General features: G+C 35.0%; 2 protein-coding genes across 3 annotated transcripts; both read left to right on the plus strand.

Annotated features, from left to right (window-relative positions):
• Positions 1 to 14,879: 14,879 nt before the first annotated feature.
• On the plus strand, positions 14,880 to 19,300 carry LOC149544108 (uncharacterized). Its single transcript, XM_089795886.1, has 4 exons — positions 14,880 to 15,006; positions 15,106 to 15,259; positions 15,491 to 15,615; positions 19,226 to 19,300. Exons 1-4 carry the CDS (start codon positions 14,914 to 14,916, stop codon positions 19,298 to 19,300), a joined length of 447 nt encoding a protein of 148 aa, XP_089652012.1. The 5' UTR covers positions 14,880 to 14,913.
• On the plus strand, positions 17,194 to 38,890 carry LOC149544109 (uncharacterized). 2 transcript variants are annotated; one of them, XM_089798691.1, is made up of 8 exons: positions 17,194 to 17,290; positions 34,223 to 34,387; positions 34,492 to 34,605; positions 34,705 to 34,858; positions 35,092 to 35,216; positions 37,196 to 37,309; positions 37,468 to 37,540; positions 38,604 to 38,890. In XM_089798691.1, the coding sequence occupies exons 2-8, from the start codon at positions 34,322 to 34,324 to the stop codon at positions 38,639 to 38,641; spliced, it is 684 nt and encodes a 227-aa protein (XP_089654817.1). In that variant the 5' UTR covers positions 17,194 to 17,290; positions 34,223 to 34,321; the 3' UTR covers positions 38,642 to 38,890. The 2 variants fall into 2 exon arrangements, with proteins under 2 accessions (XP_089654817.1, XP_089654816.1); XM_089798690.1 differs by lacking the exon at positions 17,194 to 17,290 and adding an exon at positions 17,313 to 17,441.
• The last annotated feature ends 33,199 nt before the right edge of the window (positions 38,891 to 72,089 follow it).

The following is a 72,089-nucleotide window of genomic DNA, read 5'->3' on the forward strand; positions in this document are numbered from 1 at the left end:
TTGTAGCACTTTCCATTGAATTTTGCCTTTTCATTGCTCCAACATTTGTTTGATGTGTGACCTATCTTCCCACAGTGATTGCAAGTAGGATTCTTATTCATTTGAGTACCTTGTTTGGAAGATTGACCTTCATCTTTGTATCCAAGTCCTGCTTTACCTTTTTGCTTATATAGATTTTGCTCACTTTGGTAATTCAATTAATCCATGTCTACTTGGGATTTCATTATCCTTTCATTGAGTTTCTTTTCAGAATTTAGATCAACTTTCAATCTTTCATTGATTTGTCTTTCGGTGCTTAAATCATTTCTTAACCTTTCATTTTCAGATCTTAGACTCATGATTTCATCATTTGCATTGGAGAGTTGATTGATAAGACTTTGTTGCTAAAGTGATTGATTTTGAGTTTCATTGTTCCTTGCCTCCAAGTCTTTACTTGCCTTATTCCTTTGTTCCAAGATTTCACACATTCTTATTGACTGAATTTCTTGTTCTCTTTTCAATGTTCTTACCTCTTCTTACAGAGAGCCATTCTTTTCTAAGAGTTCTTTGATTGCCTCATTTGCTTCATCTGAATTGCTTGAGAGGAAAAATTCTTCAATTTTTTCTTCAACATACTGGTGGTCATTCATCTGTTTTGCAAGTTCCTTCCCTCATTTTAGGGATTGGGAAAGATGTTCTTTTGCTTCCTTGAGTTGAGCTATGGCCATCTCTAGATCTAGCTTTTCATTATCAATAGCTTTTTCAAGTCTAAATATCTCCATTGTCCTTGATCTTTGATCAAGCTGTCTAACTTTATCTTGAGAATCATAAAGCTCTGATACCAATTGTTGGAAATAATCAAGACTTGCCAAGTTACTAAAAGGGGAGGGTTGAATCAATAACTTCAAAAACTTTTCATAAATTCAGCACTTAACAATATAAAGCATTCACCATTAATTGATCTACTTTACTGCATGCATAAGAAACTGAAAGATAATCATTCATGATGCATCAACACAAAATTTGGTGACCCATAAACCTTCCAAATAGAAAGTAAAACTAGGGTGGGGATGATACCCACAAAACTTCAATACTGTAGTATAGAGTTGGTCGATTAAGGCTTACATTGACCACTTCTGGTGATCTGCCCTATTAGGAGCAAATATGACTGCTAGGTTCACCTTGTTAGAGGATTTACAAACATACAATGAAGTATGCACTCTATTAAGAGATTTAAAGAAAGATCGTTAAGTCTAACCTGTTAAAGGATTTAGAAACTAATTCACCTGTTAGGATGAAATAGTAGATCTGACTTACAACTTGATTGTTGATTAGATCCTTGAAGTACAAATCACCTCTTGTGATAGATGTAACTTGATTGCTCCTAGTAGACCTTGCTGAATACTCTGCTTTGCTGCTAATTTGCATTCATTCTTCTCAAAACATTGCCTCATACTACTTACATCCATTTATTGGGTATGATATAATGCATTACATATATACCATTCCAATATTTACAATTACAAGGTCGGTTAAAACACAAGTAAACAAAATATTACTGAGTTGGCAAAATAGTAGAAACTCGGGTTCTATAAGCTGACTTGGTGAACTTTTGATACTCTATGTCCACTACATTACTTAGCATCATCATGCACTCGATAGAAGTAGAGGCTTGGTCCATACTAATCACACAATGTAGCTTCAAACTCGGTGACCATTGGAGACTCGGTAGATATAGTGTTACTCAGTAGATACTGAATATTGTGTTTACCTTCCTTGAACTCGGTAAAAATTGCTCATCCATCACTCGGTTGACACTGGCTTTACATCATAGAAACTGATGACTCGGTAGACACTATGAAGCTCGATAACCACTAACTGCTCGGTGATATGATAATATGTAATTTTATATCAAGTATGAAAATATCATCACTCCCCAAAGGATGTAGATGTTGACATATTAATCAAGTTTGTTGTTAGTGACATACACTTATTCAGATTGTATATAGCTATCAATATTTTCCAAGAATTTCAGTTGTTACTGAGTTCTACAGTTGCTACTAAGTCCTTTGGACAAATCCCAATGCTTAACGAACAATCATAGTTATAGTGAAGATCAGTAGTGTAAATTGTGCATCTTAGTGTATGTCGAGTTTACTAGTGCAAACCACATTGTGTAGTGTTCACCGAGCTCGCAATGTATGTGATGTGAGTCCAGTGTTAACCGAGATACTCAGTGTTAACCAAGTGACTTAGTTTATACCCAGCTCAAGGTGATAGTGTTTACTGAGCTATCCAGTGGTAAACAAGTGATTCAGTTTATATGACGAGTTTCACAGTATCTACCGAGTCACCAATGCAAACCGAGTTCAAGACTACTTGGAAGTGATTAGTATGGATCAAGCTTCTATGTCTATCAAGTACATGATGATGTCAAGTATTGACAATGGATATTGAGTATCCGGACCTCACCGAGTTAGTCTTTAGAACCCGAGTGTCTTTATTTGGGCCAACTTTGTAATATTTGTGTTAACTTGTATTGTGGTCAACTTTTTTATTTATATAATTGGATTGATATATATGTAATGCATTGTATCATATCCAAGTGTGTGTGAATATGCATGGAATTAATCAGAGAAGAGAAGAAAGATAAAATTACAAGGCTTCAATAGTATAAGGAGAAATAAAGTCATATCTATCATAGCAAGGTGACTAGTAAATTAAAAGGAATCTCATTTAACAAAACAAGTTGTAGATCAAAGATCATCTACTATTTCATCCTAATAGGTGGATCAGTCAAATCCTTTAACAAGGTAGACCTAACAATCTTTTGTAAATCTCTTTACCGAGTGAATACTTCATTGTATGTTTGTAAATCCTTTCACAAGGTGGACCTAGCAATCCTTATTGCTCCTACAGGGAAGATCATCAAAAGTGATCAATGTAAGCTTTAATAGATTAACTTTATACTACATTACTAAAGCTTGTGGGTATCATCCCCACCCTAGTTTTACTTTCTATTTGGAAGGTTTCTGGTTTACTAAATCTTTGTGTCATAATGTTATAAATGCTTTCATGTTTTTACTTTCTTATGCATGCAATTAGACCAGATTACATGTGGTGGATTAAATGTTAATTGGATTGTTGGATTAAGAGTTGAAATTATAAAAGTTTTAGAAGTTACTGATTCATCCCTCCCCTCTTAGTCACTTAGCATAGTCTAGAATATTTCCAACAATTGGTATCAGAGCTTTGTGGTTCTCAGAAAAAGTTTTACATCTTGAGCAAAGATCAAAGCCATGGAGATATTCAGACTTGACAAAGCTATTGGCAATGAGAAGCTAGATTTGGAAATGGCTATTGCCCAACTCAAGAAATCAAAGGAGTAACTCTCTCAATCCTTGAAAATAAGAAAAGAATTTGCAATTCAAATGAATGATCATCTCTACATTGAAAAACTATTGAAGACCTCCATTCAAGCAATTCAGACGAAGCCAATGAAGCAATCAAAGAACTCATAGAAAATAATGGTTCCCTACAAGAAGAAGTAAGAAAAATAAGAAGAGAACAAGAAATTCAATCATTAAGGTTATGTGAAGTCATGGAGCAAAAGAACAAGATAAAAAAAGAGATAGATGGAAGGAACAATGAAATCCAGAACCAATCTCTTCAGCAAGTAGACCTTATTGATCAGCTCTCCAATGCAAATGAGGAAATCATGAGCCTAAGATTTGAAAATGAAAGAATAAGAAATGATATAAATTCTAAAAGGAAAATCAATGAAAGATTACAAAATGATTTAAACTATGAAAGGAAAAATCAATGAAAGAATGATGAAATCCCAAGCAGACATAAATCAATTGAATGAGCAAAATATCTATAGACAAAAAGGAAAAGCAAGAATTGGATATACAGAAGAAGGAGAATCATCCAAGCAAGGAGCTCAAAAGAATCAAAGACCTACTTGCAATCATTGTGGTAAGATAGGTCATACATCAAACAAATGTTGGAGCAATGGAAAGGCAAAATTCAATGGAAAGTGCTACAATTGCAATCAACATGGACATAAGGCTAATGAATGCAAAGAGAAACCAAAATTTGAAGGCAAATATCACAAATGCAAGAAACATGGACACAAGTCATCAAAATGCAAAACCAAGATATCGAATCCAATAGAGGAAATTGTGAAAGCAATATCTGGTTGGGACTATAACACCTAGTGTAGATGTCACTATTGTGGAGAATTTTGACACATTGGAATGAACTATATAAAGCATCATTTGAGAAAAAGAGATACTACCAAAAGATGTTTTATTTGTACAGAACTTGGTCATCTTGCCAAGAACTGCATGAATATTGGTAGAATTGAAGATGAGAAGAAGGCAAAGGCTAATAACATCCAAAAATAGATGAGACAACAATGGGTTCCAAAGTCTACCAAGGATACAAGCACAAGCAATGGTAATCAAGTCACCCAAGAATTCAATGACCTACCATTTCTACTTAAGTTCTCAAAGAAGAAACTAGAACTTTGCTATCAAAGAAGACATCCAAGATAGTTCCAGATTGAAAGAACAAATGATCCAAATCTGTATATAAGATACAAAGGGATCATTGTCTATCGAGTTACCTTCTCTACCGAGTGAGGTTGGGTCATAGACCTTACCGAGTGAGGTCAAGAGTAATGAAGATGCATATGGTTACTGAGTTGTGAAGTCTTCATCTATTGTTTAATGAAAAGTAGTGGATAACAATCTGTCAACATGGTGTCAGTCAACCTCCCTTTCGTACTAAGAATTTATGGAAATTTTTTGACAAAAAGGCATGGAATCAAAGTCATTTTTATCGTGAAATTTTGAGAGCTATTGCAAAGTGTGATCTTTAGAGCATTCAAGTGCTTTGAGAAAATTGATAGCGAAATTTTTCAAATTTTCTCAAAATCCTACCGAGTGAAGATGGCATCCAACAATAACTAGTTAAGCATGGTTCAAACATGTTGGTTCATGGAGTGGAATGGAAGGCACCAGATTTCAAGCTCACCCTTGCAATCATCAAAACCCTAGATCCAAGTGGAGTGCAGTCTCAAATCCCTCCAAAGGTACTTTTGATCAATGATATTTGCATTCATTTCAAATGTGTTATTCAAGAGATTGGTACATTGGAAATGGATGATGCCCTAGATAAGCTATGTGTGAATGGAGTTTTGAAACTCAAGCACCAACACCTGGAAACCAAAGGGTTAACTCACATCCCTCACATGGCCCATGAATTTCAAGTTAAATGGATTAGGTTTATCCTCGATTGGGTGCATAATGGGAAACTATGGTTGGAGCAACCAATATTGATCACAAAGAAGATGATTCATCGAATCAATGGTCTACCAGTGCTAGCTAAAGCCAAAATGACAAAAACCCTAGGTCGGGTGGAACTTGAAAAGAAAATTCTAGTAGAATGGCACGACAGAGGAATGAAAATTAGTAGTATTTTAGATATGGAATTGAAATTTGGTTTTCACATCATTGCACATAAGATATACAACTCTAGCAAGTTAAACAATGTGTCATGTGAAGCTGTGGACTTGGTATACAAAGTAGTAAAGAACAACTTATCTTTTGACCTTTCTGAGCTATTGTTAAGACAATTCAACAAGAATATGGAAAGCATAAGGACATCAAAGAATAACCCTTGATGTTAGAGATGATGATGATGATGAAGAAGATAAGGAGACAGATTAAGAAGAAATTATTGAAGAAGCAACTCATTTTGACAACGAAGAAGATAAGAGGAACAAGACAAGAGACTACCAAGGAAGCAAAGCAAGATGATGAGGAAATTGATCCAATTAAGATAGTTGTAGCAATTATTGCCTCACTTTCTCACTCTCCAAGCAAACCAATGACAACATCAAGTGTGAAGACAACCCCAACAAGTTTGATTGTGACCACTAGTGCTAACCCAAATGTCTAATCACTCTTTGCTCCTACTCAGCTCAGCACATCATTGACCAAAGTGACCTCCACTTCATCTACCGAGCTGTAGGTTCTTCCTTCTTTAACTAAGTTGGCTACTTCGATTTTGAGTACTTTAGTTTTGAGCACATCAATTTTGGATTCTTTAGGTATTTCTATAAATATTCCTTCAATGAGTACAATATCAATTTTCACAGCAAGTCCTAGTATGTCTACTATTATTTCTATTATGGGTGCACAAGCAATAAGTGTAAGGACAGTTGAGCCCAAGGCTCAACTGAGCACAAAATTTTTGGGTAAAGGAAAGGAGATGGAGGAAGAAATAGATTTAGATGAAGAAATTGTAATCCCAAATTAGGATATTTCCAAGCTTACTCTAGACCAAATGCAATCATTTGGTGAACTCCTCCAGAAGAAGGCTAAATAGCAAAGACTAAGAGAGGAAAGAGATAAGGAATTTAAAATTATTGAAGATGCAAATAACATTTTGGCAGAGGCCATAGGCATTGAGGTTGATTCTTCACAACCAATTTTGATCAACTAGTAGAGGTAGTATAGAAGTTTAATGAAGATACTGATGGACAAGATAAGCTAGTGCAAAATGCTGAAAATAATTTTGATACTAAAGTGCTAGAGTACATTGCTCAACAAATAGCTATTTATCAAGTAGAACTTTCTAAAATTTTGGGTAGTTTGGAAGCATCTTGTACAAATGTGTCATCACTTTTTGGAAAGCTATGTGATGTTTCTGAGTTTACTAAGGAAATAAAGGACAAATTATCCAAAATAGATGAAGATCTTAAGTCTAGTACTCAACAGTTGCAACTTGACCCTAGTTCAAGCTCTACACATTTCCAAAAGATAAGATTATTGTCAAATAGACAAGCAGAATTGCTTAGAGAAGAAGCAAGGATCAAATCCACATTGATAGATATACAAAATATATTCTTCCCAACATGGATACACTGTAGAAATATATTGCACATTAAAAAACTCTCATCCATGACAATAACTTCTCCATAGTGGACCATATGATAGAATTGTCAGCAGAAGTCCAAATTGCACTTTACATATGTAAGGTCTTGCAAGATAATTGGGATAAAACTTTGGCAATCATTCTCAAGGTACATTCTAAATTTGTATCTCATTTTGGTGTTACTATGTAAATAGAATAAATCATTGGCATTAATATCAAAAAGGGGGAGAAAGACATATGTTATGGGGGAGAAAATGTAATAAGTTGTAAAAACAAAAAGGGATAAAGTTATGTACAAAAAGATATGTTGTATATAGCAAGAAGATGTACAGTATACTATATGAAAGAACCTTACCATGTATAGATATATACCTTACAAAATAAATTCTGAAAAATCTCAAAAACAGTATACTTTACTGAGCTAGTATCACAAGGTGATGAATAAAGGTATTCAGGAAACTTTTTGAATTGAGTTTTGGCTGATAAGTGTTTTTGCCACTAATGTTAAAGGGGGAGATTGTTGACACATCAGTCAAGTTTATTATTAGTGACATACACTTATTTAGATTGTATATAGCTACCGAGCTTATTGTACAACTATTAGTGTTTTGCCAAGCATTTCAATTGTTACCGAGTTCTACAATTGCTACCGAGTCCTTTGGACAAATCCTAGTGCTTATCAAGCAGTCACAATTATAGTGAAGATCAATAGTATAAATTGTGCATCTCAGTGTATGCCGAGTTTACTAGTGCAAATTGAGTTATGCAGTGTTTACCAAGTTTGCAATGTATGTGATGTGAATCCAGTGTTAACTGAGCTACTTAGTGTTAGTGACTTGATTTATACCGAGCTCGAGGTGATAGTGCTTATCAAGTTATCCAGTGGTACACAAGTGATTCAGTTTATATGACGAGTTTCACAGTATCTACCGAGTCACTAGTGTAGACCAAGTTCAAGACTACTTGGAAGTGATCAGTATGGGTAGAGCTTCTATGTCTACTGAGTGCATGACAATGTTGAGCATTAACAGTGGATGCCAAGTATTAGAACCTCACTGATTTAGTCTTCAAAACCCTAGTGTCTTCATTTGGGCCAACTTTGTAATATTTGTGTTAACTTGTATTGTGGTTGAGTTTATAATTTGTATAATTGGATTGGTATATATGTAATTCATTGTATCATATCCAAGTGTGTGTGAATATGCATGGAATTAATTAGAGAAGAGTAGAAAGAGCAAATTACAAGGCTACAATAGTATAAGGAGCAACAAATTCATATCTATCATAGCAAGATGATTAGTACATTAAGGAATCTCATTCAGTAAACCAAGTTGCAGATCAGAGATCATCTACTATTTCATCCTAATAGGTGGATCAGTTAAATCCTTTAACAAGGTAGACCTAACATTCTTTTGTAAATCTCTTTACCAAGTGCATACTTCATTCTATGTTGGTAAATCCTTTCACAAGGTGGACCTAATAGTCCTTATTGCTCCTAACAGGGCAGATCATCATAAGTGATCAATGTAAGCTTTAACAGGCTAACTTTATATTTTAGTACTAAAGCTTGTGGGTATCATCCCCACCCTAGTTTTACTTTCTATTTGGAAGGTTTTTGGGTTACCATCACAGCGTTATGAATGCTTTCATGTTTTCAGTTTCTTATGCATGCACTTAGATCAAATTAAATGTGATGAATTAAATGCTAATTGGATTGTTGGATTAAGAGTTGAAATTGTAAAATTTTTAGAAGTTACTGATTCACCCCTCCCCTCTTAGTAACTTAGCATAGTCTAGAATATTGCCAACAGTAGAACTATGATACAGTGGAGGAAAAGACATGGAAGAGTTATGAAGAAAATTCTTTTTTGGCCAATAACATGGAGACCATAAAGAATCAATTCTACCATATCATAAGTGACGAAGATGAATACACAAGAGCATCGGTACAAACAATAGCACAAGCACAACATATAGAAAAAAAGAGATACAAATAGAAGAATGTATATGCCAAGGTGATTACTTTATCCTATTGAGCTTAACAAAGCAACAAGGATCATCTAAAGCAATAACAAAATGAAACATAAAACAAAAACATGACAACGGGGAAAATACAATAAAAGAATACAAATATTAGCATAATGAAGAAGTCCACATCAAGCATTCTGTGTGCTCCATGCCCCCATCACGGTTTGAAATTCTAGGGGAAGGATGAAAACTCATGAGAGGAAAAATATCCATTATAATAGGAATCACAATGAGTTCCAAGCAAGGACTTTGAGAGTCACTATGCTTAATACTAGGAGTGATTGTAAGTTGCATAGAAATCATGTTAGACAAATCACTATCCATATCAACTAATTCTTCATCACTACTAAATGTTCATCATCTAATGTACCCTCCATATCTAGATTAATAGAATCTAAAATATGAACAAAATCATCATGGTTATCCATATGCAAAATATTACCTTCTTTGACTTCCTCCAAAGACTCATGCACAGTTTAATTAAAGGAAGGTAAAGGTTGAGATGAAGATGTAGGTTGAAAAGCAAGAGAACGAGATTTAGCCTTAGCTTTAGCTTGATGGTTCTTGTGACGTTTACGAACATGTTGATTACAATTAGTCTTACAAGACACTTTAGGAGGATTAGGATTAACTACTATAGGTTCCAAAGAAGGAATATCAATGGGTTCAGTAGATGTAGAGGGTAAAATAGGTTCAGAAGTAGGAGCATATGGAGTATGGAAGACATGCATATGTGAACAACCCTTAGAAAGACTTAGTTCCATGATATTGGATACTATATGTTGTTGATAGTTTCTATAGAGATGATTAGGACAAGTAGGTGATTTTTTACGATGAGATGGCTGATAAAAATCAATCTCAGCATAATCTCTAGGAAGTGATGGTTTATAAAGAGAATAATTAATAGTAATAATGTCTCGATTATGAGGAAGTTTAAGACATTTATGAATAGGAGAAGTTATGACTTTTATGGAAGAAAGTCATGGAATACCAAGCTTCACTTGAAATTGATCAAAAGTAGGAATAACAATGAAGTTAGTAAAAAAAACTTTTCCTAATAAAGTAATTGTTAAAGTGATAGAACCTTGAGGACAATAGAGAAAACCATTACAAGTTTGAATCCACATAGGAGTTGAATCATAAGTATCTCTATTCAAAACTTTGTTAAAAGGTGTTCTTCAGTAATAATATTCACAACATAGGAAGGATAAACCAAAGTACCACAATAAGGAATATGAGAAACTCTAGCAACAATGTAAAGAGAAACATTAGGTGCCTTAAACATATCAAATTGACTAAAGCTAAAAATAGGTGTTTGTTCAAGTTTAGGTAGAGAAGAAATTAAAGGTTGAAGTGCTAAATCAACATGATTAACCACATGATTTAATTCTTGTATCTTTTCATCATAATTAATATGGTGACCAAAAGAAGAAGGTTGATTAATAACATTCGCTAAGTGAGAAGGTAAAGGATTAGTGTACAAATTTGTAAATTTTGATTAGGTGCTGCAACATATTTATTTGTATTATTAACTTGAACATTAATAGATATAGCCTTAGAATCAATAAGGTCTTCAATGGCATTCTTCAAACCATAATAATTTTAAGTATCATGACCTAGTTAATAGTGATATTGATAGAAAGCATTGGAATCAAAAGGCTTAGGCAACAGTTTACTAGGACCAATAGGACAAATATGAGGCAAGTTTAGAACACAAGCATGAATCAACTTCATCATCACCTTAAAGTAAGTCTCAAATAAAGGAGTATATTGACGATTAGGGTGAAATACAAAGAAAAAAGTAGTCATTCCTGTAGATGTAGTATTCACTTGATCATCAACTATATTGTTGGACTTGATATTGATGAAATTGTTAGGTTTAGAGAACTTGTTTGAATTTCTAGTGGCATCCACTATTATCACTATAACCAGGAGCCATTGGAGTAGAGCTCTCGATTTGACTCACTTGTAATTGGTAATGGTGAAGCAGTACATATAGATGTGAAAAGGATGTATAATTAGTAAGAAGAATCTTATCCCTAATGTCTTTTTCTAAATTAGAAATAAAGATACACTGAATATCATGATCAAGAACATAATAAGAAATTTAAGCATACAATTGTTTAAATCTACTGATAAATTCAATAAATTTCTCTTTAACATTTTGCATACAATGCATTAAATTCGTTAAAAAAATTTGAGGACCAATATTATTTTGAAACTATTGAATGAAACCACTAGCAAGAGTTTAAAAAGAATCAATAGAATAAGGAGGTAGAGAGAAATACTATTACAAGGCTCTATCCCTAAAAGTATGCATAAATAACTTAGCCTTAAGCCTATCGTAGTGAGAAAAATCACTACATATAGTATGGAGAGTTTTAGCATAAGTTATGGGATCTCCCTTACCATTATAAGTCTCAAAATGAGGTAACATGTTGTAGGATAAAAACACAAAGGATATCTAAGGAAAGGGGACTAAAAAAATCACATGTGGGAATATTGTACTTGATTGAATTAATTGAGCAAGATGTTGTTTTAAAGCACTGACACTTTGAACCAAGGTACTCACAGTGGGATCAAAAGAAACACAAGTAGGCATAGGTACGATATATGGAATAGGAAAGTTATAAGAAGGGGAAGGGATATGTAAGGATGCCAGTAGAGGATGAGAAGGAACATGTAAATGGTTTGAATAAGTAAAAGGAATCACATTATACGAGGGTAATGAAGAAGGAATTGAAGTAGGAGGAACATGAATGAGAAGTGAAAGAATAGGAAGACCAACACTTAAAGGAGTGGACACTTATGTAGAAGTAGTCATAAGAGATAGATCATATGTAAGTATGCTAGAGAGTGGTATAAATTGGGATAGAAGGTTCAACAATTGTGGAAGGAGGAGGATATCCTAACTCTTGAGCAAATTCCATCAAAGACTTAGCATGAGTATTAATAAGGTGAGATATACCACGTAAGGTAGAAAGATTATTGTCATCATTTACAAGCTTCTTAAGAGCTTCAGTAGCAACAACACTATCAAGATTTTGATTATCTTGAGTAAGCCAAGTTTCTATTTTTTCAAATTCATTAGAAATCTTATCAACTTGTGAAGGAGGAACTCTTAAATTATCATCATGGAATGAGTGAGAAGAGGTATCCTCCATTATAGGATAAAGATCATGAGTAAAGATGTGAGTGTCATCATGAGTCAGAGGAAGAAAAGAGTAATCATGATCAAAGGAGCCCATGAGTCTATGGCTTCACCTAACATCAGTGCTACAGGTTTGAATTTGCTTAATTAAGCTCATAAAAGAGGAGATCAAAACAAGAAACCCTAATGAGATCTAATCACACAAATGTAATAAAAAACATAAAAAGAGAGATCTAGCCTCACACAAGATAACCAAATATATCTCTATGAAAGAGAAAAGAAAGGTTGGTTCACCAAAGGAAGGTAAACACCTAAAACAAACAATCTAACTCCAAAAAGAAAGGGGCACAAGTAAGATTCACCAAAATGTTTAGTAATAAAATGGAAGCACTTTAATAAGATGTAGACTTCCACATTACAGGGTCATTAAGCCATTCAAACATGTGTGTGTGGGAAAGAGGGCAATTTCCAAATATGATTCCAGTTATGATCCAAATTAGATTAGCTAGGACCCAAAGGAAGAACGATGCTAATACTAAATCTGAATTATAAAGAGGAATACAATAGAAGGAAATGTACCCTTTATCCCTTGATAGGATAATGTGAAAGTGAAATTGAACTAATTGTTTAAATAATGTAAATCTAGATGCTACGTGAGTTTAATTAATCCAATTAAGATGCAAATCTAGGGTAAATGTATGAAAGAAAAAAAAATATGAAAGACTCACCTTGAAATGTGTAGAGGAAGATATATTTTAGCTTTAAAACTCACACATCCTAATTATTTCTGAATATCATCTGTGGATCTCGGAATGAAACAACGAAAGGAACAAAACCCATAAATCTCCTTGCAAAAGGAGACTGAAGGACTAGGTCGACTTGGGAAGATGTCCTACAACCAAGTTTTCATAGTCTAGTGACTTGAAACTGGCTTCTCCTGAAAGCTACCATAAAAATAAGTTCCAGATCCGCAAACCTTTCGCTAATATCCTGCAAATCAACACTAGAAAAGAAGGGTTTTGGGGCTGGGGTTCGATGAGGGCTTGCCTTGGTCAAGCTCTAGGTTAAGGAGTTAACCGTAAATAAAAAATGTAAATCTAAATAATTGAAATAGATGATAAATGTTAGGGTTCACCTTGCTTAAAACCCTTGTTTGTAAGTATTTTGTATGTAAATGTATTGTAGATCTTGAATTAGGAATGTAGGGTATCTCCACTCTTTGTAAAAGATCTACCATAATCCTGTCATGGTGTCATGGATATAAAAGTGCATCAATGAAGAAGGTGATTAATGCTTCAATGTAGATCTCCTCCCTTAATGGCCAAGAATAAGCTCGATCTTGAAGAGGAAATGCTCACAAAGGATCCTTCAATACGAGATATAATTCTCCTTGCTTAAATGGTTGAAAGTCTTGAATACTTGAACTCCTTGAATGAAAAAAGATAGAAATCTTCACTTAAGAGTAGGAGCTTGAGTGCACGAGATGCTTGAGAATGATGAGATATGAAAATGAAGCCTCCAAGTCATCATATATATGAGTTTTCTGGAGGGAAAACAATACAATCCAACTGGATAATGATAAAAAACTAATTAAATCCTAAGGCCTTTCAAGCCCCAAGCTTTGAAACTTTTGAGGACTAGGTTGACCTAAGTTGACCTAGTCTTGGAGGTCAAGTCTTGGGTGCCAGGGGAAGAAGAGGTAGATGTTAGAGAGATAAGGTGGAAAGATGGAAGAAGAGGAGGGAAAAGGAAATCGAGCACATGCACATCGATTGCCTAAAGAGGGAATTATGAAGAGGAAGCTAAAATGTCTTCAAAGGAAAGTGCATCCATTTTAAGATGGTACAATTGATGCAAAAGAATTTGACTTATTACCCTGTAATAAGCAATTTCAGTCCACTTTTTGCTAGATTTGAAGCATTTATGGTACAAAAGTAGTTAACGATAACATTGATGAGATGCATAATTGAAAAAAACCCTATTTTTTGGTGAAATCTATAGATATAACATTACTTTTAGTTAAAATTTAGAGATGAAGCCCTAAATTTTGTTGTGTATTTAACCTGAAACAATCAACCTTCTAGTGAAAAAGTGTTGACTGCTCTATCATACTCGCTCTTGAAATCTCCATATCGATTGATCAACAAATAACAAAATAGTGATAGATCAACTGCATGCAAATATATGGCAGGCTAACATATGTCATTAACACACTTAACATGACTTATACTTGGCAAGGCATCTGATGAAGAAAGTGATGACGTTGTTTGCCTATCGTGGCATAAAATAATAGTAGTGACGCCTATTTTGAGACCCCTGTTTGTAGGAAATAATGTCGTCTATCTATGACATACACCCAAAGCCAACACGTGGAAGGAAACAAGCCTCCAACATGTGGAAGGAAATAGGCCGCATGAAGGATGCCTTAATTCTCCATTTTTTCTTGCCAAAAATAAAATAAACTAAACTACCGAAAAAAAACAATATGACCAATCAACAAGTTAGAAATAAAAGGAAGCTATTTTGTTTAATGATAGCTTTTCAGAAGACAGTAAGTTAAATGAAAAATATGGGATTGTGTACAATTATCCAAATATAGATTAATTATAAAGAAGCATGTGAAAACTAGGATCTCCGAAGACAATTTATTTAAAATAGATTTTTTTTTTTAAATTTATTGAATAATGCAAAAAGAATAATATATAGAAAGTCAATCAAAAGTTCATAAAGTGGACAGCATGATCAACAACTAACCGACTCTAAAGAGCTACAACCAATCAGCAGAGGGTAGAATATTTGAGAGTATATTTATGGGAAGAAGGGCCATTGTCAAGGAGCGTTTTTCAAAGAAGTATAGGCATCCTATTTTGGATTCAAAGTTGACCATAAAACGTCTTTATGGGGTCATGATATACAAAGAATTACCAAATTTCAATTTTCTTTGTTACGTTATATTGACAATCACGTAAGACAACTGAAATGATTTGAATTAAAATTTATAGGAAGCACGAAGCATGACCAAGGCTAGAAGGCTTGGAGTTGCAACTCCCACTCTTTTTGCTCTGGATTCTGAGTTGCATACACTTACGTTTGAATACATAGATGGCCCATCTGTCAAAGAGGTGCTTCTGCAAGCAGGGTCAATTCCTGGTTATGGTACACATTTTTAGGAATTTGCACATCCAACATGATTGATTATTTCACTTTGATGATGTCACTTTTACGCATTTCATAATTGCTTGCTTGATAATATCTTATGTACTTTTTACACTATCTGCTTCCTTGATTCTATTTGATATTCCTTTAGCCCCATATTTTAGTAATTTTCATGCCCTTTCCAAGCTGAAAGAAGAAACCATTGAGTAGTAAGGTTGGTCTTGACATCAGGGGAACAAATAGAGGACATTGCTGTGCAGATAGGTAGAGCTGTTGGACAGTTACATGATGGAGGCTTGGTGCATGGCGATCTAACCACATCAAATATGATAATTCACGGTGATTCCAAACAGTTGGTATGATGCTGTTATTAAAGATTCCTCATTGTATTTTGGCACAGCTATTGCATAGAGAATGAAACACAAAAACAAGATTTTGCACCATGAATTGTGAGGAATGTAGTGATGTTTATGGAGTCTGATCATACATGCAATTTATTACAATCTTGATACCCTCCACCTTTGCATGACTAGTTACGACCTGTTTATTGTCTTTGCCTATGACCTTTAAGGCTTTAACCTCTTCAAGAGTCCACTTTTGTTCAAATCAACTTGCATGCATTTGACAGTTTACAATAGACCAATATCTTGTTACTATTTTAGTTTAGTGTTCGATAGCTTATTGGAATACTTATAGTATGTTAAGACCAGATATGCTATCAATTGAACAATCTACCCCTATCTAGTGTGATTCTTATAAGCAGATGAGTTCTATAGTTTTATGCGACTGCTGAGTATGGGCAGCATGCACTTGACAATTCACAAAGGACGAATGACTCATTAACTATTTTAGTTTAGCGTCTGATAGCTGATTCAAACATTCCCCATTTAGTAAAAGTTAAGTTCAAACTACTGATAGTACAAGATCCCCTGAAATATTTCTTGAAGTTGAATTTTCTATCTTTTTCTACAGACTACAGGATGGTAAAACCTGATATGCTATAAATTGAACACTCTATCAATACCTAGTGGGATGCTTAAATGCAGACCCCTTAGGTCTATGATTCTTTGTCAATCCCAAGCATGGAAGTACGGATTTGATAATTCACAATAAACCAGAAACACATTACCTATTTTAGTGGTGTCTAATAGCATTTTTGAACATTTCCCATTTAGTAAAATTTAAGTTTGAACTTATTCCCTAAAATATCTCTTGAAATTGAATTTCCTATCCTTATCTTATAGGATGGTTAAACCAGGCACTATAAATTAAACAGTATCTCTATCGAGTGAGATGCTCAATTGCAGACCCCCGAGCTCTAAGGTTCTTTTTCAATCTTGAGTATGGGCATTCTTTCAAGGATTCCCGTCACTTGAATGTCTCTTTTGTTTCTAAATATCTATATGACTAACCGCTTCATGTTCTTCACCACCTCGGGTGTCACTGTAACATATACTCAAGTAGTTATTGCACAAAATGTTGTATGGTTTCATGCAATGCACGATGCTCTCTATTTATAATAAAGCAGTTAGTTTGACAACCAAATATATCTATTTACATCCATTTTCACTTTCATGTACATCAACTTTTAAAGAAACTGAAGACGATAAATTGGCCTTTCGCTTTTTATATTGTCTCCTGTTCATATATGAAAATCAACATAATCAAATTTGAAATATATTCTTCTTAGAATATTGTCTAAGTACTCTAAAAAATTTCCTGACATGTGTTATTGTCATCCTAACTTGTTTGCAGTAGACAGTCTTTTTTCACCAATATTCAACCCTTAGCTTCTGCAATTTAAAATAGATTATGCACGAGAAAACACAAATGCGTAGCATATACTAAATAGAATAATAAATAGACAACGATTCATGTCGGGCGGACTTTATGAATTGAAATATCAATAGTTTTGAAGATCATTGTTTATTGTTTATTTTATAATTTCCGTGGACACAACTCTCTACAGGCATTACCCCGCGAGCTCTCAAACCCTAGGATGGTGCCAAACCGGTCAGCTCCACTGCAGAGGTATCTTGGCATAGTTAATTTATAAATGGTAGATTTTTTAGTGATTTCGGGTCCTTAGATTGACATCAATCTTCATAGCACGATTTTTCATCATGCCGATGTCACCGGAATTAAGCATGATCAGAAGTTTCGCATTTTGAACAAATTCCAGGTATTTGTGAATGACTGAGAATACATTTTGACATGTAGTGGCAGTAAGTGTCTATAATAGATTAATGTTTACCGGCTAGTTCAATGGAAGACATTTTGTAATAGTTTATGGTTTTGCACATGCAGCTTAGTATTATTGACTACTCAATGTTGTCCATGGAAAGCTTGCTATTTTATTCCTTTCTTTTGTGTTGCAATGTTGCATGATTAAAATCTGATGATATAAATCATCATCCAGACAAACAACAATCATACTCTTCTCACACCATTACAAACCCATAAATCAGTTCTCTAACAGCTAGCCCCCTAACCGTTTAACGTAATGACAAATTACCAAAACTAAAAATTTAGGCCAGATCTAGTACAGTTCACTACATTACACTTGGCATTGAAACAAATATCTAGATTCACATTCAGGATAACTCTTATCACATATTTCACATACCTATTACCATTTCTATTCTTGTTTACCTTTTTTGCATTGCCTACCTTCAATCTTAAAGTGGCGAGTGTTTTAAGAGACATATACCTATAGTACTTAGAATATATCGAAAGATGTCTGAGTGTAAAATTACAAATGAAACTTAGGAAAATTAGTTAAACAACAAATTAGTAAACTTGAAAGTGAACATCAACAAATCAACATTGAACAATCTGTCACAAATTTTTTTCTTTTTTTTGAGGAGGGTGGGGGATCATTATATGGTAAATCTTAATTCCAGATCTTACTTTATGATTAAATCAATTTCTCAAGGCTCACAAAATAATAAATTACTTACAATATGAAGTAGGCACTGACCTATTTGAGACGCCAATACCCAATTGTGTTTGGACTTTGGAGGCACCAAGCTACTGGACTGTAATAGCCTGCTGTCAGTGATAAGCATTTAATAATTAAATAAATCAAGTAAATGATTTAATTTTAGCAATATAATAATCGAATATATATTGATCAAACATTAATGTGTTTTAAAATAAATAATTGAATAATTAATTAAATACTGATTATTAAATAAATATCAAAGAAATAAATAAAATTAAATATATATCAATTATACATATTGGTCATTCATCTAAATAGATAAGTATTAATTAAATAAAGATAATATTTTAATTAAATCAATATGTACATACACAGCGGAAGCCTTGGATTCTGCCAATGGGAAAATGCAAGACTCCCGCAAGTTAGTTTTAGTGATAGACAAAACTATTACAACAGATATGATCGATAAAGAATATCCTTACTTGAATAATTGCTGAAATAGAGATGCAGAATTTGTTCTTCAGTGGTAATCACAGAGTCTTTATCTTTAGTCTACAATGTAGATCGCTGAGAATTATCCTGCAGAGGAAATATGCAGATTTATGGGACTTGTAATGCCATGTATTGATTGTTTTCTCCAACGATCTGCATTTGAACATACATATATTTGTGAAGAGTTATGCCTCTGTAGAGTCATGACTCTATGTGGCCAAAGGCCACATAGGGTCATGCCTCTACAGAGGCACAACTAACCATTAGTTAGTTTACATAAACAACATCATATTTTCGGCAGCCTTTATGCAATCGGTGCCAGACCATAAGACCCCCGATAATAATAACAGCTTTCACAATGTCTGCCGATAACAATATAGGTTGTTATGATAATAATCCAAATGCATGCATGTATGTATATGTATGTATGTATGCATGTATGTATGCATGTATGTATGTGAAGAACAGGATTCACATAAGACATCACAATTGATCATTACTTCTACTGATGCTATACATCGATACTGCAGGGTGATGAGTCATCATTCACAGGCCATATAGGGAAGGTATGCCGCATAGGAAGAGGTATTCCGTATTACAAATAGATTATCATTGAATCAATATAAAGAGAGCACATTCAACTGTTAGTATGAGGTGCTGACGATTCATGGAAGGAAACAATTGAAGCTGTTAACAAAAGATCCATCCTTGCATTTGAGATATAGGATGCCAACCACTCAGGAAGAGAGGCATAATTGAACCTTACTGCAGAAAAAGGGCAACTCAAATCAGTAATACATGCCATCTGAAGAGTAACAGAAAATACTGCAAGTAATGGAGCATTGGTAAAAATTCAGGAAAGTTTCTGAAATGTACTCTGGTATATTAATAATTTAATAGCAGTCTCTCATGTGCGCGTGCACACACACACATATACACACACAAACATACTTATGTGAAAATACAATCTGAATTATTAATGAAACTATAACATAGGATTAGACTCAGATCATATTACTGGTTGTCTTATGAGAGGGGAAAGGCTGAGGCAGCCAAAGAGGGCCAGTTTAAATTCTTTAGGATAGCTCCCAAGATAGGGTAGGGATCAGCATTATCTTTAGCCCTGAGGGTTTAAGCCCAAGACAGGTTAAAGGTTGAATTTGTGATCTTTGAGGGAGCCCTTTAATGGTCTCTAAGCGCTTTGGAAATTGCCTCCAATGCCTTCTCCTTTCTCGAGAATTGAAGGGTAATAGATCTGTCCAATAATATAGATTAGGAACTGTCAATTACTTAATTCATTGGTTATTTGATATCTTGTATTATTATAAATGATATTTGTTAAATTAGTTAGACATTAAACAATAATACATAAGGTTAAATCTGGTAGTTACAGAGTTTTCACTTAGCAGGGGACATTACATGGAGACACCAATCCCCTACACCAAGATTTGAGCCTCAATTGAGCTAGTGAAGAACCAATTCCGTTGGAAAACAATAGATAGTTTGTAAACCGAATATACAACTTGCTCTTGATATAAACACCCTTCAGATCCTCATACAGTGCATATGATCATTTGAATCCACACAATGATTGGAATGTGACTTATATTGCCTAGATCCGACTGTTCATCAATCATAACACAATAATTACATATACCCAACTAGGTGTCAACCTAAAGCTAGTATGTACATTAATTACAACAGATATTGCATTCACAAGTTGGCCTAGAATAAAATAAATGCATCTGCAAGTAGGCCACAAGAATATTCCTTAACCAAATGTGTGGTAGGCCAAGTCCAATAGCCTACATGCTACTCCAAAAGAAGAGATACTTTTTGTGCTATCGAAACTTATTAGGGCCCAGTGATCGTTCACATACTAGCTTCGGTGGACATACTCTACAATCCTTTGGTGCACCAATTTCCTAAGTCTTAGGAACATCCTCATCCCCAAAATGTGTGGTTTTTGGTGGGGACACATTCCTGTGGAACATTGAACAAGTATGAAAGTAGCTTGACTAAAAAGGTGACACCCAACAAGACTTGGCAAATTTGGTAACATAATGTGCTTAGTTCAGATAAGGCTACCCCATACATTAGAAAGGGAACTGAAAAATCTGACGAGTCAGTAAACTAATAGCAACATCGAAAACTTAAAAGATCATTTGATTAGGGCTCAATAGCTAACAAAAAGATATCAAAGGGCATAAACTCCTAGCGTATCTACAATGTGTTAATATCTGACCATGCATCATTAATACACCTTCCCTCTAACCACCTGGAAACATATATCCTAATATTGGACGAAGCTAAGCCAGGTCTAAATGCTGAAACATCCATTTTGGGGTGCTCTTAACCAAATTATATGACACGGATTGCCTTTATTTTTAGGAACAGTCTGTTTAAAATAAAAATTGTATTTTACGAACAATGTGTTGAAATTACTTCTTCTATTGGATACAATATAAGATTCATTCTTTGTAGTATTCTATAAATTCATCTTTAAAAAAAGGAAAAGAATGTGAACTTAATCTTCCATCCGTTTTTCAGCTAATTCCCACGGTTTTAGTGAATTCTAGAAGTCATCTGTGGATTTAACATTTAACTAAAATGACCTTTTGAATCTTGCATGTACCAAAAGGGTCACAAATTTTTCCCTAATAGTCTAATCAGTCTTCTTAATAGTCTATAGACAAGAGAAACTTAAGCTTGAGATTGATGGGTACGCGTAGATGTGTTAGCATGAATGTTGATGGTATTCCTATGGGGGAGTATCCTATCAGTGTTGGAGACATGTTTCAGAGGTTGTGTATTGCATTCATGACAGAATTTGTCATTGATGTCAACATACTGGTTATTCTGTGAAGACTCGTAGAGTAGCAGACAGAGTTTGGCTTCATGCAGTTTTAGGATTGAAGATCAGTTCATGCTCATGTGGGATTATGTTCTAGAGTATGTCTACATGCTACAGTTAAGAGCGCGTATGAAAATATGAAGACTGGACAAAGTTATGATGGTTTTAGTGAAGGCAACTTTCAGACACTGTTTATGGAAAGCAAGTACTGTTGTTTGGATTGTATCTCCTAACAGAGATGGAATTTGGTTGAGTGAACTTAAATAGAGGTTGAAGACATGTTGAAGATGTTGTGATTAATCACACACATTTAGATGATCAATGAGTGGAAAGTTATGAAGACTTTGAGTCGACATATTGCTTGTAATCATGAAAAGATGTAATATTGTAATGTAACGTGTATTGTAATATCTTAAGTTGGTCCTATATTATTATTGTAAATTGGGAAAGCCTGAAGGCTGGCTCAATAATTTATTCTAGGACTTGGTATATAGGAAAGATGTTATCCTTGGTTGTAATCATCAGTGAGATCATTTTTATGCTTTGCAAACTTAAAGAGTTAGTGTGAGCTTACATGTGAATATCTTTTGGATCAGAGAAGGGATTGGTACAGTTGAGGCATGGCGAGCTTACAAGGAGTTGTATTTGGCAAGAGAAATTACTGTTGGATAGTTGTTGATGTACATTTGTATTATTTAGTGAGGATAGTACTGAAGCTGTTTCAGTAGTGGGTCCTTCTGTCTTCCTTTCAACTCCTAACTGGGTTGGAATCTCCTAAGAGGATTCAAAGTCTTCTAACAAAGACTCACATGTACTGAATGTATTTCATTTCATTGACCTCTAACAAGGTCCATCCTTTCACAAGGAACTTTTATATTAGTACATCATGTTGTGGGTACCATCCCCACCGGGGGTTTCCCTTTGATCAAGGATTTCTCTAGTTAATAGATCTGGTGTTATTGTGTATGGTTATCTTTCTATGGTTGTTGCATCTACTGTTCACTTCATAATTAATAAGGATATTGAGAGTTGTCTTAATTGCATAACTGATTCACTGCCCCTCCCCCACCCCTCTCTGTTATCTTGGTGGGCTTTACTTTCTAACAAGATGGCCACTGGAACAAAAGAAACACATGATAGAAGCCAAGGCATATGACCAATTTTCCCTATACTATGACCTTCATCCCAAATAACGAATCTGACTTGTCCAATTTTCCTTCCATCTCATTTGGCCAGACAATGTTTACTAAAATGCCCAAAATTTCAATATTGAGAAATGTTGAGAAGAGTAGTATTGGGAAGAAGGCACAAACACAACCCACCAAATAGATTATCCACAAAATGGTTGAAAGGAAGTATTGTGACAATAGATGAATTCACTCAAGAGTTAAGGTCAAAATAAAGCTCATATGCATCTTTAAACAATGATGGAGAATGTGTATGCTAACTGTGTTGGTTTTCAGATAAATTGAGAATGGGATATTTTTCACTCTATCCTCACAGATCAATTTTCCCTAATGACTTATATCCCAAATAATGAATCCGACTTGTCCAATTTCAGTTCCATCTCATTTCAGCCAGACAATGCTTACCAAAATGCCCAAAATTTCTATATTTAGGAATGTTGAGAAGAGTAATGTTGGGAAGAAGGCATGAACACAACGCGCCAAATAGATTATCCACAAAATGATTGGAAGGCAGCATTGCGACAGTAGACGAATTCACTCGGAGTTTAGGCTAAAATAAAGCTCATATGCATCCTTAAAGTGATGATGGAGAATGTCTAAGCTAACTGGGTTGAATTTCAGATGCATTGAGAATGTTATATGTTTCACTCTACCCTCATGGAGAATGTGTAAGCTAACCATGTTGAATTTCAGATACATTGAGAATGGGGTATGTTTCGCTCTACCCTTGTAGACACACCAGTATACATAACACAATACAGAGCACAAAACATATAATACAATTTTCAAAAAGATTCCATGAAACTGTAGAATCTATATGCCTTATGTACTTGTTTCCTAAGTGTACCTGTCCTAGTTTGATGAAGAATGGCTCTGCTGCAAACGGAGATGGCTGTGCAAATTCAGGCTCAGCATGTTTTCATTTAAATGTAAAGCCATTCCTAAAAACACAATGCTGCAATTTGATTATGCAGCTTTAAAGTAGAAAGGCAGAGTGTAAAGCCACACATATTTACAAAGCTTTAAATCAAAGAAAAGCCATTTAAAAAAGCTACGCTTATCCACCGCTTCCTTTTTTGCTGCCAACTGTAAAAAATCTTTTCTGCTGGTGAAGTTTAATTTCACGATTCTATCGTGAATTGCTGTTTCTTGTGACTTTACAATGGTTTTCCAGAATTGTGGGTTTTGTTGGTGCAGACTTCTGAATGCATTTTTGTTGCCATGTGCATCCTTTAACTACCATAACTTTTTTTTGTTGCTTGTCAATCATTCTGAGGGAAAACCACAGATTTTGATTGTGATTTTTCTAGGGTATTTTAAAAATCCTCCAAGGTGAATTTTCAGGGTAAGCCTAAGAGCTCAACCTTCATGTTGGAGGCCTTTTGAAAACTTTCAATCCCTATTTATGCTAGCCATAGCTTCACTTGAGACTTTTATGATATAAATTTGGACAAGGCTTGGATGACTTGGATGGTACCCTATCATTTGGTTTCAATCCACTGGGCAGCATGTAGAAGCTTTTAATGCCAAGAAAAAGTATTTTTTCTTTGGATCAGGTTGTCAGTCACTTCAGAATTCAGTATATTAAAATTCTAAAAGCTTATGCTCAAGCTGTATAGCAAGGACAATAGATGGGCTGTTACCTGAAAATACAGAGTTTTATCCCAAATCCCATCAGTATGCTATCTGAATTTCAATTTCCACACCTTGCTCATCTTCTTAGTTCTCCTCTCTTGACATTAGGAAAGATAGTCAGACATTATCTATTAACAAAGCAACAAAGTGCTAAGAGCTAAGATTATCAAATATAGTGTGAATTCACTTGTATTTTCTTTGGCACAGATTCTTAATGAGGTTTTTACTTAGGGTTTCTACTCTTTAGACACCTATTTAGAGTCAAGACTTCCCAAACTTAAAAGTCAAGATATAGTTCATGATGTGGGTCTCTCATGAGTGTTTATTATTAAGCTTAGTACAAGTGAATTTAGGATGTTTCTATAGTTACAACGGCCTAAGGGATGGGGTGACAGGGGGACAAGTTTCCGGGATGTGGGGACAAAGGGGCCTCAATTGGGGATAGTGGGTGGACGGGAGGGGGGGACGGGGTTTGTATTGTATATACTATACATATGATACTTAAAATGCTAATTATGAAAAGATGTGTAACAATATAAGACATAAATATGAAGGGATGACGGGGGCACGAGTGGGGGGGATGGGGTTTGTATTGTATATACTATACATATGATACTTAAAATGCTAATTATGAAAAGATGTGTAACAATATAAGACATAAATATGAAGTATAAGTTCATCAAGACTGCTATTCCTAGTTTAGTTTTAGTATTTACATTGCATTGAATATTGAACAATGAACAAAGAAAGAGATCTAAGTTCTAACTTCTATCAAATAAATTAAATTAAAATAATCAAAGATTCAAATGGCATCAAAGTATGGTATCATTATCTCATCAATCATTTAGTGGCATCATAAACTTAATTACATCAAATCGCAACAACCATGATATGATCACAATGTTCAATGTTCAATGTTTCAAACTTAAAATGACAAATGTGATAATATCCAAATCTCGAGTACAAACTACAAAATCAAAAGACAAAATGTCAAGTACTAAAAACCCAAGGGCCACCAAAATGCGGTAGAGGCTACGTAGAGGCCTCCAATCATCCATGTCAACCTGAGGCTTAGGCTCAACAAACTCAACCTTCGAACTCTTGGCCTCTTTAAGGTAAGAGCTATGAGAGGAATACCAACCAACCCCGCATCAGAATTATCTGCATCCTCATCAACCTGTGAGGGCTTCTCTGGCTCTACATTCTATCATGCTATAGGGCTCTCCTTGTACACACGTGCCTTGCGATCTTTAATACGCAAGGCACAATGTATAACCACTAGCTTCTCCACTTTCTCAGAGGTAAGTCTGTTCCTCTTAAGAGAGTGGATGAAGCTATAAGTAGACCAGATCCTCTCAAAAGCTGAACAACTAGATACCTAAGATAACTACATAACAATCAAACGACTAGTATGCGAATCAGAAAATTGAATTTGAAATTCATGACTAAAAGACTAAAGTAAAAGTGAAATTGGAATTTGGAAGTGAAAAGTAAAGGTTCTAAAGTTGGAGAACATGAAACCTAAGATAGGAGATGGATGGCAATGTTGGAAATATAGGGTAGGCTAGGTTACTGAGTACTAAGAGGGGAGGGGTGAATTAGGAACCAATAAAACTTTAAACTTACTTTACCAATTAATCCTTAATATATTATTCTAAACTAGTTGCATGCATGAAAGAATGAAAGCAATAAAACATTCATAACACTTTGACACAAGATTGGTGACCCAAAAACCTTCCAAATAGAAAGTAAAATTGGGGTGGGGATGATACCCACAAGCTTTAGTACTGTAGTATAAAGTTGGCCTGTTAAGGCTTATAATTGGTCACTTTTGATGACCTGCCGTGTTAGGAGCAATAAGGACTATTAGTCCACCTTGTGAAAGGATTTTACAAACATACAATGAAGTATGCACTCTGTTAGGAGATTTAGCATAAGACTGTTAAAACCACCTTGTTAGAGGATTTGACTAATGCACCTGTTAGGATGAACCAGTGACTGATCTTCGATCGACAACTCTAATTTGCTGAATGAGATTCCTTGAATTACAACGATCACCTTGTTGGCCTGATTTTCTACTCAAAAAATTTGCAAGTACCAAGGAAAGTTAGGGTTGAATTTTCCTTTTTGTGCCTAGGGTTTCAAAAATTTGTCATCCATGTTCACACCCTAGGGATTTCCCTTGCCTTTGTCTTTCTTAGGGTTTAGGGTTTTAACCTTTTGATGGGGATACATTAAAAAAATGTTTATATATTTATGCCCCTACGTTTTTCGCCCTTTATCCCTTTTATATTGTCTTGCCTAAGTCGCGATTATGTGAAACACTCCAAGGCCCAGCTTCGCTACTTTTCCACTGCTAATGGTTTGTGAAGGTGCGATGGTGCGAGACAGTTTCATTTCATGTCGGCGCAGTTATGGATAATTGTGCGATCTAAGGTGTGAAGACACGATTCAATGGATCGCATGATCGCAACTATTTCTTGGCAGTTACACTTTGTGGTGTGACTGAGCGATCAAAAGTTATGATGATTGTCGCAGCTTTCGCAAGGAAATTCATGCAGTTACATTTTATGCCGTGACTGGGCAACATGGTTAACCTGATGGTCTAATGCATGATGTCCGCAGCATCGTAGGAGTTTAATGGTTACCTGAGGTTAACGTTGCGACATAGCGATGGCTTGGTTCACAACTTTGCAGGGTTCACATTGAGTTAAGCATTTTTATGTCGTGATGACACAATCAGGGTTAAAGTGTCTCTTCAGTTGCAAGATCGTGTTGGGTTAATGCTAACCTTGGGTTTGGGTTGTGAAATGGCAAAATGCATTGGATTGCAGGTTCGTTGGTGTTAAAGGCTAATCTCAGGTTAAGGTTGTGGAGTTGCGATTGGCCGCCATGTGGATGATATAATGATGTGGCAGTGCATTGTCAGAATGACGTGGCGTACGGGTAGCTCTTGATTGGTTCTAAGTTGAGACAAGGGTCACAAGTTTGTAGTTTTACCTAGGTCGTAGATTAGATGAAGGATTAACGGATGTCGCTATGTCAGTATGTAAAATTGCTCGATCTTTATCTGTAATGACATAATGATAGCTTGACATGTCGTAGGTGGGGCCATTTTCATAGGGACTTTTTGTTCGTATGGTTGCACAATTTGGTTAGGCATTCGGTTCTTCGACCGCGACTTGGCAAGAACGGTTAATATACTTGATCGCATGGTTGTGCGGCTAGTGAATAACAACGAAGGATGGATTGCGAAGCGACAGAAAGAAGTAAAATGCTGTAGTCAGCTGGGTTTGATCCTCAGGGTGGCGGATGAAATATTAATATAAAATGCAAAAACAAAGCATGGCTCAAGGTCGACACCGAATAGATAAATGGGTTGGTGGTTCAAGTAGAACCTTCATGATCAGGATTAGATTTCCAGTTGAGTAAAGCTATGGTGAAGATCAAATAAAATAAGATCCTTTGAAACAACTACCAAGAGAGTTAAATATTTTTGGAGGCAGTTGCAGATATTAAGGCTATGCCGGCAGAGGCAGTTGAAGAATGTCATGATTAAAGGTAGTAGAGGATGAACTGATTAATGTTGAGGATTCCTGCAATAAGTGCCTATTGCTAGATTTGCAAGTACTTCCTCGAGTTTTGTCTAAATGTAGAGAATGTTTGTAATGTAACAATGTAGAAATATCTCTGTAGTTTTGTTTCCAGTCAGATTATGACATGTGTCCTCTCATTTGTAGCTTCTCGCAATCCTTCTCTATATAAGGATTTGCAAGATGAGGAGGAAAAGGGGTTCCAGTTCAAGAGAAATTTTCTCATGGTTGTGATACCATATTTTCAATTTTCTCTGCATAGGAACAGCTGTAACAAAGTTTTATGTATAGTCCTGGTATATTGAGTTGTTTCTCAGTTATTTACATGCATCGTAATTGTATTATTTCAAAGAGATGAATACAATGAACAATTAATTTCTTAGTTTCATTCTAATTCTCGTCTTCTTCCTTTGTTATCTTCAATCTTTTGTGGTTTAGAAACAAAGAGAGTAAACCTGTTTGCAGCCCCTTAAAGTTGTATGTCTTGTTAGGTTTTGCTATTGGAACAAAGAGTTGAGTAAATGCTTACTTACCTTGATAGGGTTGCAGGTTTCGTCAGAAGGATATTGCATAAGTATGAGAGTTTTCATGAACATTGATGTCTAATTCACAAGGTGATAGGATAGATCCGAGGTCCTGATACATGATATGTGTCAATGATTTCGAGGGATGTGTTTTTGTAAGTTGTGGAATTGTCCAATGGATAAGGGACTGGTCAGCTTACATATTACATGTTCTTGCTTTTGCATATTTGGATTTTGGCTAATAACAATCTTTAATCAAATATCTTTTCCCATTCAGTTTAAGAGTTAAAGAGAAGTTCCCCTCAATTTATCAGATTCACGTGCCTTGTTATTAGCTATTTCATGTCCATGAATGTTTGCATAAATATAGAAGATTCAGGGGTTTTATCTGTTATATAGATTCAGTTATATGCTTTAACACTGGTACCATATAAAGAATCTGAGGTCCACCCGCCTAGGTCTTGCAGAGCCTAAAGAAGAAGAAGGAGAGTATAGCCTTATAGTTGGCCTTAGTGTCTGAATAGGTACATTGACCATGGGAATTAGCTTCCCCTAGGTGTATGTGTTCTTATCAATGGGTTATTCAAAAACTTTTATTCAGAAGCCAACACACCTTGCTATGATAGATAAGTCTCTGTTATACCTTATATTGCTTGTAGCCTTCACTAATTTGCACTTATCTGCTTCTTACTTATTCACATTTTCATTCTATTGGATATGATGTAATATTTTACATATATATCAATCCACTTAATTACCTGTTGGAGTCGGCTACAATACCAAATTCATCATAATTCACAAAATCGGCCCATTGCTGTAACTCGGGTTCTGAAGACAACTTGGTGATGTTTTGACACTTGACAAACATTGTCAACACTTAGCAAACTCTGGCACTTGGTTGATGTTGAAGCTCGGTCCATATTGATCACTTCAAGTAGCAGGAACTTGGTCAGCATTGTATGACTTGGTGAACACTGAGAAACTCGACAGAGATTGAATCACACAGTTGATACTGCATGGCTCGGTCAACACTAAATTCACTTGGGTAACACTACAAGCTCAATAGACACTGATATGCTTGGTTAGCACTACACCTAGCAAACTTTGGCACTTGGTTGATGTTGAAGCTTGGTCCATATTGATCACTTCAAGTAGCAGGAACTCAGTCAGCACTGTATGACTCGGTGAACATTGAGAAACTCGACAGATACTGAATCACTCAGTTGATACTGCATGGCTCGGTCAACACTGAATTCACTTGGGTAACACTACAAGCTCAGAAGACACTGATATGCTTGGTTAGCACTACAAAGCACGGTTAACACTAAGATCTTAATCACTTCTATTGGAAAGCTCGGTAGCCATTGCTATGCTCGGGTAACACTGTACATTACCTTTGAAGCTCAGTAGACATTGTAGAACTTGGCAAGCACTTTATTCTGTCTCAGATGCTCGATAGATACTATGAAGCTCAGCATGAATTGCAATCTGTTTGTCTGGCTCGATAGCAACTGAAACACTTGGTTAACACTGCTAGAAGAATGGTAAGCTCGGTAGCAATTATAGAGCTCGGTAGCAATGAAACCAATCGACTAAGTGTTAAGTCACTAATAAACAAATGATTTTATCATAAGGTCAATAGGAAAGGGTGGTAGTTGTTGATTTGGGTCCATGACAATTCCACCACAAAATAGGATCCCTTTGTGCCATTGTTTTTATGTCGGCCTTTGCTCTAACTGGATAACCCCTAAGAGTATCAAATTTGGTCCACTCAGTGCAAACCTTCCCTGTTGTCTCAATGTCATACATCCTATCAATACACTTGAAAAATCCTTCCTTCACCTGAAATTCAAATTTTAAAATCAATAAATTAACAAATTAAATATTCATAAATGCAATTGTACTAACTTCTAACTTTCAAGTGCAAGTGTACTAAATTCAAAGTTGACAATAGATTACCTCATCATCATTCAGTGGTGTAGCTCTCCTAGGCCTAGGCATGCACCACTTTAGATTCAATGCATAAGCAACCATATGTAAGGGAGTGTTGAGGCTATCCCATCTACACTGAATAATAGGCCGAATGTGCTCAGTGTAAAATGCTAAACTCGGGTCCCTCTCTCACACAATTGCCCTCATGTGGCCAATCATAACATCAATGCACTTGTACACCTCTCCTAGAGTAGCTGCATCTGCATCCCCATATTTGATGACTCGGAAAATTGTAGTGATGAAAAAGACAATGTATTTTGCATCACTCCAAAATACATCACTCTTTACTATCTCCTTCACTCTCAACCGCTGCTCTGTCCTGGACCCATCCCGCCTATTCCACTCATTCGTCATAACCATGAGTTGCGATGGCTCCTGCAACTCAATCATTCTCTCAAAAAGAATGAAGTAGGATGCATATCAGGTCTCAATTGGTTTCAGAAACTTCTTGCGAAGCTCCTGAAAACGGCATGTGATGTGTGGTAATTGCAGATAAACTTCTGCACGTTGCTAGAATCGCTCACTACTCCCTTAATCCAGGGAATCTTCCCCATGTCGTTTAGTGCATTGTTTATGGCATGCAAACAACATGGAGTCCACCAAATATGTCTATAGGCTATCTCAACAAGTCTCCCTGCAACTCTACACATAGTGCCGCATCTGTCACTACTTGGACCACATTTTGTGGCCTAACCTACTCAATAGCATCCCAAAGTATATGAAATTGAAAACCAATAGCCCTGAGAAAAAATGGCCCCTCTGTGCATGTAATGATGATATTGATGAGTGGACAGTTCCTAATGTGCGTTCACCCATCCATGATGATGATGTAACCATACTCCCTAGACAAGCCTCAAGTTCTCCTTCTCTAAAGCAATCTTGGCATACTCTTTATCCAAGATTGTAGTCCACGATTTGTGCTCACTTAGTGGCACAAATGACAGTTCTCCTCTTACCACCAGTTGCATCACCTCCTTATAATAAGGAGACCGTTTCACATGAAGAGGCATCCCATTTGAAAAAGGAAATCTACCAATGCCCTCCTCTATCTCATCTCTTAGGCGAGCATTAAATAAATCAGCAATGGGGTTACTTTCAGATGACACCTTTCTTTTCCCCTTGTTGGAGTGTGCTTCAGGCATAGCACTAGATGTAGAAGAAGGACCCGAGGCTGCCTTTGCAAATAATGTAGCCGTAGGTCTTTGCTGTGGTCTACCTCTAGGACTAGGAGTGGAATAATGTGGCTGTCCCTGCTCATAAGCCTGCTGAAGACTCTGAACTTGTTGCCTACCACTCAAGGTGGTAGGTACCTCAACTCCCAAGTCATTTGGAACACCCCAAAGATTGGTGAACTCAGTATTGCAAATTTTTCGATTTCGTCAAAAACTTGCATGGACCCACACCTTTTCCTGTCCAAAAGAGGAAATGTGCATTCACTCTAGTGATGCTTTCAAACCATTTTGTCTTACAAATGTTACATTTCCACTTCCTTGTGCCACCACCTGTAGCTATCCATGCAGTTATCCTTGTTGCAAATTGTTTGAGGGGAGATTTAGAGTCATAACTACCCCTAGCCCACTTTGCCAAAAGAGTGGAGGGGCAATCTACAGCTGGTGGACTGGGTGATCAATTATCTATTGATTCTAAATCTGTTTCTTCATTCTCTTCATCATGTTTAGCCTCAGGTTTATAATCTTCTTGGCTGCTATCACTATGAGAATTGGCCTCTAAATCCATCTCATCATCACTGTGATTTGATCCACTTGAGGCATGATCTTGGGAGCTCATTTTCACACCGCATTTCACAAAATGAAACAAATATAAAATCAATACATGATTTCAGCCTATGCCTTTCTTCAAAATCACAATTTTTAAAAGTAAAATTCAAGCAACAAAAATTCGGAAATGAAACAAGAAACATTTACTAAAATTTAAAAATGAAATTCAACTAAGCACTAAAAGATACAAACTAGAAACAAAAATCAATGATCTTGAGTTGAAAAATCAGAAAATAAAATCAAAAAACCTTGAAAACCCTACCTTTTGCTTCACAAATTTCTTGATCTTGATCAAGCTAAAAAATCTTGCTTCTCCTCTTCTTTTGCTCCTTACTCCTCTTTGCCTTCCACACGCTCTCTTCACTCAAATAAGCATCCCTATGAGCTCTTCACTCTCCTTCTTGCTGTTGTTGCTAAAACTAGACAACCATGAAATTAATAGAAATGAGAAAACAAAGAGACTTAATGGGATTTCAATCTCTAGATGGGCCCCGCACACCCTAGGGTTACCAAACATTAAAAAATAATTTAACAAAACCTTTTAAATTTTATTTTTTTTTTGCACTTTTTCATGGGGACAGCTAGCTGTCTCCTGCTGGGTTGAGGGACTCACCCTCGTCCCCCACGTCCCCAATAGGGACGCGGGGACATCCCCTTTTGGCGATGTTTGGGTAGTGCCGCTTGGGACACGGAAACCCCGTCCCCCCGTCCTGGATTTGTCCTTGTCTCGGGTGTGGCCCCAAAAACAGCGGGGAGGCATCCCCGTGTTACTATGTATGTTTCCCTATCTTCAAGGATGCTCTATCAAGATATTAGTTAAATCTTAAAGGAGAGTTTGTGGATAGTGTGACACTGCATAATTGTTTGGGAGTCCAGCTTACTGGTCCATCTCTTAATCTAAAGTTTGAATCTGAGTACATTTGAAGGAGATGTGGCATTCTCATTTTGAATAGTCAGTGCATTTCTTTGTTGCTGGTTTAAATTCGGGTTTGTTGCTTCACTGATTTTTTATTTTTCTCAGAATTAGTTGGCTGGGGTAGGGTGTTCAATATATATATATATATATATATATATATATATATATATATATATATATATATATATATATATATATATATGCCAATTGAGACAAAAAAACTCAATCATTTATGCATAAGGTTCTACCACCAAAAAATAAAATCCAGATCATTATTGCATTGATTATTTTGAACATTAGAGCTGCTTTTTGGAGAATTCAAGCAGCAACATGAAGGTTGAAAGCCAAGGTCGCTGTCTTCAGCCATCAAAAGCTGGGACTCTGCCCCAGAGTCCCATGAGGGGTACTGCCTCTGAGGGCTGCTAATCCCAGACCCCACTCTGGTCTTAAACAGAAAAAAAGTAAAAGTTGTTTTGGAACCATGTCTAGCACAAAAGAAATTTGAATTAGTAATGCAGATATGTAATTTATAATCACATTGACTTATTGTGAATTGAATTTGTGTTTTATGTACAAATTAATGGCAGAGGGATCTATTATAGAAGCTAGCAGGCTGATTAATGGCAGCCCCTACAATTCTAAGGTGGTTGGTATATAGTTGTATTGTTCCATCCATATTGAAGTTTTCCACTGCTGGCTAGCACATGACTTTTTGTAAGATTATCGTTATCAAAAACTTATGGCAGCTTGCCAAGCAAAGGCTAATAAAAAAAGAACAGAGGGATAATTGGTATTACATTAACAATTGGATAAAAAATTGCATAAGCTTCAGGGCAGAGAAGGAGCATTACCTTGGACCTTCAAAAAATCTGTGTTTTGGGATGTTTTTAAAATATTTTGCATATTTATGTATTTTTGAATGTTAAAGAGTTTGTGAAGATATTGCAGAGTCCAATTTTTTGAAATTTTTGGGTCGCTAAGTTTTTGCCAAGTCCAAGTTTTTCAATTATAATCATAACTGCAATTAACCTGCATTTGGTGCTTACAGGAATATTGTTTTGTAATTCTTGTAAAATTGATATCCATCCAACAATCAAGATCAAGGTAATCTGTACTATATTGAGCAAAACTTGTACATAAATTAGTCATGGAGATGCAGTGCAAGGATGAACCAATGCCATTGGGAAAACTGTTCAAGCAGGGTGCAGAGGGTGTGAGTGCTATTCGTTGGTTATATAATTATTTCCTTAATCTTGTTTCAGCCTTGGTCTTTTATATTCTCTCTTTTTCTTAGGTAAATTGGGTTCTTGCATGCAGAGAATATTTGAGAGTATATTTATGGGAAGAAGGGCCATTGTCAAGGAGCGTTTTTCAAAGAAGTATAGGCATCCTATTTTGGATTCAAAGTTGACCGTAAAACGTCTTTATGGGGTCATGATATACAAAAAATTACCAAATTTCAATTTTCTTTGTTACGTTATATTGACAATCACGTAAGACAACTGAAATGATTTGAATTAAAATTTATAGGAAGCACGAAGCATGACCAAGGCTAGAAGGCTTGGAGTTGCAACTCCCACTCTTTTTGCTCTGGATTCTGAGTTGCATACACTTATGTTTGAATACATAGATGGCCCATCTGTCAAAGAGGTGCTTCTGCAAGCAGGGTCAATTCCTGGTTATGGTACACATTTTTAGGAATTTGCACATCCAACATGATTGATTATTTCACTTTGATGATGTCACTTTTACGCATTTCATAATTGCTTGCTTGATAATATCTTATGTACATTTTACACAATATCTGCTTCCTTGATTCTATTTGATATTCCTTTAGCCCCATATTTTAGTAATTTTCATGCCCTTTCCAAGCTGAAAGAAGAAACCATTGAGTAGTAAGGTTGGTCTTGACATCAGGGGAACAAATAGAGGACATTGCTGTGAAGATAGGTAGAGCTGTTGGACAGTTACATGATGGAGGCTTGGTGCATGGCGATCTAACCACATCAAATATGATAATTCACGGTGATTCCAAACAGTTGGTATGATGCTGTTTTTAAAGATTCCTCATTGTATTTTGGCAGAGCTATTGCATAGAGAATGAAACACAAAAACTAGATTTTGCACCATGAATTGTGAGGAATGTAGTGATGTTTATGGAGTCTGATCACACATGCAATTTATTACAATCTTGATACCCTCCACCTTTGCATGACTAGTTACGACCTATTTATTGTCTTTGCCTATGACCTTTAAGGCTTTAACTTCTCCAAGAGTCCACTTTTGTTCAAATCAACTTGCATGCATTTGACAGTTTACAATAGACCAATGTCTTGTTACTATTTTAGTTTAGTGTTCAATAGCTTATTGGAATACTTATAGTATGTTAAGACCAGATATGCTATCAATTGAACAATCTACCCCCATCTAGTGTGATTCTTATAAGCAGATGAGTTCTATAGTTTTATGCAACTGCCAAGTATGGGCAGCATGCACTTGACAATTCACAAGGGACGAATGACTCATTAACTATTTTAGTTTAGTGTCTGATAGCCGATTCAAACATTCCCCATTTAGTAAAAGTTAAGTTCAAACTACTGATAGTACAAGATCCCCTGAAATATTTCTTGAAGTTGAATTTTCTATCTTTTTCTACAGACCACTGGATGGTAAAATCTGATATGCTATAAATTGAACACTCTATCAATACCTAGTGGGATGCTTAAATGCAGACCCCTTAGGTCTATGATTCTTTGTCAATCCCAAGCATGGAAGTACGGATTTGATAATTCACAATAAACCAGAAACACATTACCTATTTTAGTGGTGTCTAATAGCATATTTGAACATTTCCCATTTAGTAAAATTTAAGTTTGAACTTATTCCCTAAAATATCTCTTGAAATTGAATTTCCTATCTTTATCTTATAGGATGGTTAAACCAGGCACTATAAATTAAACAGTATCTCTATCGAGTGAGATGCTCAATTGCAGACCCCTGAGCTCTAAGGTTCTTTTTCAGTCTTGAGTATGGGCATTCTTTCAAGGATTCCCATCACTTGAATGTCTCTTTTGTTTCTAAATATCTATATGACTAACCGCTTCATGTTCTTCACCACCTCAGGTGTCACTGTAACATATACTCAAGTAGTTATTGCACAAAATGTTGTATCGTTTCATGCAATGCACGATGCTCTCTATTTATAATAAAGCAGTTAGTTTGACAACCAAATATATCTATTTACATCCATTTTCACTTTCATGTACATCAACTTTTAAAGAAACTGAAGACGATAAATTTGCCTTCCGTTTTTTATATTGTATCCTGTTCATATATGAAAATCAACATAATCAAATTTGAAATATATTCTTCTTAGAATATTGTCTGAGTACTCTAAAAAATTTCCTGACATGTGTTATTGTCATCGTAACTTGTTTGCAGTAGACAGTCTTTTTTCACCAATATTCAACCCTTAGCTTCTGCAATACCATTTTGTGATTATTGTTTAGAAATAACTTCCTAAAATATATATAAATCCTCGAGTCCCCTGCACTAACTAAAAAAATTATGCATTTCTGGTTTATGATTCCTAGATCTATTCCAATTCAATGAGATAGCTAGTACTAATTCAGATGTAAATTAAGAGAGAAGTATATCCATGATAGCCATTATAAAGAGTACAGCAAGACCTCAGCAATATTATGTGAACAGGGATCTCACCTGATTGGCATGTCTCCATCTGTACGTGAATCCATCGTTCTAAAATGTGCTTGATACTTCCACTGTTGAGACAAGGATGAAAGGAGGTTCTTGGCTGGGTAGCTCTATGGGTCCCATTATCCCATATAAAGATTTGTTTCTAGAGAGAAAAAGCCAATCAACTCAAATTAAATTCATGGGTAGCTGATTTTCAGAGACTTAGGAAAACATATTTGATGTTTTAGCATGATGATATTGTCCTTGATTCAGATGATGCTTAGTGGAAATTAATCATGAGTATTTTATCATGTTTCTGGAACAGACCTTGATTGATTTCGGTCTTAGTTTCACCTCTACATTGCCAGAAGATAAGGCTGTGGATTTATATGTACTTGAGAGAGCATTGTTGTCAATGCATTCTTCTAGCGGGAATGTTGTAAGTAGCATGAACATAAATACTTTTCAATGGGACATGCTTTCTTTCTGTTGTCAATGTATCTTATGTTTCTATGCTTGTTTTGGCATAGCGGTTGATAGCTTGATCTAATATTTGTTGAAAGATGCTAATTGATTTCATAATTTGTTGGTGTGCAGATGGAAAGAGTACTTGCTTCTTACAGAAAATCATCAAAGCAATGGTCTGCCACCCTTAACAAGCTAGCTCAAGGTAAACCTGAGATTCGTGAAAACCTATGGTGGTTATCAATAATTTAGTTGTAAATTTCCAAATTTGAAAAAAATATATTTTCTTCTTTTTTTTAGCAGTGTGCCAATTATTATATTTTTATCATGATTTAACTATATAGTTTGAGTCAAAAGTCATTTAGCTATATTTCATGGGTAATTCTTCACATGAATCCATCTCTCATGAGTATGAATGGTCCACTTAGTTTATGGGATACAAGTGTTGGACGTTTTGAAAGTCACCCATGTACTACTCTGGCTTGAGCATACATATTTATCTACCCTATTACAACTCTGACTCAAGTGTGCTTAAGTCACCCATCCCAATACTTCTCAAGATAAGCCCATTTAGCATACCTCACCCCATTTGTAATAAATTGTACCTCATGAGCCATTCATTATGGATTCCCCTTAGCTCATATTTGGGGAACTCCATGTTTAAGTGATATTGAGACGACTGACCTCATGGGAAGTCCTTTCATAAAGAGGAATTTGGACTTTCAGAATCGCTGTGTTACTTTCATGATTGGTGGCTTCAATATTGTATATCAACTATGCCTTCGGCATTCCCAGTCAAGAATAGGAAATACAGTCAGCTGTGTTCTGTCTGCACAAACTTTAAACCCTGGCTTACAGTGAGCGAACTTGTTAATTCAACTCCATGTATTTGGAATCATGTTCAAAATATGTATGTAATCCAACATCATCTAGGTGTTAACAAGTTAAGTGAGCTTGATCTTGGGAATTATGAGAGGTGGGTTCATGTGAAATATAGGTCAAAGTGTTTGACCTAAAAACCATGCAGTGGAATCCTGATACAGCATCATAATCCTTCTGCTATATATATTTAAATCTATGTGAAGATTACTGAGGTTGATTTTACCTCATTTAGTCCAATGTGTGCTGAACAGGCTTCTTAGAATAAAAACCATTTCACTGTTGTGGGCCGTTTTTGTTTCCAGCTCTGTACTGAATAGGTTTTAGTATACAAAATTGACCATTTTTTATTCCTGCACTCATGCAGATATTTGTGGTTTGTTTTGCAGTTCGTTTGCGTGGTAGGAAGCGAACAATGGTGGGCTGACAAATACAAAACAGTATAAATACTATTCTAACTGTAAATTTGTTAGTGTTATGATTGTTTACTACCAGTCTTCAAGAAGTGTCTAGTCTGATTCCAGGCTTCACATCTAATTTAAAAGAAAAAAAAAGCATTTGTTATAAATATCACAGCATTCAACATTTTCACCAATAATGCTGAGGTTTTCTATCAACAAAACCGATCATTCTTGAACTCATAATTGGGAAAAGTTTATTGTTAAGATTTTCTAAATGTTGTGTCTGTTGTATTTTGATATTGTTGTACATCTTTTGTATAGTGTAAACATTATTCCATCTCGAGGGACTGATGCTGCTTGAAAAATTAGATTCATTCTTGCTTTCCTGTAAACATAATAGAGAGTTTGCTTTAGAATTTTATGGGTTAAATGAGGACTGTCCTTCGATAAGTACTCTCCTGCCTTGCCTTTACTCCTGCTTCTCTTCTACTCTCCCTTATCAATCTTCATTCCCTTCATATCTGGTCTAAATTATTCCTTCCACTCTAAATACATAGCAATTTTAAGAGAACCCTCTTGATACTATCATTCTACCTTGCCAAGCTTCTATATCCTCAGGTATAATCCAATAGGATAAGAGAATCTCACAAAGTTAACATTTAGTAAAAAAGGAAACTATTATGATATTGGATAGTTTCTATTTTCTCTCTTCTCTTTTTCTGCTCGTCACTCTTTTTGTAATTTTTCCATAAACTCCTTTTGTTGGTTATGAAAAATTTCTTTTTTACTCTCCAAGAATGTTTCTATTTCCTCTCTCTTGTTCGTTATAGAAACATTCCCTTGTATCTTGTATTTATAGATCATTCGTGATCTTTGTTTACTAAGGCTGAGTCCCATGGAAGGGGGCTTCCTATAAAACAGAGCAGAAGTCGCTTGCTATTTTTTAGGGAATATTTTAAAGCTAGCAGTCCCATGATTTATGCTGCTCACAATTATAGCTCCGAAATTTAAGGAAGATATGCATTTAAAATAAGCTGAAAATTTAAATTCCTTCTAAAATTACATTTTAATTAAAATCTAAAGTTTAGATTATTGACAAATGGCAAAAAGCATTCCTAAGCTGGTGGGGCTATTTCCAGCCCCACCCTTTTTTCACCCGGTTCCTAAAAATATGGGGCTTCTACTTTTCAGGAGGAGATTCTAAATAATCCTGTAACAAAATTATATTTTGCTCATGAGACCACCCACTTCCTAGAAAATAGAGCTTAAGCCCCCCTCATGGGACCGCACCCTAACACATTCATTATTTTACCATAATATGGTATAAGAGCAAATTCTTGGCTTCTTTGAACAATTCTAATTTCTTTTTTGAAATTATTAGTTCAAAATTTTTAAAATAGTTGCTTGAGTGTGTTCAAAATTTGCATCTTTTTTTTCCTCCAAACCTCACTAGGGATTTGGTGTCCAATTTTTTTTGCAATTTTCTTTGCACTGCATGGTTTAAAATCTGCCCTCTATTCAAGAACTCTTGCAATTTTTTTGAAAACCCTCAATTCCTATGTCAAATTCTTGGTGGGGGGAGGGGGGGATTGTCTAAACAGAAAACTAAAACATGTATCTTACTAAGGGGAACATTTTTTGTTTTGTTTTGAAATTCATCTTTATATATATTAGTTGGCTATTTAGCCATATTAATAATGATAGCTTTAGTGAGATAAACATGGATGATAAATATCAATAGAATGATCTATGATTCTATGCATACATGTAAATCAATATATAGTGAATATACATGCATAATTATATATTAAACCATGAATCATTGTATTGATTATTTGTTAAGCAAACTATCATTCACGATAATCAACTTGATAAATGATTATCATTGCTGTTGCCTTCCGATTATAAATATGTAGTTATCTATGTGCATTTAATCGATATTGAAGATCATTATCCTTGCTATCTAAACAAGTGTTGATTTAATCAATAATGGACATTACTTACTGCCATTGATAATGTTATTTACTACCATTGATAGTGTATAATTTGCATCCATTAATGTCTGATTACATTAGCTATATCATCGATAACAATTAGAGTTTGACTAAAGATGCCATTTATGAAATGACATGTAGACATGGCAATGGAGAGACTTATCCATTGACATGTCTTTTCAAATGAATATATATCCAAATCAGATCGATCAAATGACAAGTACACAAAATATAAGTGCAATTCATTTGGAATTTGATCTCTCCTTATATTCAAAATTTTGTGATTCAAGTTCAGAAATAATTAAAGTATTAGGGAAATCAGAATAATCATCGCGTCATTATTCTTGCAACAACTTGCAAAGAATTATAAGATTAGTAGAGCAGAATTCTAGAGACTAAAATTACAAATTATCTACATTCCTAATCAACAATAAATCTAATCGACTTTGACATGGTATCAGAGCTTCATTAAGGAAGATTTGATTGAATTTGAGATAGTGGGTTATCTAGAATATCAATTTGCTCTTAAAAGAGAAATCACCTCCCATTCTTCAAAATGACAAGTGGAATCATATTCGAAGATTGTCGTAAAGGAGCATCAAACTATGTATCATGGAAGTTCAAGGTTATGGTAATCTTGAAGGAAAATGAACTAGATTCACTTGTAAAAGAAAACATACTTGAACTAGAAAATGATCTCGAGAAAATTCAATGGAATAAGAACAATGAAAAGGTTATGAATGATTATAGATACAATTAGGGACCACATAGTTTCAATTATATCGAAATGTGACACAACATACCACATGTTCAAATCACTTGAAGATGCATATGAAATAAACAATATCATCAGAGCTCTCACATTTAAAAGACAACTTCATCATGAGAAGATGAACAAGGGAGAAATTATCACAACATACTTTATGATGATCATTGACTGGAGAGATCACTTTCTACAATTGGTCACTAGATTGACAATAAGGAGTTAACATTGATGGCTCTATGTGAACTCCCATCATCATGGGAATCATTTATTCAAGCGATAAGTGCAGGTTTGAAAACTCCCTAAGTTTAATCGATCGAAAACATTTTGCATTCAAGAAGAATCTAGATTGATATTAGGGGGATCAACCAAAATACCATCAATGAAGATATTCATGTATTCGACATTGGCTCTTATGAGAAAGGAAAGAAAAATACCTATGGAAAAGGCTCTTCCAAGAAGAGGAAGGACATATCTAAAATATAATGTTTCAGATGTGATAGATATGGACATTATGTCGTAATGTGTCTTTGATATGACAAAACAACAAACCTCCTTCACTAAAGATGGAAAAGCTAGCATGTAAAATGATCAGAGAAACTTGTCTTTTATTCAGCCTTATCAAGTTTCAAACAAACTCTAACACCTTGGTGATTGATAGTGAACCCTTATGCCATATTACCGGATTAGAAAACACCTGAAACACTTTGGTAGAAAATTCCGATGAGGAAGTAACTATCGGGGATGATTCTAACTACCCAATCAACGAGATTGGAACCAACACCATAAATTTGAATCAGGCATCTCTCTTCAACTCACATAAGTATTATTTGTGACAAGAACAAAAAGAAATCTAGTCTTCATTTCTAGACTTGAGGACAAAGGGTATAGAATAACCTTTGTGGAAGGCAAAGTTCTAGCATGGCCAAAAAACTCCACTATCAAGAAGGCTCATACTATAGGAATAAGAAATGAATGTCTTTACAAACTATGCACTAATCCCACTCAAGCCCTAATTCATGAGACTTCAAACTCAAGCGAGATTTGGCGCAAGATTAGGGTATCTCCATTCACACACTCTATTTTCAATCGAAAAAAGGTGATTGGTTTGCCCAAACTAAATCAAACTCGTAAAGGAGCATGCACATGTTGTACCCTAGAAAAGAATACAAAAGGAACTTTCCAAAATAGTGTTAGCAAATCTAAAAATGTACTAGAACTAATTCATTCTAATTTATGTGGACACATGCCTGTAACCTTTATAAGAGAATTCTTATACTCTATAATTTTCATAGATGATTTCTCTAAGGAAATTTGGATATACTTTCTTAAATGTAAAGAGTTTGAAGAAATCCTTATGAGGTTCGTAGAATTCAAAGCTCTTGAAAAAAACATGTCTAGGAAGAAAATCAAAACATTAAGGACAAAAAATGGGAGGGAATATACTTTAAACATCTTTAAAGAGTTCTATGTGAGTGTTGGGATTAAGAGGGAGTTTCTTGTACCTTATAACTCTAACAAAATGGGATAGTTGAAAGAAAGACAAGACCATTGTAGAAGACGCTAGAGCTATGTTGTATGATCAAAACATAAAAACTTCATTTTGGACTGAAGCCTCTAGGACAATTGTCTACATTTAAAATATATGTCCTAACTCACTCCTAGACAATAAAACCCCTAAAGAAGTATGCATTGACATCAAACCTAGTATAAGTCATCCAAGGATCTTTGGGTGTCTTGTCTACATTCATGTGCCTAAATAAAAGAGGTCCAAGTTAGAACCCTCAAGCAGGAAAGGAGTATTTGTAGGTTATAATGAAACATATAATGCCTACATGATATACATATCGAGACAAAAAATTAATCAAACTCAGGAGAGATGTCAATTCTAAGGAAGACATTGCTTTCAGGAGATCCAAGAGCTCTCATGAGATAAAGGATCAAGATTTTCCCAAAGATTTGGAAGAGGATCATGTTCTTGAGGCTTAGAGGGGGCTTTCGAAGAGATTTAAAATGAAGATAAAACTACTCCATTAGATGAACCCAACAATGATTGAAAGAGACCACTTTGGGCTAGGAAGATGATTTAGGAAGCATAAAAGTATGGAACACCAAAGGGAACCTTCAGGGAGAGCAAGAAACCTCACAAATTCTCTAGTTATGTTGCCTCGATGAGTGAGATCATGAAATCAAAACCATCTTGTGTTGAAGAAGCTATCAAACATCAAGTATAGAAAGATGCTATGTTAGAAGAATATCGACCCATTGTATTAAATGATGTATGCAACATCGTGCCAAGACCCAAACAAAAATTTGTCATATCATCAAAATGGTTCTTCAAGATCAAACATGTTGTAGATGGTAACATTGAAAAACACAAAGCTTGGTTTGTTGCAAGAGGTTTCTCTTAGAAAGAGGGAATTGAAGATACTTTTGCCCTTGTTGCCTAATACACTTCAATTAGAGCTGTAATTGCTATTGCAACATCAAAGGGATGAAAGATCTATCAAATGGATGTGAAGACTACAATCCTGGATGACACAATCAAAGATAAGATAAGATAAGATAAATCTATTAATGTTCGACAAAAGACCACCAAGGGTCTAAAAGACCACCAAGGGTCTAAGGGACTAAGAGCATACAACCAAAGAAGCAGTGGACAATAAAGAGCAAGTGTGAAACAAAAGAAAGAAAGCAAAAAATGAGCCAACAAAGAGGCAAGAACTAGGGATCCTTCCTTTGCTGAAAGAAATCCAACACAAACAATTTTGGGCAGGAAGGAACTCTGGTTTGTCGTTGTGAGTTGTAGGAGTGGTGTCTCTGAAGAGTAAGAGTAAACCTGGTGCGGGGTCTCATTGATTTGGAGTGACCAGCCATGAGGGTATTGAAGGTTAGCTTCACCCCCTATGTTAGAGACAAGGGGGAGAAGAAGGTGGTGATGAGGAGCTGATCCAAGGCCTTTTGGGGGGTCAAGCATTGTAAAGTGCGGTCCCAAAACTGCATCGCCTCCTTGAGATAGAGTGCCATACACCTCTGATCTATGTACACAAAGAAAGCCACGAGGGAACTACACTCTCTAAATAGGCAATAGAATCTCCCTGTGATCTCATAGTAGGACGAGCAGTGGAAGATGAAATGGGTCTTAGTCTCAGCCTTAGACAAGGAGCACAAGCGATAGATCCGGTCATCTCTGCCCATATGATGATCAGTCTAGATCCGTAACTGGTGGGAGCCAACTTTGAAAGATCCAAGGGAGATGTGTAAGGCATGACACCAACTTTGTGACAAGTAGCTAGGTTGTGTAATAATCCCTCAGTGATAACCAAGAAGTGCTTAGTGTAAAAGATCATCTTAGGACATAACCCCCTAGCCGGGTTGCTCCAAGTTGCGATGATATACTGTTTGTAAATGTTCGTCTTGATAGGCCCATTCAACTCCTATTATGATGGGAGGAGATGAGCGGGAGCATCTATTGAAAATTGGAAGGGAGGGAGCTGATCAATATCAATCCCTATTGAGCTCAACAAAGAGGTTACTAGAGCATACCAACATCAACCTCTAGGTGAGGGGTCCGAGGCATCAACGACTATAGAGGAGCAATAGGCCAAGTAAGCATATCTATGACAGTCATTCGCAAAGCCACAAAGCCAGTGAAGAAACCAAACCAGATAAAAAATGGCAACCAGTCTGAAAGGATGAGCCCCAAATTCTGCCATAATAATGCCATGGGGGGTGAGTCTATGTCATCTGATAATGCGTCGAAGAAGCATAGTTTGAACATGCTCAATAGAGGCCCAATCCAAGTCAAGAAGAGAGGGTCCCCATAACACTAAACCATAAAGCATTGTCGGTCTAACCAAGGAGTCCAAAAGGGACAACTTGGACATCATGTCCTGAGAGTGGTGTCTGAGGCATTGTGTCTCAAGCATAGCAACTTGAAGGTTTTGTCATACATAATGTTGAGTCGCATGTTTGTAGATTAAATAAGGCCTTGTAAGGACTTAAACATGTCCCTAAGGCTTGATATGAAAGGATTGATCACTACCTCGTGGAAATAGGGTTTTCTAAGAATGATGCAGATAAACTTATTTTAAGGTAATTGATGGTGATATGTTAATTCTTGTGATATGATGCTAGATGACATCACTCATAATCAAGGGAAGTATATTGCTGGCATTCTGAAGAGGTTTGGAATGTTGGAGTGCAGATCCATGTCTACATCCATGAAAATGAATTTGCACAAATTAAAGAAAGCAATTGTAAGCTTAGAATTTGCAGATACAACTCTCTACAGACAAACAATTTCATCCCTGATGTATTTGGTCAATATAAGATTTGATATCTGTTATGTAATGAATGCACTTAGTCAGTTTATGTGTGAAACAAAGGAGATACATCTTGTTGCTACAAAACATATTCTGACATATCTTCGAGGTACAATTGTATATGGTCTTAGATACAAACATGTAGACCTAGATCATGGATGCATTGATTTAGATTAGGCTATAAGTGCAGTTGATAGAAAATCACATTAGGATGTTGTTTCAGTTTAGGATCAACAATGATCTCATGGATTAGTAGGAAACAATCCTCAATCGTAGAAAGGTCTATAGAAGTTGATGTCCATAGGAGCATTAAAACAATGTGGCTTAGAAAATTGCTTGTAGGACTATTTGGCGAGCCCTTAAATACTACTATTATCCATTGCAACAATTAGAGTTGCATCAAGTTTTCAGTTAATCTAGTGTTCCATGATAGGTCAAAACACATTGAGATTCCTTATCACTATGTTAGAGACACAGTAGAAGGGAATGTGATTCAGTAGGAGTATATTAGTACAAGTGATTAGACAACAACCATTCTCAACAAACCTCTCTCTAGGGTAAAATTTGAACACCTTCAAGATAAACTTGGTATAGTTGAAAATGTAAGTCAAAATTGAGAGCAAGTATCAAATTTTCTTTATTTGTACTAATATTTAAATATGTTTAATGTGTAAACTCTTTTGTTGTCATGTGTGTGGCTCAATGACTTTATGGGCCCTTGTGGACATTATTGAAAGGTGACGATTTTCAATAATGAACAATTGTATTTGATTGACATTATGTAGCATTTTAGGGTTCTCTTGGTGCCATTATGTGGTCAATCTTACTTTTCTCTTGTTGCTTCTACAATCTTTGGCTTAACCTTTGGGTATCCCTAGTGTTCGAGAAACATATGAGCTCCCTGTAGTTAGAAATTAGAAGGGTGTGTTTTCGTGGAGAAGCTTTGGTTTGTGATACCCTAGCACATCATTTTCAGAGATGCAATTCTTTATTAGGTTTCTAGACCATTTTGGAGGTGAGTTTCAAAATATCAGGATCAAATTTGGATAATTTACAACAATGTGCCCTCTTGTTTTTAATTATAACTGAAGCTAACAACATAAATGACAAATTGGACAATCCTATCATTATTTTTCGAGGTTTTAACAAGGACGCTATTAGTATCAAAATCTAGAGTCTTTTAATCATAATCATCTTAAAAAAGGAAAACTCAATGCAATCATTTCTAAAAATTGTGGGCAGATTTGAAGTGTGTTTCTACAACTGATCTATATTTAAAAATAAAATAAATAAATAAAATCAGGCCAATGATTTGAATCTCAATTTGAGTTTTTAATGCTAGTCATTTCTGAAAATTGTGGGCAGGTTTGAAGTTTGTTTCTACGATTGTTCTATATTTAGAAATAGTTCTTTAAAAAAAGAAGAAAAATTAGGCCAATGATTTGAATCTAAATTCGAGCTTTCAATGCTAATCATTTCTAAAAATTGTGGGCAGATTTGAAGTGTGTTTCTGCAGCTGTTTTATATTCAGAAATACTACTAAAAAAATAAAAAATAAATAGAAAATTAGATCAATAATTCAAATCTAAATATGAGTTTGTTGAAGGGTATCTTATTTACAAATAAAATTTTACATTTTTCTATTTCATATTTCTTAGATATTTTTTCTCTACCCTTATTTGGAGATATTATAGTGTCAAGAAATGATACTTAAATGTGTTGAATTACTCACAACTCTCGTAAAATCTCTTTAGATGAGGCAAAACATCAATTGAAATATTGTAATATCATTAATGTTGACACTCATAGAGAGCTTTAAGATATTCAACTGAGAAAAAGGATAATGCTAGTGATAGAACAACATATTAGTTCAAAGAGGAATTCATGAGAACCACTTAACTAACTTCACTACCAAGATAACATCCCTAGCAAAAAAATAGTTTTGAAGTTGAGGAACATAAATACCTAATGTCACTTGAGCGCTTAAGAATTACAAAGCTGGAGGAATGTTACCCCACTTTTCATCTTGTACCCATTTTGCAAAGTGGAAAAGATTTTGTGTTTTAGTTTGGTTTGGGTATGTCTTAGTCTAGTCTTTCCTCCTCAGGTGAAAAGTTTCTCCATTGGATTTCCCACCTTTCCCTTCTCCTACATTAGATTACCGGGTGGGTTTTCCTTGATGTCGTGAGTTTGTGGGTAGTCTAGAACCTAATTCGATGGAGATCCTCATGTTTCATAAAGATTTTTGCAAAGTTATTTTCAAGGATGGACTTGTTCGTAACTTATCATGATTTACACATAAAAAAATGAAGCTTGCGGAGAATCAAACATTGCCTTCTCCTCGACGGGTTTTTTCCCTGTAAAGGTGATTTTTCGCAAAGGTTAATAAATGTGGTTTGTGGATTAAAACAAGAAGAGAATGAGTTGTTCTATGGATAAGCCTTACTTTCATCATAGTATTCTGCCTTGGACAACATCCGAGATTCATCATGGTGCTCAAAATCACCTTAAGTGGAAAACTCTAAAATGACTTCTCCACGGTGAGCTTTCAGCCCATGAAGTCAATTTTCCACTAGAGGCATTTGTAAAGGGAAAAAACAAAGAAGTGGGCCCTCTTTTGATCCTCGCAGTCCTTTTGTGGCTTTTTGAACTTAGAGAAAAGGCTAACCCAAGAGTTAGAACGTAAACAAAGCTTGAGTGGAAAACTAAAGATCACCTTCTCCTCAGTGGGCTTTCAACCTATGAAGGTGATTTTCTGTATTCATGAAGAAATCAACTTTGTAGGCAAATTGGGTACACAAATTTGCACATAAGACACCTTAAGATAACAATGGAAACAAGCTCATCACAGTTGGAGAAGTGTAGTGAGCATAATTTGGCTGAGCGGATATTTCCTTACATAGTACTCTGTTCTTAATTCTCTGAAACTAGCTGAAAAAAGGGAAGGTAAGTATGTAATAAAGGAAAGTTACCGTTGGGCCAACAGAAATAGTGAAAAGACATGGAAAAGTCTGTTAGAAATCCTCACATTTACTAATCCAATAGATTTATCCTTTATTTCGTTCATGTGGTGTGGATCTTGAAGATTAACGGGTGGATTAGGATTTTTGTATAAAGAGAAACATAACAGTTTTTCAAATTATCACTTTTTCTTGAACTATTATGTTGTTGAATTGTAGAACATTTTAAAATCTCTTATACTTGTGAATTCTATCCTCTGCGCTTCCTTCGATTTCAAGGTTTCAATCCACTTCTACCTTAGATAAAATGGCAACTAGATTTGCTAGGTTTGACAGACTCAATGGGATCAAATCCACATTGCAGAGTTTCACAAATACCTCGCTCTGTTTCTATGACATGCAAGATTTTCAAAGGAGGCTTCGGTCAGAGCCAATTCACCCTATAATAGAAAAGCTCTGAGGAAGTGGGTTAGTGGAAACAACTGGGTTTTTGGTGGCAGTTCAAGCTCTTGAGTTAATTGTTGAATGCATAAATCACTACAACCTAGATACCAGACAAATTTTGTTGCCTGATCATATAGTTCTAATCTCTATTGATAGGAACACTGTGGTAAATTGTCTTTGAGTTCCAGAACGGGAAGAGTTCTCTGAGTTGACAGTAGGAGGGGCAATGTTTGAGTTCTCCTTGAAGAAAATGGTGTGGAGAAAAGAAATTATGAGGTCCTAGTTCCAAAAGTCACAGGGTGCTAAGAGTGAGGTTCCTAAGATTCTATTCAACACTGATCTCGAGCTTGAGATCATAGACATTCTGGTTCTCTTACATAGATTGAAAGGTGAGGTAGAAGCACTTAATTTTGTTGAACAATATTTCCTTTTGGTACAAATTATCTGTTCAGATACACAGTATGTTGATTGGGCTTATGAGGTAAGAGAGCATCTGTCCAAAGCCCTTAGCACTGCAAAGTTTTACAACACTTTTTACATGTCTTCTTTCCTGATTTATATGTTAGCTTCTCTACAATTGTGGCCATGCCTTCCCATAATAGAGAACTTCCTTGATGATGTGAAAAGCTATGAATTCTATCCATGCTTACAATTGCAGAATAGCTATGCAGAATATGTCAAAGTTAATGATTCATTTACAATGAGAATTTGTAGGGAACTCCAAGGATGCCCGGAGAGGAGGTTCAGCCCAGAGGCAATGGTGGCCATCAGTTAGTTTGGTAGCTATTTTATCTAGTTCTCATCCTTTCATATTTGCGCCTTGGAACTTTTGACTGATTTCCTTTGAAGTTGCCTAGGTATTTGAGCGATATGATTGCGCTAATAGAGATCGTGAGGCAAGTGATCCAAGTGAACATGCTGAGTGCAAGCTTGAAGAAGAAAGGGTATGAATCCCCTATGAAGGTTGGGGCTTACAGTTGCGAGTCTCGCTCTTATGCTAAAAATATGCTCAAATTATTCAAGGCTAAATATCAATTAGAAGCATATGAGGTCATACGACCTATGTTCGACCCGAATTGGTATGCAAGAGATATGTTGCAGATTGGGAGCATGATCAAACATGTTACTATTGTCAAAGATTATTGGGCAGACTGTAGAGATGAGCTTGAAAGAAGAGATCGCGCTTTTCTTAGGCTCATTATGGAGCAAATCAAAACATACGGTATCAACTTTGATGTAAAAGGCTTGGAGGACAACGACCAAAATATGTATAGCAATACATATTTGACTAAGTTAAGGGGGATTGCTATCAGTTTTGAGCCGTATGTAGATGTTGAGGAGAATTTTGATATCATGATGGCCAAGATCATCAAGAGAATGGGGAATTGGGTTGAGTGGAGAACCAAGAGGAGTCGTAGTAAAGGTGCAGCCACTCAAGCTTCTCTAGCAGCTGCAACACCTTCCTCATCTTAGAGTGCTACACTAGGCATAACAATAGCTACCGCTCAAGGGCCAGCTAAACCATCAGGTGGAGGTGATTAACCTTTGGACATGAATGTCCCCATTGCCAAGCCTTGTCATGATGGTTCCCTTTTAGTCACTGGAACCCAGACTGGTACTGAAGAAAAGAAGATGGAAGAGCCAAACGATAGCACAACCATCTCAATTCCATCTCCCCATGTCACACTAGTTCCATCACCCCATGTTTCTCCAATTCCTTCTCCCTACACTACTCCAGTTCCCTCTCCTCATCATAGTCCCGTTCCACTAGCAAGTGCTACACTTCTGCAACCAAGTGGCTCTTCAATACAGATAGTAGACTTAGGGGATGGGAAAAGCAGTAGTAGTGAGTCTAGTGAGTCTGACAAAGAAACAAAGAAAACTCGAGAAGTGGATAAGGGTCAGAGTTCTTCTAAACTCATCTCCTAGGATTCAAAGAATCCTTTCTCTTCAACTATTGTGACAACCACTCCAGCTAAGAGAAAGATGTTTAGTATAGAATCACCCAGGACAGCCTCCAAGGTGATAGGCACTAACTCCTGGTTGGAGGATACTTTGGAGAGAAAAAGGAAAAGGAAAGATGAAAGTGCTTCTGCTAAAGATATTGTATCTCTCGCAATCCGTTCTGGATCTACATTGACAAGAGTAAAGAAGCAGAGAACCTTGTCCATACTTGGGCAAGATCCAGAAATAGGTCACCTGACAATGGAGATTGCCAATCCCAAAAAAGGAGGGTGGATTGAGGACATGACGGTTGAAGATTTTACTCTGCACTTTGTGGATCTTGGAGAAGCAAGGAATCACACCAAGGTTGGCTTATGGAAGTCAACCAACGAGGTGATCGAGGGCCAGATAGAAAGTCTAAAGTTGTCTAAAACCAAAATGAAGGCTAACATAGAAGAATTAAATAAGTTCATTAGATAGCTAGTCACTTCACTAGCAGCCATCTCTAGAGTATTAGTGACTAAAAATCCTATTGCTGCTGAAGTTTAGGCCCTCATCTCTCAACTCCAAGAAGATAGGCATTTTGGCCAGATCGATAAAGAATGGATTGAGAAGCTCAAATCAGAAGGAGCCTCTATTGTGGAACAGATCGGTAATGTTATCTTAAGGTTGGAAACAAAAAAAGATAACATTATATCAAATAGAAATACTTTGGCTGGAGAAAGGGTGAAGTGTGATGATTGCATCTCCCTCTTCAAGATGATCATCCAGATGAAGGCCAAGGAAGTGGTTGAAGAAAAAATCTTGCCAAAGGGAGATGAAAGTTTATTTGAGTGGTTTCAAAGTATGCAGTTTAAGACTAAGATGATCCAGTCCGCAGAGAAAGGACTTAGAGAAACAGAGGATAAAGTGAAGAAGACACAAGATGAAGGATTTGAACTTATGAGGGGATCACATATAGACTCACAGACTAGTGGCCAAGGAAAAGCACTCATTGGAATCAATGTCATGAAGGAGAACTTTTCCAGATTTTTGGATAGTTTGTCTGATATGTCTTTCTATAGTTAAGACAATGTTGCTGAACTATAGGCACTTAGCGGATGCATACACATGGCCAAAGAGGAACTGCCAAATCAATTAAATGCTATGAAGGAGTTGGCTAGAGAGCATTCTAAATGGCTCTTAAAGTATACCAATATCCACATGCCTAGCATGAAGAGCTCATCCCAATCATAGTTGCTACCAAGGCCTATAGAGAAAAAGCAGAAAAGGGGAAGAAGTCAAAGTGATTCACATTCTACCCTTTTCTTTGTAATTATTGAAACGTGGCAAATTGGCATCTTGCCATTTGTCAATCTTGAGAAGATGAATCGATTGAACTTCCATTGTAACGGTCATCTCGAAATTGTATATGTATGAGATTGAAAGATTAATGAAAGGTCAAAATTTTTTTGGTGTGAAGTACTTTTTGTTGCAGAGACAATTGAATGGTATTTTATATCAATTATTTTAAGTTCCAATTTCTATCAGATTTAGTCATATTTTTTCTCTTTTGTTTGAGTTGAAATGAGGAAAGAATAGAGTTTCACTTCCCTTGTTTTGAAGCAATGAATGAATGTGATAGGTAGTGTTATTATTTATTCAAAGAGAAATCCCTTCAACATTTTTGGTTGATTAATCACAGTTTAGATTCAAATTTATTTAGTTCAGTACTAGCTATTATTCAGTTAAGCTTTACAAATTCATTAGATGTGTGAATTCATAAACTTGTTTTGATATTCAGAAATTTTTATTCGCCTGAGTTAGATTCTATTTAGGTCTAGCTTGGTTATACCTCTTCTATTCTTAGGTCAAGAACATAGCCTGAATTAGTTTAGGAGAACAACATAATTCATTGCAAATCTATTCTAGGGAGCTGTACCTACCAATTCAGAGAAAAGCCCATTCAACCACAAGTGGCTTTTCAATTGTTTGTAACTAGATATTGTTTCAAGTTTGGGCATTCAAGAGTTATAATTCAAAAGAACAAATTTTTTTACCAACAAGGAACAACAACACAACAAGCATCAGTGGAAGGAACTAACATGAGTTCATAAGACCTACTATCATAGTCTTAGTTATTTTGTTGTTTTGAAATTTTAACCGTTATATTTAAATTTCTTAATTTATATTTTATTGTTTTAAAGAAGTAGTTTGAAGACTCTCTAGTGGTTTCTTCTACACGTCTTTAATTATGTACCAGAAGACATTTGAAAGGATTTGAAATTTTTATGCCCTTCATACTGGAGTGTGATAGTGAGACAACAATGAGGAGGAAATAATAACATTTTTCCATTTTTGAAAGGAATTGCAAATTTGTGGGCATGTAAATCTCAATATGTATATGGTGATATTTTTTGTAAACTTATGTGCTTCAATTAGTATTCAATTATCATCTTTCTGTGAGTGTAATACCCATCTTTTGAGCATTCAACTCTATTATTAGAATGGTGAAATATTAAATATAAAAGTTTTACATTTTTTCTTTATTTTTTATTGTGTGACGTTGTTCTATTCATTTCTCCATAGCACTCTCTCAAATTTTTTGCTTTTTCTCACACTTAAAGTACTATCATCTTTCCTTTGGAAAACTTAAAAGTTCCTTTTTCCTATTCATATGATTGATTTTTTTTTTATACATATCTTTGTAGTATGAGTTTTTTTTTTAATAACTTTTTTCCGCTAGAGTGCATTGCTCCTTAGTAGATGGTAATTATTTTAGATAAGAAAGAGAAAAAAGATAGCGACCATTTAGATGAGCAAAAAGTAAGAGAAACCATTTAATTACACACAACACAAAGAAAAATCAAACTAATCTTTCATTTTTAAATAATTTCTACACCTAATTATGGTGGAAAACAAATCTAAATATTTGTAAATTAGAAGTTCTGTAATATTGTTGGATATCAAATTAGTTAATTTGTCTCACAACATTGACTATAGAGATTTAGAATAAAAATTAGAAGTTTCATAATATTCTGTGGATACCAATTTAGGTAATTTGTCTCACAACATTGATGATAGAGATATAAAATAAAATGGTGCTCATTTTCTATGCCACAAATCTGATTGTTTGAAGGAGTATTTACATTAATACAATGACAAAATTAATTATCAAGGTCATAAACAAAACCTGTTTTAACAATAATTTTTTCTCTCCATTTTTCAAGATGTAATGTTAGAAATTTTTTTTTTTTCATTTTTCAAGATAGTAATGTTAGAAAAATAATTTTAGCTTATTTTTCATTTTCCAAGATAGTAAATGTTAGAAAATAATTATAGTCTGTTTTTCATTTTTCAAGAAAGTAATGTTAGAATATAATTTTAATCTCTTAATTTAAGATCAATAGTCTCTATAATGTATCCACTATCCAATTTTATTTATTTTTGATGTTATTATACATAATTTTCCTTTAAGCTTGAAAGGATTTATAAAATTTGTTGACATTAGTACCAATATAATCATCTTCAATATTTAACTATCCAATATAAATTTTGACTTGGTCCACCTTCTTACAAGTTTGGAGTGAATACTATTCAAATTAAAAGTAAGCAAGAAACTTCTTGGTACTTAAAAATAAATTTTTATTTTTATTCTAAAAGTCTTATGAAAATTTTAGACTAATTGAAGTAATTATTGGATTCAATAAAAAAATGGTGCAAAGTATTATATTGTAGGCTTAAAATACTTTTGAACATATTAAATTTTGTATCAAGTTTTATAAGTAATACTTAATAGAAGCCTAGATCTCACAACCATATAGAATAATTAGAATGGCTAAATCGAAAAAAATAATTTCTTTTTATCCCATTTGAAAAGCTAAATATTTTTACTTTTCAAAATTTGTGAATTTTCATTTAAATGGACATCCTATTTTACTAAAGCCTTGGAATAGGTGTTGAAGGATGAAAAGATTACTAGAGTTGATATTGAGCAAGTCAAAATAATTAATAACATCACAAGGTCATGGGATTAAGAATAATTAGAGCTCTCAATTTATTTTAATATGTTTTACTATTGTTCGATTAAAAAACTTTTTTGTTGTGATGTAATATGTAATTAATATATATACTATGATGGACCTCCTCATAGTTTAGTTTAAAAAAAATAAAAAATAAAGTTATTGCAAAATTATTTGTGAACTTAAATTGCTTCAAATATACTATGTACAAGACAAATTAAGATATTCATTTATATCTACTATTTATTACTATATGTATTATACATGTTCCATTTATGACTTCAATAGTAATTTGAACCATTTACCATCAAACCTAACTAAAAACTGACATTTTTGAGTCATACCACATGAATAAATGGCCACTTTATGATTATATTTTGTACTTACACGAAATATTGTCCAAAAAATAATCTTTTAAAGATTTTGGCATGATAAAACCTATCTAAGTTAAAAATTCTTATAAAATATTAATTATAAGTGTTGGAAATGATTGAAAAGATCATGAATGAAGAATGGAACTGGTAAAGAATGTTTTCAACCATTGTTTTGTCATTGATGAAAAACTTGCTACTTGTAGGAATGACAATTGCTTAAGTGATCCAAGTACTATCAATTGGTTGATTGACAAGGAGGAGGCAATCAATAAGATGTAACTAGAGCACCTAGAGAAAGGTTGAAGTTATGATGTTGCAAAGAAGTATAAGGATCAGCTAAGCCATTGATGAAATAGTGTATTGATGACATACTCTAAGACACATAGAATGGACACACTAAGACACATCAAAGATGTAAGGTTTAACTAAGTCATTTGTAAAGCCTAACTAAGTTCATTTGAGAGAGCCGAGTGAATTCATAGTTGAAGCAGAGTAAGTTCAACTTTAGTGTGTGCCGAGCAATCCTTTAGGTGCCGAGTAACTTAGGAAAAGACTTCAAGTGCTAAGCATCAGTAAATACAGTAGGAGTCAAGCATCACTAAACCAATGATGCCAAGTTGCTGCATTATTTGTTAAGTCAAAAGATTCGCTAGATCAGTAATGATAAGTTTGTTACATCAAATTTTGTGAATTAGTTGGATGATAAGGATGATGAGTAGATGTCATAGAATTCTATGTAAACCATGCAAACCAATTCAAGGCAAATACTGATGAAGTTTCTAGAAGAAGCAATTTGGAGGGAAAACAATATTATTTTCTCAAGATCAAATCAAGATTTGAGCGGGAAACGAAGAACATAAATTCTTTATAACGAGTTACAGGTTAGAGATCAAGTGTGTGTGAGAGGGAGTTGATCATAAGTGTGGTCATGCGAAGAAGCCAAGAGAAGGCTAGTGTGAAGTGTCAAGAAAAGGACACAGTGAGCAGTAAGTACAGAGCATCAAGACTTTGAGTTGATTAAGTGACCATAGAGTGCATTGGCATAATGAGTAAAAGAACTCAAGGCGATAGATCTTGAAGAGTGAACAAGCTATCAACATTGCAAGGGAGAAAAGCCAAGCAAAGAAAGGAATTGAAGAGTGATATGAAATCTACAAGGTTAGGGTTGCAATATTTATCAGGTCAAAACCTTTCTAATACTTTCTTACCATTGTATTAGACATTGAAATCCTACATTGCTAGGTTAGCTTAAAAGCTAGGTGGATAAGCCTTAGGAAAAGGATAGAAGATCTCCAAGAGAAGGATAAGAGATCCTCAGGAGAAGGATAAGAGATCCTTAGGAGAAGGATAGGAGATCCTTAGAGAGGGATAAAAGATTCTTTTGAGAAGGTGACTATAAATCCCATGGACTTGGGTGGGCCTAACAGCTCTATGTAAATCCTTTAACAGGGTGACATTCCAAGTTGAATGTTCTTAAGTCCTCTAACAGGGCACACTCCTAATAGGGTGTAAAAATCCTTTAACAGGGTCACATCTGATAGTGTGTTGTAGCCTTTTAACAGGGCAAACCATCAGAAGTGGTTGAAATCAATTGCACAGTTATTTTGTGGGTATCATCCCCACCCCAATTTTACCTTCTTATTCCTGGAGGGTTTTTGGGTTACCAAAATTCTTTGTGTTATGGTGTGATGCATGTTTACTTTTCATGATTGTTTAAATGTTTAATTGCATGCATGATAAGAAAGTAAAAAGGATAGCACTTCTCATTTACCTCTGTTTTATTAGAAAGTTTGGATTGGACATTATTGGACCTTGTATTACTGATTCACTCCCCTCTCAGTTATTCTAAAGAATTCTAACAATAAGTACTTTTTCATTTATAAATTTAATTAGAGATATTTTAACTAAGTTCAAATTATATAACTATTTAAATCTAGAAATAAGAATATTAAACATTATTAACTTTCTCGTGTCTCAATCTTTACAATATCATAACTATGTAGAAGATAAATGTGGATGAAGTCCTCACTAGTATAGTGCATTATATTGTTGAAATGTCAAGTCAATCAAATCTCACTTTAATACAGGTAGAAGAGATAAATCTATCATTATTGTTTCTTATTAGATAATCTCTTTGGTGAGAGTTATGTGGTTTAGTTGTCACAAGTGGATGATATTTCTTGTGTGGCATCTTGATAATTATAAAATGTAACAACTTAAAAATAGTAATGTAAATGCCACTTAAAAATTTGAGCCCAAGTCTAACCTAATCCATTATATTCAACCTCATTCACATATTGAGCTTATTAATTACATTTCATATAAGTAATACATATTTTATTAATTACCTATCATGTGGAAATAGATAGATTACTATTTACATTATTGTGATATTTTGGTTTCAATTTATTTATATATAAAGATGGAAGCCATCACCTTATAACATACAATTCATTGAGGGTGATAAAAGCATTGAATCCTTCCATCAATGTGTTTTGAAGAATAAAAGAAAGAACATAATAAAACATCTTATAAATGAAAATGGAATAATCTTTAATGAGGATATGGAGATAGTAGAGGAATCATGTTCACTCTTTTCTAAACTTTAGGGAGATGATATTCAAGATAATACAAAATCAGAGGAGTTGACATAATGCTTGAAATGGTGATTTCTCAAGATCTTACATGAATGGTCAAGTCAATCTCTATTATTGATGTCAAAAAAATACTTTTCCCATTCAGAGAATAAAGCCCCTATACTAGATGGGTTTAATTTTCTTTCTTTCAATATTTTTGGGAATTGATCTTTGGGGATTCATTGAATCTTTTTCTTTAAGTTTGGATATTTTTGAATTAAATTAACTCCCCTTCACAACCTTCATTACTTAAAAGATAGTGCTTATACTATTCAATATTGAAACATATAAGCTTATTTAATACATTATACAAGATTCTCTCCAAGCTAATTGTTAATAGGTTGAAATTAGTCCTTATGATAACTAGAAATAGTGCCGCTTCATTTAGAATGGATCTAGGAAAGTAGTTTTCACGAAAGATGGTAGAGTTATTCAGCTGCATTTGCTTGGCTTAAAAATTAGAAGCATGGGGAGTAGGAAGTAGGATAAACATGCTGTTGAATCAAGAAAAAGGGTTACTTAGATGGTTCTTAATGAGGGGTGGATCAAAGTAAATTTTGATGGTGCAACCAAAGGGAACCCTAGCCCATTAGGGGCTAGTGTCATAGTTGGAAACCAGTTTGGGAATACTTTGGCATATGGAGAGATTAGATTAATGGATGGGTTGAATAATGTTGTAAAGATGAAGGCAACTTTGCTTGCTATTAAATGTGCTTGGAAAATGGGGGTGCAGAGGCTTCATTTAGAAGTTGATTAACTAGTGGTCGTTGATGATATATGTTTGAACAAAATCCAAGCTTGGTATTTGGAACCTTATGCAAAGAAAATTAGAGTGGAGTTGGAAAGCCTTGCAAATTTAAAGGTAAGCCATATTTATCGAGATGGTAATGGGGAAGAAATTTTTTTTTATCAAAGTGGGTTGCAAGCTTCCAAGAGGTTGGTGGGGGATAGTTTGAATATTGCGACCATTGGACATACCTCTTTTTAAAATAAATTTAAAATCATTTATTTTATTATGATAACATTGGATGAAGGGGTTTTAAATTTTATAATAAAATAGGGGTGTTCGGTAATCCTTAATATGTGCAAAGTTGGGAGTGATGATGTTTGAGAGGAATGAAAAGACATCTAGGTTTATTATCGAGTGACATCATGAATGGAAACAACGATGATGAAAGTTAATGAAGTGATGGTGACAATGAAAGGACTATCAATTAATTATGACATTCACCTTTAAATAAAAATGGTAGTAACAATTTTGTCAAGGAAATTTATTATGTAAAGATGGGTAATTAGTAACCATGGAGTTGACATTTACTTTCAAACTCACAGGCAACAAAAGACATTGCTTGGGCTTGTGATGGAGGAGCGTTTGAAGCTTCTGTTGTTGTGCCCAATGGATGGGATGATGAAGGTTGTGTTGTGATCACTTGGGTGGCTTTTTCAGGAGTTGAATCATTACTAGAAATTCCAAGAAGATGTTGTAACCATGAAAATGGCTTGAGGTTTCGAGTTGAATTGGGTAATGGAGGCTTTGTTTCCAAAATATTTAATTGTGGGTCTTGATTCAATTCTATAATGGGCCTTCCTATGTTATGAGTATAACTACCATGGATGCTTTTCCAATGAAGAGGAAGGGAATATAGTAGGGTGCTTCTCCTTTTTATGGCAACCAAAGAGAATTGACCAAGGAATTTATAAGATTGAAATAGTTGAAGTGTAGGAATAGTTAAAGGAGGGGATTAGCTTGTTGCAGGGTGGTGGGTTTTTTTGATTGTCCCACTACAGAGGCACCAACCTATGATTCCCTGATGATGGAGGATGGTGGCGTGTGTGGTCTTTCCAAACAACTATGTCTAGAGGAGGGAGCCTAATTTTTGAGGAAGTAAGATATGTTTTATGGATGACAAGGATGTAACTACATGAAAATAAGAGGAAGGGAAGTTTTATTGGCATGAAATTCAAATGAAAAACTAGATGAGAATGTCCATATTTTTCGGATGATGGTGAACAAGGTAGAAAATAAAGATGCTAGCAAAGGAAGTTGGTCGAAGGTGGTTTTAGAAGGTGAGTTTGAAAACCTCCATAGGAAAGACATCTGGTTGAAGGTTTGGGCATAATGAGGAAGATTCTCGTGAGCAAGGGTGATTATGTTATTAGGTCTGGTTAGCATGATAAGCGATCATATATTTTATATTTAATAGCTTGTTTGAGTTTATAAGCCTATTAAGAGGTTCTTATGTAATGAATTTTTAGAAGTAAGTTGTGTGTAGTTAAATTTATGGTCGTAAATGTTAGATATACATGGACCTTTTTGCTATCGTAAAATTATTTTCATATTAATAAAATCTAACACCTATTACCGCTAAAAAAAAGATGATAACTAGTAATAAAAAAGGCACGTGACTATTCTCCCTGCAAAATGCACCTTTGCCCAAAAAAAAAAAAAAAAAATAACACAACAGATTTTCCTAAAGTTTTCAACATTACATGATTTGCATGTTTTGTAATAAAAAACAACAAAATTTTTGAGAAAAAATCACTATGTTTTTGATGATCTGAAAAAAAGGTTTTACTTTTGGTGTGTTCTATAGGGAGGATAGCTGATGCCATAGAAAAAGCTTTGTGAAAGGCAGACATCTCATGAATGTGCCCACAGTTAACATTAAGGTCAATTTGTCTATTAGTGACTCACATTTAGTCAATTGGTTACATTGCTACTGAGCTCTACAGTTGCTATCGAGCTTACCTTTTAGTTTGCAGTGCTAACCAAGTGCTCTAGTTGCTCCCGAGCCAAGCAGGCAATAAATAGTCACTGCCGAGTTTTTTAGTTGCTATTGAGCTTCATAATCTATGTATAGTTCATGCCAAGTGTAGTAGTATCTATATAGTTGTTTAGTGCAAATGATGGAAACTCCAGTGCTAACCAAGTTACTTAGTGTTAACTATGTTCTGCTATGTTAACTGAGCTCATAGTATTAGAAATGTGAATCTAGTGTTGACTGAGCCATAGAGTGTCAACCAAGTGATTCAATATATCTTGAGTTTCACAATGTTCACCGAGTCACATAGTGTTGACCGAGTTCAAGCTACTTGGAAGTGATCAGTATAAACTAGGTCTCTTCATCAACCAAGTGCCAGATGATGCCAAGTGTTGATAGTGGTTGCTGAGTATTAGAACATCACCGAGTTTGTCTTCAGAACTTGAGTTACAATAGTTGGGCCAACTTTGTGGATTTTAGGTGAAACTTGTATTGTAGCCAACTTCAGTAAGTTATGATTTGGATTGGTATATATGTAAAGCATTGTATCATTACCAAAAAAAAAAGTATCACATGATCATGGAATAAGAAATAGTGTGAATTACAGAGGCTACATGCATTATAAGGGATGACAAAGATTTATCTATCACAACAAGGTGATCATTACAATTCAAGAAATCTCAACCAAAAAATTAGAGTTATAGATTAGAGATCAACCACTGGTTCATCCTAATAGGTGTATCAGTTAAATCCTTTAACAAGGTAGACTTAACAATCTTATGTAAAATCTCTTTACCAAGTGCATACTTCATTGTATGTTTTGTAAATCCTTTCACAAGGTGGACCTCACAGTCCTTATTACTCCTAACAGGGTAGATCATTAGAAGTGATCAATTGTAAACCTTAACATGTTAAATTTATACTGCAGTACTTAAGCTTGTAGGTATCATCCCCACCCCAATTTTACTTTCTATTTGGAAGGTTTTTGGGTTACCATATCTTGTGTCAAGTGTTATGAATGTTCTACTACTTTCATTCTTTCATGCATGCAATTAGATTAGAGTATTATATGAAGGATTAATTGGTGAAATAAGATTAAGTTTTATTGGTTCTTGATTCACTCCCTCTCAGTAACCTTGGCTACCTCATATTTCCAAGAATTGGTATTCGATCTTTGTGGTTCTCACAAAAGAAGTTTAACAACTTGAACAAAGATTAGAGGTAATGGAGGTATACAGGCTAGATAAGGCTATTGACAATGAAAAGTTAGATCTTGAATTGGCCATTGGGAAACTGAAGAAAGCAAAGGAGCAACTCTCTCAATCATTGAAAGGAAGGAAGGATCTTGCAATACAAATAAATGACAATCTCTACACTAAAGAAAGAATTGAAGATATATATTCAGAAAGAAATTTAGATGAAGCTAATGAAGTAATCAAAGACCTATTGGAAAAGAATTCCAATCTTCAAGAAGAAGTTAGAAAGTTGAAAAGAGAATAAGAAATCCAATCAGTAAGATTATGTGAAGTCATGGAAGAAAAAGAAAGGCCAAAGAAGAGATAGAAGAAAAGAACAATGAAATTCAACATCTATCCCTTCAACAAGCAGGCTTCATTGATCAACTCACTAATGAAAATGAAGAACTTATGAATCTAAGGTCAGAAAATGAAAGACTATAGAACGATCTAAACACCGAAAAGAAAACCAATTAAAGGATGATGACATTTCAAGAAAGCATGAATCAATTGAATGAACAAAGTCAGTACAAACACAAAGGCAAAGCTGGAATAGGATACACAGAAGAAGGTAAATCATCTAAGCGAGGAGCTCAAAAGAATCAAAGGCCTACTTATAATCATTATGGTAAGATAGGTCATACATCAAACAAATGTTGGAGTAATGGAAAAGAAAAATTTAATGGAAAGTGTTACAACTGCAATAAGCATGGTCATAGAGCAAGTGAATGCAAGGAGAAATCTAAATTTGAAGGAAAATGCTATAGTTGCAATAAATAAGGACACAAATATTCTAAATGCAAAACCAAGAAATTGAATATTGCAGAATAGACTGTAAGAGTAATATTTGGATGGGACTACAACACATGGTGTATATGCCACTACTATGGAGAATTTGGGAAAATTGGAGCAAACCATGTGAAACATCACATGAGGAAAAGATATACCACTAAAAGATGTTTCATTTGTACATAACTTGGACACCTTGCCAAGAATTGTATGAACATAGGAAGAATTAAAGATAAAAAGAAATCCAAGGCTGATAATATCATAAATTAGATGAAGTAGTAATGGATACCAAAATCTCCTAAGAATGCAAGCCCAAGTCATGAAGTAGATGTCACTCAAGAGTTGGGTGACTCAAGCATTTAGACTTGAATCCCCATGGGAATAACTAGAACTAAGATACTAAAGCAAACATCCCTCATCAGTCCCAGCCAGCAAGAAGAAGAGATTTATATTAGCATTCAAGATGCACAAGGAGCACTAAGTGGTTGTGAAAATTCAAGACCTTACCAAGATAGTTCGGGTCACAAGACTCTACCGAGAAAGGTCAGGATACACTAAAGTATTGTATATGGGCACTGAGTTGTTGAACACTCTATCGAGTGATGATTATTTTGCTGAGCTATGAATGTCTATTGAGCATTAAAGGCTGAACCAAGTGGAAGATAGTCAGTCACCGAGTGAGTAAACGTACCAAGCATTAATGGTGATTGTAAAGAGGAAATTCATTAAAAGGAAGAAATTGAATCATTATTTCACCACAAATTTCAAGAGCTAATTTATGAAGAATGATTTTAGAGCTTAAGAATGATTTGAGTGTTTATTGTTGAAGAAATTTTGAGTTTTTAGAAACCCTATTGAGTATGGCATCTTCCAAAAAAAAAAACAAGAAAGGGTCTAAAATGTTAGTTTGAGGAGTCCATTGCAAGGCACCAAACTTCAAGTTGAGTCTGGAAATTGCGGAAGTGCTTGACCTAGTTGGTACACAATCATTAATTCTACCCAAGATATTGCTCGTACATCATATTTGTTCATATTTTCATTGTTCTATTCAAGAGCTAGGCACTCATGAGATGAACAAAGCTTTGAGTGAGTTATGTGTGAATGACATTCTAAAACTTGAGCATAAACATTTGGAAGCCAAGGGCTTGATGCATATTTTACATATGCCAAGGGACTTTCAGTCAAAATGGATAAGATTTATCCTAAACTGAGTTCGCAATGAAAAATTATAGGTAGACCAACCCATTTTGATCACAAGGAAGATAATTCATACAATCACTGGTCTTCCAATGTTGAACAAAGCCAAAGTGACCAAAACTCTAGGTCGAGTTGATCTGGCAAAGTCAACTCTTGCCGAGTGGGATGATAAAGGAATACAAATAAGTAGAATTATAGACATGGAACTAAAATTTGGAATTCATGTGATCACTCATAAGATCTACATCTCCAGTCATCTGAATAGTGTGTCATGTGATGTAGTTGATTTGGCTCTTAGAGTAGTGAAGAATAACATGGCATTCAGTCTTGCCAAGTTGTTATTGAATCAGTTCAATAAGAACATGGAAAGCATTAGAGGTTCCAAGAACAATCTATGTAAGTTTGGGTCATTTTTGACTTATTTATTCTTCTTTGAGAAAAAATTCTCCCCTTCTAAAGGTTTAGTAGTATGGAGAAAAGATGTCCCTGTTTTAAATCAATTAAATGAGTATATAGAAGAAATGGGTGAAAACTTTGATAGCATCATGGAAAACTACTTTGAAACACTCAAAGAGAAGATGCAAAATAGATATAGGATACCTAAGAAGCTTTTAGAAAATTACAAGGATGATATATGTTTCATGGTGGATTGTGACAAAGTGTATATTCAGGCAGTCAAACCTAGAGTGGCATGGGTTAAGCCTCTAGAGTATGAGGTTAACATTGATGACACCAAATATATCATTAAGGCACTACTAAATGAGCATATGGATCCTAAAACACCTTATTTTTGGACTTATGAAGAAGCCAAGGCAAGAATAGAACTTGAAATTAAGCTTCCTCAAGTAGTTGAAAAAGGGAGAAAGAGGATAGAAAAATTTAGACAAGAAAGTTCTACTCTCCTGTTGATAGAAGGAAAAGGTGATGATGTGGAAGAAGATAATGCAGAGGATGAAGATGAGGAAACCAAATCTGAGGAAGAAGAGCCTATAAGGAAGAAAGGTAAGGTTATCATAACCAGAACTACTAAGTCATCCACTACTGTATTCACAAGAAGGGCACCAAAGTCCAGAAAGAAATTGAAGCTAGGTGAAGAGGATGCCGAGAAGATAATCCTCAAAAAGCCTACACCTACACTTCAAGAAAAGTTAAAGGAAATGGAAGAAGGAACTAGCATTGAATTTTTCAAATTCCTCAAATATGAATCAAGGAATGCAAATGAGAAAAGATAGATTGAAGACACCATTATGATCAAATTGGAAAAATGGAAGTATTCTCCTGATGAGCTTACTCAAAATTCCTTATGAGCTTATGCAAGAAATTAATCCTAGATGGGAGCATGCAAAGAAGATTTAAAAAGACATCTTTGAATAGACTCTAAGACAACTCATGCCAAGTCTCAGTGAAAAGAAAGCGAAAGAATTTTTGAAGGAAAATGAACAGAGTTCACTCTGAAATTAAACACTTGAATGATACTTCTCAAAGACATTGAATATATAGTGAAGGCAACAAAGACATTGAATATGTAGTGAAGGCAACTAAAAACACATGGAAAAACATCTACAAACTACATCAACCTAGTGATTTTGTTGTTCATGTCAATGAAAAAGATGATGATGATGATGAAGAAGAGGATATGGAAACAAAATATGATGAAGTAGATAATGTAAATCTGGATGATGAGGAGGAAGAATAGGAAGCTACTGGAGGAAGTATTTTAGAGATTCAAAGCATTGAGGAAACTAATGAAAGGAAGACTGTAGCAACAATAATAACCTCATTTCCTCATTCTCCAAGCAAAGCCTTATCACAATCTGGCTTAGAGAAAGCTTCTATCGAGTTGGTTGTGGCTACCACTACAACACCAAGCACCCAACCAAGCTCAAGACTTGTTCAATTGAGTATTCCATTAAATGAAGTGACCAACACTTCAACTACTAAGTAGCAAGTGCCTCCATCATCAGTTTTGTTAGAGTAATGATTTTTTTACACTTATTAATTAGATCACTTTGATTTAATTAATTAAGTTGCCTATTACTCTAGTTTTCTTAAGCTATCTCTTAGGTTCATATAATCAATATTTTATATTAATTATAATGCGCAACCTAGTTTTTTCCCTTTTTAGAGTTTCATTCACCTTTAAGGTTGAACTCTTGTAATTTTTTTTTTTAACGTCTTGGATTACATTTTTCTCTCACTCTGCTGAGATTTTCAAAAAAAAATAAAAAATCTTGTTGAGGCCTTCCTTCCTTCATGTTTTTTTAGCATGTTTGTTCTATCTCTTTTTGGAGAAGGGTTTTTCCCACTGGTTTTTCTCCTTTGTCTCCAGTTTTTAAAGATTTCCTTTTTTTGGGAACTTGATCAAGCCTTGTTGCCAGGACCCTTTTTTCCTGCTTTCATAGCTGAGCTAGGTTAGCTTACCTCTCGAGCTTCACTTAAGGAGTGGTGTTAGAGTAATTATTTGTTTACACTTATTAATTAGATCAATTTTATTTAATTAATTAAGTTGTCTATTACTCTAGTTTTCTTAAGCTATCTCTTAGGTGCATATAATTAATATTTTATATTAATTATAATGCGCAATGTAGTTTTCTCCCTTTTTAAGGTTTGGTTCACCTTTAAGGTTGAACTCTTGTAATTATTGTTTTTTAAACATCTTGGAATACATTTTTCTATCACTCCGCTAAGATTTCCAAGCTTCACTTTTTTCCTCTTTGGTTTCTTTTCAGCAATAGGTTATTCTACATGCAAGTGTTCTTGACAAACTGTGAAGTTGGTTTTCTCAACTTCTACATGGTATCAGAGCTTACCTGCTGCTACCTAGTCTAGAGATCATGAAGCCATGATTTGAAGATGAAAAACCCAACTTTTCGTGGTTGTTTTTCTTCAATCTGGACAAGGAACCTTTTTTTGGTGCACTTTGACCAAAAATGGATGTCACCATTGTGCTTAGAAGGCTTGATACAGTCAAAATTCATATAAAATTTTTCATTTTTGGTCATAGTAGCCTCTGGGAATTTTTTTCCTCCTCCCAGGTCATACAACTCAAAAAAATGCAAACTGCACCACCTGCGCACTACCCACGCCTGGCCCATGCCCTACCCCCATCGGTGCACCACCCAGCCCATGCTCTGCCCCTGTTGGCATGCCACCATCTTGTCACCACCACTGTAGTAGAGCCACCCAACTACCACCTCCACCAGCTTGTCATCATTGCTGGTGCTGATGTCAGCAACCTAACAATGATGTTAGCATTTTGGTGCCTGGATTGTTTTTTGATGACGGTCAATTTTTTTGGCAACCAAATTTTTTCTTCTGGTAGATGGCCACTTGATGATCATATGGTCGTCAAATTTTTCTCTTCTCTATATTTTTCCTGAGAGCTTATTGTTTGGAGGAGCAGTTGGTTTTTTAGCTATATCTTTTGGATACGGTGGCTATTTTGAAAAATGAAATATCATTGGAAAGCTATTTCCAAGCCAAAGGCGATGATGCTAGTTTTGTTTTATGACTCGGCCATTTGAGCTCTTATTTTTGGCATTGAATTAGAGGCTTTAGTTTCCTATCTCTCTGCATCTGGTGTCCAAGTTTTCTTCTAGTTTTTTGTGCTTTCCTTAGTTGTTTCTTTGGTATAAAAGGGATAGATTTATACATTGTGGGGGGGTGCATCTTTCTTTCTATAATTTAATTTAGAAATGATCCTTCTGCTTCTATCTTCTTCTTTCAATGTCGGAACCATCTGTGACTCGACTGACACCTCACAACTACCATACTTGGAAAACACACATGACTAGGCTTCTTATGTCATGTGGCTTATGCTCATGTCTGGATGAAAATCAACCTATCCTATAGTGCCCCTTTGAGGTTCTTCAACACAAAAACAAAATGGATGAAGCCATGGGATTAATTGCATTGAACATCTTTGATAGTCTCCTATTTTACATGGATGCTTTGACCACTGCTCGGGCTATTTGGACCAATTTTTCCAACTTGTTTGGCACAATGAATGAGTTTTGAACACTACAACTTGATGCAAAGTTGATTACTTTGACTCCTACCAAATTTCCCACCATGGAGGACTTCTTGATGAAGTTCAAATCTTTGCATTCAGTTTTGCAGGGATGTGGGAAAACCAAGACAGATGATGAGTGTATTTTTTTGATACTCTCAAAGTTGAGAGGACAGTATCAGATATTTTATTCCATTTTCTACTCCACTATGGATGCTTTGAGAAATAGACATGTAATGCCTTCTTTTGAGACATTATGTGATCATTTGACACTGGAACAGGTGAACTGTGAAGTTGGTTTTCTCAACTTCTACAAGTTTTAATCATGCAACAACAAGATATTTATACTATTAGTTCCATATCTACATTTGATGCTAGCCCCTCAATTTCTATAATTATTTCTATTCTACATGTGTCCATAGCTAATACAATGAAGGTTGAGAACAAGTCTCAACCGAGTACTAAAGTTTCAAATAAGGGTAAGGGTAAAGAAGAAGACATTGATCTAGATGAGGATATAGTTATTCCAAATTGGGATATCTCTACCTTTTCTTCTAATAAAATGAATACCCTAGGAGAATTATTGCAAAAGAGAGCTACGCAATAGAAGCTTAGAGAAGAGAAGAGAAAGGAAACCCAAGTGCTTGAAGATGTAAAGGACATATTCATAAATGCACTAAGTATTGAGGTTGATAGTACACAACCCATTTTTGAACAGTTAGCAAAATTTGTCCAAAAATTCAATGAAGACTTGAATGGACAGGATAAGTTGCTACAAAGAGTAGAAAGAAATTTTGAGAACAAGGTATTGGAACAAGTGGCACAAAAAATTGCAATAAACCAAGTAGAATTGTCTACTACTCTTGTTTCATTGGAGACATCCGTAAATAATGTCACTTCATTATTTGTTAAGTTGTGTAATACATCTATCTTCACTTAAGGAATTAAAGATAAACTATCAAAGATAGAAGAAGACATGAAGGCAAGTGCACACTAGTTTTCACTTGACCCAAGCTATAGTTCTGCTCATTATTCAAAGATCAGATTACTAACAAATTTGCAAGCAGAATTATTAAAGGAAGAAGCTAGGATCAGGGCCATACTTGCATAAATCCAAGGCATTGCACATGCTAGGACACTTGTCCATGACAATAAATTCTCCATAGCTAATCATATGATGGAGTTATCAAAAAAAGTTCAGATTGCATTGCATGCAAGTAAGGTGTTATAGGAAAATTGGGACAAGACAATGACATTAATCTTGAATGTACAATCTAAACTCTTTTCACATTTTGGTACTAACATATAATATACACCTTTGGCATTTATGTCAAAAAAGGGGAGAAGTATAGATGAATGCATATATGTATAAAGAGGGAGAAGTATATATAAAGACATGTAATGAATATAAGTATGGGGGAGTAGTACTTTAGATATATAAGGTATATGTATGGGGGAGTAGTATAGTACTATGCAGATACATGAACAGAAAAGTAGAAAACATCTTTTACAAAAGCAATTTTGAAAAATCCATTTTTTTCTTTTGTTACCAATGAAATCATCCATTCCATGGATTCTAGTAGGAAGTAGGGAATGATTTTGAAGTTTTCTTATTTCAAAGCTTATGATAGGTTATCTTGACCTTTTTATATGACAATCCTTAAAAAAATAAATTTATGTTGCTACTCATAAGCTCTTTGTTTTGATTAATAGGGTCCCTAGATTTTGTTTCTCTTGTGGGAGAGGGCTTAGGAAAGGTGACCCCTTCTTTGTTGCTAACATTTTGATTAAAAAATATTAAAAAAATGCTTCCCCAAAAAATCCTAAAAATTAAGGTTGCTTCTTCTCTACTTGAGGAATGCCATCAAATTTTTTTTGATGGAACTATTTAGTTGGGGAAGCTTCTATTGTGAAATATAGACATGGATAATCATACTTGAGGACTATGCCAATGTGTTTTTCCAATAATCAACTATAAAAAAGTAAGCTCTACTTTTTTAACATTGACAACATAATTATTGATTGGGTTATGGAGAATCTTGGTCACCAAAATGCTTCTCTCCAAACCTCTTATCTTAGTGTTCTCCTTATTTCTAAAAATACATCTAATAACTATTACAACAATGTTATAGAAATATTTTAGAAGAAAATAGTATGTAGGGATTCATCACAAAATAATTTTGTTGTTAATGATTGTAGCATCAATTGGATGATTCCAATTGATGAAATAAAATGTTTGAATGACCTTCCAGCCTAAAACATTTGATATCTATCTCTCTCTATTATTATCATGGAGTATCATTATTATTGATAAAACATATGAAGTATATATGTGTGTGTGTGTGTGTGTGTGTGTGTGTGTGTGTGTGTGTGTATTGGAAATTTGGCTAAGAGGTGAGTATACAAATACTTTGAGGTTGTCATTTATGTTGGAAATCTATTTGGGAAAGTAAGATTGACACAAGGGCTGGGTAAATTCAAGCACACAAGATCAAACTTAAAGATACACATGCCTTGCTCAGAGTTACACCTAGAAGAATTATATAATATCACATGAAACACTCAAAACAATATTACATTAGGCTAGGTAACTAACAACCATAACAATGTAATAATTGAAAGAAATATGTCAACATGCCCAACTGTGAAGCTTTCTGGGTTTCGACCATATACAAAGGAAATTATGAGATTAGAGTCCAAGCTAGCACACTATCTTTCTCCTTAATGTTTCATGCTATTCTTTCTTTATGTTATTGACTTCTACATCTAACCAAGCCTCTTATATAGCCTGCTAAGCCACAAGTCAACTAGTCAAACATTTAATTACATTATAGGTCCAACCTAGGAGAGTAAACCCAAAACCAACACCAAATGAAACATAAGAAGATGTACACTTAAAGGAGGATCCACATGTGTTCAAGAATTTGGCTCCTAACTTAGAAACATGCTACATTAAAATCTAAAATTGCACCAAAATAAATAAAACACCTCACTAGAAGAAAAATACATGAAGTGGGGATTGCAAAGACCAATTCACAACTTGATAAATACAAACAACCAAGGCTTGCACACTTAAGAGGAGGATCAAGGATAAGTCTCATCATCATGTTAACTGCGCATAACATGAAACCAATAGGTGCAATGACTACCTTATGAACAACATACTAGTACATAAAATAAGAGGTATTTTTGGTTGATGCAAGATTACTCCAAGACCTAGGATGCTCCTGCATTAGACACCTGGGGTTAATAAAGAGTTGATGTCCACATTAGGCACCACTCATATTCTAACCTAAATCAACAAGATCTAACTCAACTTGTATAACCCGTGAACTATCTTCAACTGGTTTGTCTTTCCACTAAACTAGGTATTCGATGCAATCTTTTCCTCTTGTACTCTTTCTTATTCTACTATTCAACATTCTCTCAATGTTGTTTTTCTTCCTTTTAGGATAATCCAGGTTATCTTCCATCCGCTCATTTGACTCAAACTACTCAAAGATATTTGCAATATTGAATATAGGTGAAATATCCATGTTTGTTGGTAATTTCACTTCATAAGAATTTCCACTGTTAAATTTCTTCATAATCTTATAAGGTCCAAACTTCATTTTTAGCTTACTGTAGGTACCAACTAGAAATCTATTCTTCTTCAAATGAATAATAACCTCATCTTTGACCTCAAAAGATTTATGTCTCTTCCTCTTATCTGCTTGTTGTTTAAATTTTAGATTACTATCTTCCAAATTCCTTTTGACTTCATCATGCAAAGTTCTCATGAGATTTGCAAAAATCCTCAGCTCCAAAACTTCTTCTTGTCTCAGTAGGAAAATATATCAACTTTGTAGTTCCCTTAGGATAAAATCAAACAAAATCTCAAATGTTTTCTTCTTTGTTAGGAATAAGGTGTCTCAACCTTCAATAATTCCTATTCTTATTGTTTGTTTTATAAATGTATTTTTTTGTAAATAATGTAATTAAGTGTGAGTGTACATGCCTAGTTGGCATGTTGATGTGTCACTCCATTTGCATGTGTTGGCA

This window comes from Cupressus sempervirens, chromosome 8 (assembly GCF_028749045.1).
Source record: "Cupressus sempervirens isolate cs-2001-9-10 chromosome 8, ASM2874904v1, whole genome shotgun sequence".
Lineage (NCBI taxonomy): Eukaryota > Viridiplantae > Streptophyta > Pinopsida > Cupressales > Cupressaceae > Cupressus > Cupressus sempervirens.

What these genes read in the sequence shown, in the direction of transcription:
- LOC149544108 (XM_089795886.1), top strand. Translation starts at nt 14,914, where the DNA reads ATGGGAAGAAGGGCCATTGTCAAGGAGCGTTTTTCAAAGAAGTATAGG. An exon ending in AGGGTCAATTCCTGGTTATG is followed by an intron (nt 15,260 to 15,490) that starts GTACACATTTTT and finishes TCTTGACATCAG; the next exon opens with GGGAACAAATAGAGGACATT. An exon ending in ACGGTGATTCCAAACAGTTG is followed by an intron (nt 15,616 to 19,225) that starts GTATGATGCTGT and finishes TCGATACTGCAG; the next exon opens with GGTGATGAGTCATCATTCAC.
- LOC149544109 (XM_089798691.1), top strand. Translation starts at nt 34,322, where the DNA reads ATGGAGATGCAGTGCAAGGATGAACCAATGCCATTGGGAAAACTGTTC. An exon ending in TCAAGCAGGGTGCAGAGGGT is followed by an intron (nt 34,388 to 34,491) that starts GTGAGTGCTATT and finishes TCTTGCATGCAG; the next exon opens with AGAATATTTGAGAGTATATT. An exon ending in ATTCTTCTAGCGGGAATGTT is followed by an intron (nt 37,310 to 37,467) that starts GTAAGTAGCATG and finishes GTTGGTGTGCAG; the next exon opens with ATGGAAAGAGTACTTGCTTC.